Consider the following 72,089-nt stretch of genomic DNA (forward strand, 5'->3'; position numbering starts at 1 on the left):
AAGACATTCTCTCTCTCTCTCTCTCTCTCTCTCTCTCTCTCTCTCTCTCTCTCTCTCTCTCTCTCTCTCTCTCTCTCTCTCTCTCTCTCTCTCTCAATCATGTGCGGTACACTGTAAACAGTCCTAAGGGCTCTTAGTAACTTCCATCTGGATTCCTGGCTGCATTGCTCTCTGCTTTTTATTTTCAATCATTTCCCTCGTGTTCCTTTCTACTCAGATATCCATCTTTATTAACTCTGGTCTCTTTAAACTGTTTTCCACCTAGAATTTTCTTACCGATTCTGACTGAGGTGACTCACTCACGCTGCTAGCTTCGCTTGCCTCACTGCCGCCCAAAGGTTCAGTGGTGGTCACTGGTCCGCGGAGTCTGGCATATATTCTCGGTCACCCATCCAAGTACAGACCAAAGTCAGTGTCCCTTCGCTTAAGGACCAGTTACTGCCTGCTATTTATTGCAGTCTCGTTTTTTGATGAAAAGGTCTTCGTTTAAACTCGAAACAGCCTGTTTTCCTTGTTTCTTACCTGCTTCCATATACTCATGGTATGCTTCTGCATTCTGGGCATCGTCGAAATTTGATGGCCTCATTATCACTAGTGTTAGACGTAATTCCATTTAGTGATTAGCACATATAAACAGAGACACACACACATATATGTATATAATATATATATGTATATGTATATGTATATATCATATATATATATATATATATATATTATTATATATAATATTATATATATATATATATATATATATAAATAATATATATACACACACACACACACACATAATATTATATATACTATATAGATATATAGATATATATACATATATATATACATATATATATATATATATATATATATATATATATATATATATATATATATATATATATATATATATATATATATGGGCCTATGTGAGTGTGTGTAGGTAAGTATTGTAAACACATATTAACAAGTTTCATACTCGTCGGCATCTACATACGCGCGTACAGGTACAGTCACTTGTATATTCGTATGTTTGGGATGGGGAATGGAGTAAGGACAAACATGAACATCAGATGCATCACCAGATGCCATCGCAGCCGATTCACAAGTGTCCGGATACAACATCCACGCATGCGCGGTCGGCACGCCAACGTAACACTTCGAAACTGCCATTGAAAGCGCCGACTCTGTACAGTATTAAAGAGTCCACGTTGCTCGGAAGTTCTTAATATACAGCAAGCGCGTTGCCTAGGTAACGTTCAGCCGTTGGACGACACTCTTTAATTAACAGAGTTGAGAAACTGAGGTAAGTGCCTTTATGAACAAAGTGCATACCGCGCTAAACTGTCTTTTTTGTTCACTCTTGGACGTCGCTCTGTTGGCCCACATTAAATTTGGTCCATCTTAAAGGGCCTGCTTTGTTTGACAGTTACAACTTTATAGTAATTTTAAGACCGAAGTGTCTTAAAGGGCCTGCTTTGTTTGACAGTTACAACTTTATAGTAATTTTAAGACCGAGGTGACATCGATATCTAAAGTGCTTCGTTCACAGCTAAGACTCAGTGTTAATGAACGTCTGTACTTGAGCGAAACCGACTTGGCCCCTTAAAAAGAGGCAGGTTTTACAATTCAGAAGTAGAGAGGAAGAAGAAAGTTCCACATTTTTTTAGTGAATGGTGAGAAGCATTGATCTAGTTAGTTAATTTTGGTGTCCACAACTTAAAATCATTATTAATAACTCCCTCTCTGTGTGTATTCACATTGCGCAACCATTGCTTAAATTAGTGACAGGGAATGGGAGAAAGCAGGACAAAAATAAGGCGAGGAAGATCAAAAGTAAATTCTAAGTTAATAAAATAATTTCTAGTAATAATGTATATATACTGTATATATATATATATATATATATATATATATATATATATATATATATATATATATATATATATATATATATATATATATATATATATATTCTTCGTTTGACGTGCTTTTCCCATTTTTATATGGGGTAAGCACGATATCTTCTTTGAAGAACTTTGATTTGGCGTTGGGGTAGAACGTAGCCTCGATCGGCTGCCCTGCCTGACATCGCTTAGACCCCGGTAGCGCATGTGTACATGTATCGTACCAAATCCCCAGCTCCCTTTCTCCTAGCAGCGAGGAGATTTGAGCGGTTAGGTCGACAGTTCGAGACGTGTGAGGTGTCTGTTATGTTTTTAGAAGATGTTGGAGTGGCTTTGTTTGTGTGTGTATTAGTCTGTAACACCCATTTGCTTTCAGCAAACCTATCCGTTGATTACATACATAATCCCAGGGTGTCTACACGGACAGCAAAGTGTCCGCCTCTCTGACCGGTCGGCTGCGATATTATATATGTTTGTGTGTGTGTATAAATATATAACATTTACAGTATATATATATATATATACAGTATATATATATATATATATATATATATATATATATGTATGTATATATATATATATATATATATATATATATATATATATATATATATATATATATATATATATATATATATATATATATATATATATATATATATATATTGTGGACGTGTAAGCACACACACACACACAGTGTGATGTATCTGTATCTAAATATTGTTATTATAAGATAGCACTTTGCAGTACCTGTGTATTGCAACACATGAACCTGTAATATGTATACATATACATGCGTATAAGAATGCAACCACGTTCATACATTTCCTTGCCCGCACCTACAGTGCATACACCTTTTCATAACTTCAGAGCACTGCACTCAGTGTTGTTACAAGAGTAGTATGACAACAATCAGCAAATTCATTATCCCAGTTATTTATTCGCTCGTGCAAGTCATATTTTGCCTTTTCATTCCTGAAATGCTCTTATTGCCTCTACTTGTTACAAGAAATTCATTATCCTAATTACTTATTCGCTCATGCGCATTATATTTTGCCGTACCATTCCTGAATTGCTCTTCATCAATTTCGTCATATTAGAACGTCGCCCTGGCGTATTTGCTCAAGATTGATTGATTAATTGTTGGTTATCTGGCGTTACAACTACCAGGGTCACTGACGCCGAATTTGCTCAAGAAAACTCGCAAAAAAACAGATAAATGCAATTTTCAGAGCCGAATTCGAACTTGCACAGGCGGCCAAGTTGCTCGCACATCATGAGCAGAGATGTTCTAGGAAACCACACCTCACCATTGTCATGAGTCAGCACCTGTAGCGACAACTGATCAGGGGAGGACTGAATACCTTCACTTGCAACACCTGCGACTGTAACCTTGGCGTTAAAACAAGACATTCATTGCTCCATTTTGGTTAGGCGGTTTAGATTCAGCCGGCCTTATGCCAGCACTGACCTCTGCCCGAAGGCAGCCTGTAATTGTAGGTAGGTGTTATAAAGAAGAAGAGGCCTGGTGTAGCCCTCTGGACCTGGCATAAGCAACCGAGATTAGCTGGAGAAAATAGAATGAGAAACTAAAGGAAAAAGAGAAGAATTGAAATGACAAATGAGAGGAACGAGTAGCAAAGAAAGAAAGAAAAGATTGCAATGAAAAATCTCAAACAGCAAAAGAAAAAGAATAAAAAAAAAACAGGAAAGGAAATCAGGAATGAAAATGAAGTATGAAAAGAACGACAATAGAAAGGAAATGGAATTAAAAAAAAATACAAAAAATAAAAAGAGGAAAAACCAGAAAGAAACGTATATTAAGAGTCCAATTATAGCTCCAATAACAACGCCATTGTAAGTCACAACTTCCATTCAATCCAAAGCGCTGCGGAAGTTACGACATAGTTCCGTTGCCCCGTCACTCGTGCAGACGAGAAGCAAATAGACTGAGGTTGATTCATGCATATTGCCAAAGCATTTCTAGTTATTTCTGTTACTTGAGTCGGATCTTTCCTAGATAGTGACCCCCAGGGGTTTTAACCCGGCATGTATCCACCTTTGCGGTGTGTTTAGACAAGCCCGTTGGGGATGACCGTAAAAACATAAATAATAGACTATAAAAATCATGAAGATAATGACCCCCCAAGAAATATTAGTCTTAGATAACGACCCCCGAAAACCCTTGGGGTCACAATCTAGGAAAGATCTTTGAGTTTGTTTGGTACATTTGCAACGAAACAAATAGATATACAGATAGGGAGTCTGAATAGCTTGAATTATGATAAAAAAACCAGCTCTCATTTAGCAGTGAGAGAAAAACTGAGAGGGTCTGAATATGCTGAGTGATAATAGAAATTTCCGTTTTACACAAAAAGAGAGAGAGAGAGAGAGAGAGAGAGAGATCCAGGTAGGTGTGGTAATTGATCACACAGAAATTCCTTCATACAAATAATAAGAGATCAAAATGGACTGCATTAACACGGAATGATTCTGCAGAATTCCCTTCACACATTGAAGCAAAGAGAGAGAGAGAGATTAGAGAGAAAAATCTCAACTTCTCCTTTTATGAGACCCAGTGACAAACAACAAACAAATTATAAACAGTGTAAATGCACTCCAATAACAGTATAAATAAGCGTGTCAAGGTCAGCCTTTCACACACACTCGGGTCATGAGGGCTGTATGAATATTCATGAGAACGTATCCGCGCTATGTCGAGCCCGGCTGGCTACCGGCAGGAAGACTGTTATGCGAATCGTTTCGCAAAACAAACACGCCAATGCAAAAAACAAGAACAGAGACTGCCGTTTATTTCGCTTTTATGGAGAGGATATTGCTAGCATGTTTGACGCTCTGATTGTGTTAGAGAAATAATGAAATAATGCTTTATTGTGTTTGTCGAGCTTGTATGTAATGACTCTCTCTCTCTCTCTCTCTCTCTCTCTCTCTCTCTCTCTCTCTCTCTCTCTCTTGTTCCTTCATAGCACAGTCGGTAGTGTTTACAGCTCATAACTGAACAATCTGCGTCTGATCACCAGCCCAGTGACTGTACACTGAGAAAAATCTGAAATCCAGAATTCTCCATCGTTCTTTGTAATCCAAAAGTACAGTAAATGACCCTATCGCTTTTGCGATTTTGGAAAGTATACAGTAATAAAAGGTTGTTTAGTTCATTTATTCTTTAATTATTCCATCTCATTCAGAAAATCCCAGAAATGACGCATTTTTTTATTTACTTGCACAACGAAAATGAAAACGCCCAAACTGTAAATGTGAGATATTGTTATGCAATTTTAGAGAGCTGGTCATTGTCGTTAATCATAGTTAATTCAACAGTAACTTATATACACTATAATAAGAAAATCTAGGTTCATTTTATGCAATTTTAGAAAGCTGGTCATTATTGTTAACCATTACATAATATATAATAGGTAATTCAGTAGTGACTTATACAACATAATTCGAACAACTATTCATCATGTAATTGCAAAAGGATAAATATGGTGATGAATCATGAGGTGCTATATATGGAAAGAACGTTTAGGTCTCTGACAGTCTCACTGGCTCTGTCCATGACAATGAATTCGGAACAGCTGGGAAAGACTGTCTTCTGAGGGTCCAACGCGTCTGTGTAACACCTAGGCATTTCGTTATCGTTTCCTTCCTTCCACGTCAGATTTAAGAACACTGCGTTTGGTTGGGACTGAAATTAACATTGTTTAAATTTCATCATCTCATCTACTTGGTTTATTCTTGGAAGTCCCTCTCTGTGCCCTCATTTGGTCCATCATATGAGACCTGTGCCTTGTTCAAGAGAGTTTACAATTTTCTGCAATCATTTGTCCTTCTGATGAATTATGCGAACATTACGAGTAATACTTCTAAACACTTGAAGACTAATGGAAAGATGTCTGTTGAACTTACTCGGAAAAAAATTAAGTGAGCACACACAGACAGTATTTCTAATTCATACAGTATACTATACTTTTTTTATTGTATGAATTCGAAGGTAATTGACTACATTAATGATACGAAGTTAAGATTCTAGCTAAGCAGTAGATATGAAAAAAATAAATGGTTATCCATTTATATATATATATATGTATATATATATATATATATATATATATATATATATATATATATATATATATATATATATATATATATATATATATATATATATATATATATATATATATATATATATATATATATATGTGTGTGTGTGTGTGTATATAATCATAACTTTCTCTATTCTAAATCACATAATCTTAATTCACGAGGGGAAATCATAAATCAGTTCTGTGTGATATAAAATGAACGTAGAAGTTAGTTCTATTTTTGCGAAGATTATTTCTTTTCTTCACCATTGTCTTGACTAATATTACTCATTTATTATTTCCAGGTCACGATGAAGGTGACACTACTGCTTATGTCCGTTGTATTCGTAGGTAAGAATGAGTTGTATCGTCTCTGATTGCTCCGAAGTTAATTATATGCGTGAATTATTTTTAATGAAGATGAGGTCGCCATTACTTTCCTCCTGAATGATGAACACATTCTCATATATATATATATATATATATATATATATATATATATATATATATATATATATATATATATATATATATATATATATACAATTATATATATATGTATTTATATATACATATATATATATGTGTGTGTATGTAATCTAAATTATTATAAACAGGTTCCTAGTAACTTCTCCATTGCAGGCTCTAGCAACTGTGATAGAGTAAGCTGGAAATTAATGAATAAAAAGAAAAGGAAAAATTTAATTATCGTATCCTAAATAATTATGGATTATTTCTTCGCCCGTCAAACATTACCTGCTGTTCCTAATCATAAAATTATTACTACATTCGTTTTAGTAATTAACTGATTTTCATTCTTATTTACGCTTTTTAATATTTGCTCATCGCTTTTAATCATTATATATGGATTTATCATCAAGCCTGTAATTTTACATCGCTAAATTTCGTTCTTGTGGGCCAATGGTTAGGAAGTCTGGCTTACTATGCTCTCCCGGGTTCATTTCCCGCGTGAGGTGAAGCACTTTGGGTGCATTCCTTTAAATCCCATTGTGCCTCTGTTGGCCAAATTAGTAATATTTAATCAGTAGTTAATCGACTGTGGTGTGTCACAACCTGGATAAAGAAGGTCATCTGGCTTGCAAACTCATCCCTAAAAGTCTCGGATGACTTACATCTCAATAATAATAATAATATAATAATAATAATAATAATAATAATAATATTATTATTATTATTTCCTTCCACCGCCTCAGGAGTCCTGTGCAAGTGCCCGTACAAGACATCGGAAAACGGCCACCGCGAACTCCCGCGCTCGGCGAACTGCATCGTGAACCGGATGATCGCGCCCGTTTGCGGGGACGACGGATGCTGGTACACCAACAAGGACTTCATGGAATGCGCCAACAACGTGCTCAGAGACGCTGGACAGCCTGGTGAGGAAACTCTCTTTTGATTTAGGGAAGCTATCAAGCGACATTTGTGTCGACCCTTTTGGTTTAGGGAAGCTATAGCATTTGTGCCGCCATATTGCTAAGCGGTTCATGTTCATCTGCCTGATAAACCACTCAGATTAGCTCTTTCTACACGATGCATATTTTGCAGGTGAGAATAGCTCATCTGTGCTGAGATCAATTGTAATGTCTAGTGGTGAAAAATACTCCTCTAGAAGTGAAAAGTTAACTCGTAATAAAAAAAATAGCATTTCAAAACTAAAAAACGAGATTCATAATAGAAAATTAAAACTTCAGGAGTTGAAGAAGATCCATGATGATAATGAGACAGTTAATAGTCAATATGATTCTGATTTAGAAGTACAGTTAGTAGATCAAAAGTAATGATATTGATCAAAACAAAAAATTTACGAATACCAACAATATCTTAGAAGTGAAAGAAGTGAAACCATAATAATAACAAGGATAAATAATCAAATTTCAGAGGTGAAAGAAGCGGATATTTCCAAATGCGAAACAAGTGCCGACCAAGTGAACCCAACACCTGCGCCGATACCAGTAACCCTCAATGAAAACAACAATAAAAACCCCGCTAAAAACAGCACCAACAACGACAGAATCCAACTTTTCTCCGTTGATGACAAAAATTAAATAAATCAACGGCCACCCACCCCCACCCCGAAAAAAAACCCTCCCTGCCACCCCACCCACCAAAATTTATTTTTTTATTTCTGACTTCCGCACCAAAAAATGCGAAACAGTTCAGTCTATCAACTATGTGATAAAATAGAACTGGTTTATATGTTATATATTTTGTGCAGTCCTCATATATTAAGCTTTATGTGATACTGATGACCATTCTCATGAAAAATTAGACCTATCAATTTGTAACCCAGTTTTCTTAATCTTATTTCAAAAACTTTGTGTATTCCTGATTTTATTTGTATCCTAAGACAAGAGAGCATGGTTAGGTTTTATTTTCTGGACGGAAATCCGCGATGACTCAGGTTAATCCAGCCAGCAACTGGTCCTCTTCAGCGGAGACTGATGTTACAGCTTATTTCACCCTTTTTGAGATCGCAAATCCCAAACCAAAAGATCTTTATCAAAAGACGTCGAAAGTTTGTTACTAAACATAGATTATGACCAAAATGAAGGCATTTTCATAAAAAAGTTTATGAGGTTTTGCCATTGCTGAAGTTATTGATATTTTTATGTAAAATTGATATATGGCAGTATTACCGAAATCTACATTTGAAAGTTATTGTGATATTTCTTGACCATATATTTCATGTGTATAATAATTCTTTGAGAACGGCCTCTCAAAAATCATTGTTAGTTTACATAGAAAACGGTTCTGAAGCAAATATAATGTAGAAAAATAAACAGTAAACAAGGTGGATGGTAAGAGGAAATTTGTCACCCTACGAACATCGAATAAAATAAAACGGGAAGGAAATGTAATTTGCCAAATCGAATTCCATGGTTTTCCTAACATTCAAGGATTTTGTTAAATCAAGATTCTCTTTGCATTTGTCTCATTATGAGAGAGAGAATTTTCAGTGTACTGTATAAAAAGCCATCTCAATAACTTCGGTTGCAAAGATGAACACCAGGCTTTTGATAAGAGATGAAAATAATATGATTTGAAAATTATCGATGTGAGTAAGATGAATACCGGGCTTCTGATAAGAGATTAAAACAATATGATTTGAAAATTATCGATGTGATAGCCAGTAGAGCTAATACCCTAATACAACAAAATATTTAAGCTAAAAATGTCTGCATGTTTTGAATTCTTTGACGCAGCTCAGAATTGACAGCGATTTGCAATAACCCATTGACCTGGATGTTCTTGAGAAAACAGAACTAGATGCAATTCAAAACTTTTATAGACCTATGAAGCATAGGACTAACCCCTGTGATTCATAGGCCTGTAATCATTATAATTGTTACGTACAGAACCTAACTTTACTTCTTAGCTTTTTAGATTTATAGTGTTTTATGAAATTTCCTTTTAATGAAAAGTTGACGAAAATATATACAAAAAACAAATCTGAAATACTGACGATATGCACTGATTTTGGAATTTCATTGCCTACTGCTTACTGTCCGTTAAAGTGCAGGATAACCTTGAGTTCTGTTCTTGTACGTTTTTATCTATCAAAATTGGCAACCTGCACCCCGTTATTCATTTATCTGTAAAGCCATCCACCATTAATGGAGTCAAGACGAGGTTCTGCCAACCTCATCTCACCAATGATTGTTGAAACCGGAATAGTTGCATAAGGGAAAACTGGAATAGATCAAAAACAATAATCATTTATTTACTCATATATTTATTTAAATCTGCAATCTATGCCACATTTCCACTTTGGCCTGGCGCCTCAGAGCCTGACCCCAATGAGTCAGCCTCGGGTCGAGAGGGTCACCGGGCACGTCCTTCATGCCCTGATGATCACTTCCTTCGCCAACGCTAGGGTTCTCTGCGTCAGGGGTCAAGACTGAAAGCGGCCCCTTTGCTGCTGCGTTTCCTCCTCCGAATAGATCCTCTGGGCCAAGTTTAACAGAGCCTAAATGGGCCTCTTTGGCGGTGAGGTTGTGGCGGACTCTGCCGTGAATCTGGAAATAAAGGTATTTCGTTTGTGGTCAAATACTGCTAAGGCCTGGAAAAACGGAGGTACGGACAGAGTTCCAACGTTCGGTATTAGAGGAAATGTCTTTAGAGAATGAACAATTATATAGGCCAGGGAAAACTGCCGATGGAAAGAGTGCCAAAGGTTCAGGATTAATTGTCATAATGAAGAGGGAAAAACAGATCCTGGAAGAGAATTCCAAAACAACTGCAGGTAAGAAACAAACTTTCACTGAGTCGAGTAATCAGAGGATGACTGATTCACTTTACCTCAAGTATGATGGAGGAAAGGTGAACCTTGTCCTTGGGAACGTTGACCGTCAACGTGCAGTTTCTTTTCGAGATGGCTTCCCAACCCTGAGACTCATCGTACCCAGCAGGTCGCAGGAGTTCCGTCGGGGGCAACTCGTACTTCCTGCGGGAGCTTTCGATCAGGTGCTCCGCCTTCACCCATATGAATGCCTTTGCTACACAAGAATGAGAAGATAAAAGGCACAACATTGATATTTCCCTATGGGACATGACGCAGATTTTTGGCATAGGCATGGTTATTACCAGATAACCAAGGTTATTAAGTAAAATGTATCAAATGTAAATTTTGATATTTTTCCCATTAAGTCGTCACTGGGATTTATTTTACGACCATAGTTGTAAATCCAATTTACAATACCAGTTAAAGAAGACGTTTACACTTGAATCTGTAAAATAGAGCAAAGGACGGAAACTTGGATTTTCTCGTTGTGACATGAAGTAGGCTGGCACTATACTGTTTCTGCGATTCCAGTTTGTGGTAATTGAAAAGAAGATTTAGAACTGTATTGAGGTAACCGATTTTTGGAATGGCAATGGTTATTGCCGTGTTGTAGTTTCTGATAATGAATTTTAAACATATGCAGAAATTAAGTCTGTAGAATTAAATAAAATAGATAAACAAGATTTTGGCATATTGATGTCTAGGATTTCTTGGAATGCCTACCGTTTTTTTTTTCATTCCAGTTTCTCTCTCTCTCTCTCTCTCTCTCTCTCTCTCTCTCTCTCTCTCTCTCTCTTGGCAGTGAGAAATTATTTTATCCCCTTCAACCTGTGAATTGTAATTAGCTCATGTATTGCACGTTCTCTCTCTCTCTCTCTCTCTCTCTCTCTCTCTCTCTCTCTCTCTCTCTCTCTCTCTCTCTCTCTCTCTCTCTCTGTAGATAGTGAGAAAATATTTTATCCACTTCAACCTGTAAATTGGAATTTGGTAATATACGTTCTCTCTCTCTCTCTCTCTCTCTCTCTCTCTCTCTCTCTCTCTCTCTCTCTCTCTCTCTCTCTCTCTCGGCAGTGAGAAATTATTTTATCCCCTTCAACCTGTGAATTAAAATTAGCTCATGTATTGTACGTTCTCTCTCTCTCTCTCTCTCTCTCTCTCTCTCTCTCTCTCTCTCTCTCTCTCTCTCTCTCTCTCTCTCTCTTTTAAGTGAGAAATTAACAACGTCCCTTTACCTTTGGACGATTTGACAGCCCCTTCGCCAAACCTCTGCACTCTGACGTTCCTGACTTGCATGACGTCAACGCTAAAGGTGTATTGCCCGAAAATGCGTTCGCAACAGGACAGGGCAACCAGGGCCATGCCTAAATGGTCTTGCAACTGTTAAAAAACAAAAATCAGAAGAATAAAAGGGGAGAGATGACTTTGAGGATTGGTATCCTGTTAAGTGTTTATGAACTTATTTTTTCATTTTGTTTTTACTTACTGAGAACTCTCTCCCCTAAATGGTCTTGCAACTGTTAAAAAAAATCAGAATAAAAAGGTAGATGAGAGTAGAAATGACTACTAGGATTGGTTCCCTGTCAAATGTTTATAAATTTATTTTATTATTTTGTTTTAACGCACTGAGATTCTGAGAAATTCTCCATGCTATGAGGATTGGTACCCTGTCAGGTATTGTGATATATTCTTTTTATTATTTTGTTTTTACATACCGAGACCTCTCTCTCTCTCTCTCTCTCTCTCTCTCTCTCTCTCTCTCTCTCTCTCTCTCTCTCTCTCTCTCATTACCTCGACCCTTGCCGAAATTGCAATGGAGAAATTCTCCATTCTATGAGGATTGGTACCCTGTCAGGTGTTATAATATATTCTTTTTATTATTTTGTTTTTACTTACTGAGACCTCTCTCTCTCTCTCTCTCTCTCTCTCTCTCTCTCTCTCTCTCTCTCTCTCTCTCTCTCTCTGCAATGGAGAAATTCTCCATTCTCTGTCAGGTGTTATAATATATTCTTTTATTACCTTACTGAGACCCTTGCCTCTCTCTCTGCAATGGAAAAACTCTCCATTCTCCCGACATCAAATCCTGAGCTTCGAGGTGGGGCACTATGGCATGACCCAGTGCCAAATGGGGCAACGGTCGTTTGGTGTTTGTCCATAACGATGCTATGAAGGATCGACCCATCAGCTTCCGGGCCTGTGGGAATAAGTAAAATTTTGTATGGATACGCATGTATTAGATTGAAATGTGCTGTATGCATATTGCATATACATGTAGGCAAACAGATGAAAAATTTATATACATGTATGTTTATTTATATATATATATATATATATATATATATATATATATATATATATATATATATATATATATATATATATTTAAAAATTACACACACACACAGAGTGAGTGAGTGAGAGAGAGAGAGAGAGAGAGTTATTACCTTTATGCTTGTTTTCGCTTCGAATGAATCCGTGTTATGTCTCATCCCTGGCTGGAATCCCTTAATCCAGTTTTTCCGTTGTCCGGGATTTAAACGGACCTAAGAGATTAAAATATTACTGAATTTATTCTGTGCATACTTGAAGACCATAAGCATGTATGTGTGTATATTTATTGATGCAGTATACGTAAAACAAAATCACTAGTACTGCGAATTACATCGCATCAGTATTCTATAAGAACTGGACAGATCTCGAATGCATTCTCTATACATTATTTTGAGTGATTCTGATCATCCTCTCAAGGTCCAAAGTTCCGTACAAGGACGCAGTTAAAAAGAATGTCACTGCGTCTCGTTATATCAAGTCAAACACTGATTGCGCTTAAAACTTTCGCTTTAGACTGTTCATACTTGATCCTTTTATAATTAATAAAAAATGATTTTGGTAAATATAAGCAAAGAAATAGTATTCAGTTTTATACATATTTTATGTTGGCATGATTATCCTTTCCGTTGTTCATAGCGCTGGGTATGTTGTTTCAATTTGTGACCGGATTATCCCGGATTACTCTTTCCTTGCAATCCTTTGATATTTAACCATCTGGTGGTCCTTGTTCCTTTTGTTCACCTTTTTGCCTTTTTGCATGAATAAACGTGAAGTCGCTCGTTGCTGAACTTCTGCCTGTTATTCCAAAGGTATTAACGTATGCTGAAGAAATATTCCAATACAAGTATATGGAAGGCTATACAGAATTATACACAAATATGAATGAGGAATGTTAATACATACATATACATACATACGTACATACATACATACGTACGTACATACATGTATGTATGTATGTATGTATGTGTTATCTTTAGATATATCTTAAATCAGATCTTTATTCTAATTTAACATACCATTACGCTATATCTTATCACACATTTTCCAGTAATCTTTGAGACTTTCTTCATATTATTTTGGGAAACCGGATACTTACAATCAGTTACTCTCGCCGTTAATATTTTTGTCTAATTACTTTTTTACTAGTTTTCCGAGGTCTTTGCAGTACTGTAAACAAAAATGCGTTATACGTTGTGGTTCCAAACACTTGAAAAGCTAAACAAAAGCGTTCAGAGACTGCAACACCAAGGTTTATCATTTATTCCTTTAACCACAAAAGGACCCTTTTACTTAGAACCTAATTATTTCATACTGAAATGGTATGATTGTCATTTCATTAAGCGAGGAATGAGAGAAAAATCATTAGGAACAACCAAAATTTACTCAACGCTGCTTCTTGAGAAAAGGAAGTACAGTCAATGACAAATTAGCCTCGGGGTGAGATTTAGAAGGGTAAATATAGACTTGGCAGCGTTGTATTCTTTTCCTCAAGCGATCTTAGAATGTTTGAAAGACTATAGTCGTAAGACCATTCTGTGTTAAAGTTTTCGTACAAATACAAATGTATGATTTTGCATAATCACTAAAAGACAAACAAAAGAACGGAACCAAAAATATAACCGCTACACCCACCTGCAGGTCGACAGGGGTATTCTTGCCCGGGGGTAAGTCCGTCACCTGAACGATGTCAACGTCTAGCCTGATGAAACATACACAAATTATTTTGTATATGTATATATATATATATATATATATATATATATATATATATATATATATATATATATATATATATATATATATATATATATATATGTGTGTGTGTGTGTGTGTTTGTATGTATAATACTATATATTATACAAGCAAGACAACACCACAGACCAACACAACGAGAAGACAGGCCAACAGATAACAATATACTACCAAACTAACTTTAACAACGAACTTAACAACAACAGCAACATCAAGAAGATCATTAAAAAGATTGTCAAGCCACGAGCGCCCTATACCGACATAAACATACGGGTGTACTGCAAACCAAATCTACTTGCATCACTTGTAATGAAAAGTGGCACATGCGCACCCACACCTAAGGAGATGACTACCTCTGTGGTTTATGAATTCACTTGCCCCCAGGAGGAATGCAGTCCTTCACGAGAAAACTACATTGGCAGAACATCTGCGCTACAGTATTGGTTATACATTCTATTTCTACATCTTATATCCCTAATAAAAATGATTGATGTCCTCTACCTTGACCTTGGATCCCTCTTCTCTGTCGAGCAGACGGCAGCGAACGGTCGCCTTATGTCTCTGTATTTAAACTTGGTTTGCTCGTGGCTATCAAAACTGCTTCTGTTATTATTATGTCCCGATATGAATTGGACCTGTATTTTATTTTAGTGTTGTTTATCAAGGCCCACAGAAACACAGAAGCCATCTTCCAACACTACACAGACAAACACGACAAGAAACCATCATTACAAGACTTGATAAACAACACTAAGATAAAATACAAGTGCAATTCATATCGGGACATAATAACAACAGAAGCAGTTTTGATAGCCACAAGCAAACCAAGTTTAAATACGCAAACAGAAGGTGACCGTTCGCTGCCGTCTGCTCGACAGAGAAGAGGGATCCAAGGTCAAGGTTAACAAAGCAGAGCGGAGCCACGCCAGAACACCACACACGAAGAAATCAATAATGTTATTAGGGATATAAGATGTAGAAATAGAATGTAGAACCAATACTGTAGCATAGTTTTACCATGTAATAAGTAAATATTTTGTAAACAACTAACCACCTCATTGTAAATTGTAAACCAAAATTGTAACAGAGAAATATGGCAACACCCCCCCCCCCACCGCTAATCCAATCCTGCCGGTATAAATGGAGCGAAGGACGCCTGTATTTAATATAAATAGTTCTTGCTTGAAAAAGCCTTAGATTGGGCGAAGCGGGACCTAGCAATAAATGGAAAATACACCACGACTCTGTATACTTATCCAGAACTTTGAAAAATTATTGAAAACAGAAGTAAGGAAATATGAAAAGGTGTGCATCAAAAAGTCAATGCCACAAAGGCGATTGCCTACAACAAAATATATATATATATATATATATATATATATATATATATATATATATATATATATATATATATATATATATATATATATATATATATATATATATATATATATATATATATATATATATATATATATATATATATATATATATATATATACACAAACACATATATATATATATATATATATATATATATATATATATACACACATGTGTTTATATATATATATATATATATATATATATATATATATATATATATATATATATATATAAGTCGAAAATATAATTTTGAAAAATATCTATGAGAATATACAAAATAAAAAGTAAATTTCTAAATTATGGTTTCCCTTGACTATTTGTTTCCCACTGAAATCACTGTAGAAATAATTTCTTTGTTCAGTTCATGTGGATTTTGAGAAGTGTCAACGTCCTAAATAATAATAATGATAATAATAATTTTCGTTTTTATGCATTGTCTCTTATCAATTTAAAGTTTCAGAAATAGACTAGGTTATTTATAAACGGGCTCTTTCTCTAGTCATTGTTTGCTTCCCTCAAGTATTTTCGCCAGGTATTATAAAGAGGTCGGATTATCAGCGCTAATCCACGTGACCTTTTAAACTGTCGTAAACAACGATTGTTTTGAAGTATGGTGAAGGGACCTAACAGGACCCACTTTGGAGGAAACTATAGTGGGTCCTGGGACATACAAACCAAACACGCACGTACAAACAAACATACACACACAACACACACACACACATTATATATATATATATATATATATATATATATATATATATATATATATATATATATATATATATATATATATATATATTTCATGTGTGTGTGCGTACACCCACATGTTATATATATATAAATGGTAATAATTGATAAAAGTTTTCATTGATAAAACAAAGATATCAAAAGGAAAAATTAAAGACGTTATAAGAAGGAAAAACGGAGACAGGTGTTTTGCACAATTCTCTGCTGTTAATCATAGCTGACCTTTCTCTCTCTCTCTCTCTCTCTCTCTCTCTCTCTCTCTCTCTCTCTCTCTCTCTCTCTCTCTCTCTCTAGAACACACGTCTCACCTTTCTGTTGGGATATGTTATTTTTCTCTTAACAAACAGCGTTCCTCATGAGTATGTGCCTGCCTGTGCATTTGTATTCAGGATAACTGATGTCTCCGTGTTCATGCATGCGTGTAAGAAGTACGTTCTTGTGCACTGATGGACGCGTGTGTTTTTGCTCGAAGATTCGTGAGAATGCATGAATTAACTTGTGCTTGCTCACACTTATACACCCTGTATTTATCTATCTATCTGTATGCACCTTGTATCTATTTATCTATCTGTCTACCTGTCTATCTATATGCATCATCTATCTAGCCATCTATCCATCTATATATATATTGTAATTTATATATGTATAGTATATTATATTTATATATATATATATATATATATATAAAATATATATATATATATATATATATATATATATATATATATATATAACTGAATCACGAAAATATGGAACATGATGAAAATATAAATAAAGATAAAATCCACGAAGGAAAGGGAAACACCGGAGTGCTGCGAGGCATTTCGACTCTTTCGTCCTTTACTTAGCAGACTGAGTAAAGGACGAAAGAGTCGAAAGGCCTTGCAGCACTCCAGTGTTTCTATCTATCTGTATGCACCATCTGTCTATCCATTTATGTATCTATCTATCTGTATGCACCATGTATCTATCCATCTGTCTACCTAACTATCTATATGCACCATCTATCTATCCATCTATATATCTATATATGCACCATGTATCTATCTATCTGTCTATCTATCTATCTATCTATCTGCACCAGCTATCTATCTATCTATCTATCTATCTATCTATGATGACTGATAAACTGACATATAATGCGAACGTCAAAACGAATGATATAAATGATCAGAAAAATGGCAATTGATAACCGAACATAAGCGCAACCCCTCAAACTTATGAAAATAATATTTCTTTGTAAATTAAAACAAATATTCTCAAGAGTAAGATCCTGTGCCGACATCAGGCCGGCTTAATCTAACAATAACAGGTAAAGTAATTATATGAATATTAAAGCAAGGAGACAAAAAACAAATCAAACAAAAATGAATATTTCTTCAGTGGCACTTGGAAGTAATGGAGAATGTTAAGACATGGCTGTTTGATCCTCGTCACTCATCCATCAACTTTTCCGTGGAAGTTTATTTTGACACTTGTCGGTTCTAGTTCTGCAGAGCGGTTGGTCGTAGTCCTTGGGATAACAAAATTATTGATACCTCATGTCTAAGGATATGTTTTGCTTCTACAAAAGCACAAATGACTTGAAGTTTTTGATGACTGCCTGTATCTGTAGTGTCTGCTTGTCTGTATGACTCTCTCTCTCTCTCTCTCTCTCTCTCTCTCTCTCTCTCTCTCTCTCTCTCTCTCTCTCTCTCTCTCTCTCGTTTGTCTGTGTATATGTGCTTGTGCGTGTTTACAAGAAAAAAAAAAAGACTTTGTATGGGCGATAATAGCTGGACTGGACCCAGAAGGATTACGCCCAGATTATAAAGTCCTTGGGGAATAGAAGGGATTATTGTAACGTTAACAAGTTCGTAGGCTTATAAGCTCATTTGCTATTCCTTCACCTTCGGGCGTTTTGGTTGTTTTGCAGTATACAAGGTTTCGAAGTCCGTTTACCGGTTTTTCCAGATGGAAGGGAAGCAGCAAGGATTAATCCTGGGAAGCAGTTTCTCACTGAATCTTACGCACAGTCTACAAGCACTCGATAGAGAATTGTACACAATGAAATATATGGGATTAGCGGGAAACAGATCGGAATGACGAAATGAAGTCATACAACGATTCCATTAAGACCTGTACTCCATCTTAAAACGAGATCCGCGTATTATATGTTTGATAACGACTACTGTGGGATTCTGATTTCTCTCGGAATAGAAAATAAAAATTACTTGTTTATTTCTTGCCAGTGGAAGACGATAAAACATCAAAGAAATATGGTTAAATGGCCTTTTGCTATTCGTTTAAAATGGTTGATCTTATGACTAATAAAATGCTTCTCATATTATTGGCAAGACAATGAAGTACAAAATTCATGATTCTTATACATCTGAAAGTCTACAATTGAAAGTTTCGATACTTCTTATCATCCATATTATAACCGAACTTTCCGAGACAAATTTGCAAATAAAGATTTTTTTATCAGTAATATCTTAAAAATGATAGTTTGTGATATCTTGTTGAACTGCAATGGTCTTGTGCCAGCACTGTCAGTACTCCTTGAGTCACAAGAGTTGGTGTGGATTTTGGTCTTACTCTGAGGCGTGACCTTGACCAGTTAGGGTAGGACCCAATACCCGAGTTTAAAACGGAGCCTTAAATCTTCTGAGAGTCTTAACAATAACACGTGGTTGGGTTAAGGATTATAGTTCTTTCTTTTCTTCTACGACTGATTAACTGGCCTGGGTTCAACCATGGCTATGGTTCAACACGTGAGTTAAGAGATTAGAAGACTTGACCACACAGTACTTTTGGCAAAACTCCTCAAAAACCATGCCACGTTTACGAAGCGTATAAGATTTTTTAAAATCTTCCGGTAATAAAAATTAATAGGACTTTTTAGTTGAAAAATAATAATTTCATGGATAAATCTGTATAGGAGTTCTTTCAAATCCTAGTTCAGCGTAAATGGCATACCATGAATTTTGTACATTTAACACCACTGTATTAATCTTTTTAGGGTCCGCCCTGCCACTCGATTTTAGTCCTACAATAATTATTTTCGAATTTATCTTCTCAATTACAATAACTGTTAAAATACAATAACTTAAATAAAGTTTAAACATATAGAAATATGAAAGGGTATATTCATTCTCTAAGCTTACACAATCACATACGCGTGGGCGGCTTCAGCAGGTGTTAGCACATTTGCTTCTGTATATTAAACCATTTTATCTAACTGTATTACCGTTTAAAATGACGCTGCGATTTTAGTATGCACTCATATTTTAGACACGTCTACCCGTTTATTTTGCTAAGAACGAAGAAGCTCTGATAAAAAAAAAAATCGATAAGAAGATTGTTACAAACCCGCGTTAGGCCTCATGAGAAAATGTGAACAGCGAAGTCTTCAAAACATCTGTTTGTTGATAAAACTGTGAGAGTTCGTGTACTGTACTGTATACCATCGCTGGCTCCTGATTAATCAGCTGCCTTTTGCTTCTAGGTTTCATCACTTACGAGGCTATGTAACAAATACCTCTGCAGAGAGAGAGAGAGAGAGAGTATGCACACAAGCGGTATTTATAAATTACATAACATCGAGCTCGGCACTTGTATAAATTTTGGACGAAATATTGTTAATAATATATCGAATAATTTGGATATCTTATTGTGGTTCACTTCTGAAACAACTCTCCTTCCTAATTCATTATTTTCCTTTAGAAAAATAATGAATGCCAGCTAGTAAAGTAGTTCTTTTATTAAAATCAGTTTATTTAACATTGATGCAACATTCAAATTTCCATAGTTGCTTTCACAGAAATTTTGATAAATGAATAAATTCAACTTCGGCCCAAACCTGAACACAGATTATATACATATATATATATATATATATATATATATATATATATATATATATATATATATATATATATATATATATATATATATATATATATATATATACTGTATATGTGTGTTAGTGTGTTAAAGGCATATTTCTCTCTTAAGCCATTTTCATTATTTTCAATGGAATTATTGACGAAGAAACATATATATATAAATATATATAATATATATATATATATATATATATATATATATATATATATATATATACACACACATATACACACACACACACATATCACATGCATACATACATACAGAAAAAGCTACAAATGTAGTTTAATATCCAGTTCGTGTCAGTTCGGGAATATCACCGAAGAAGAATTGTAAGTGCAAATTGGATATTAAACGACATTTGTAGCTTAATATTCATATATAAAATGTCGCGGTGATATAATCAAAATTTATATATATTATATATATATATATATATATATATATATATATATATATATATATATATATATATATATATATATATATATATATATATATAAATATATAAATCATGGCGTAACTGAAAGCTATCGTTCATTTGATATCATACGTATTACAAAATACCTATGTACTCATATGTTTTTGTTCATGTACCAAATCTCAAGGTCCAACGTTATCCGTGAATTTGTCTTATTTATAAGAATACTGACCTGCCAGCCGTACGATTAAACCATTCTTATAGGCTCCTTTTGTTCACATTTGGGAAAACTGAACGTACGGGGTATATTTGAGTCAGTTGACCGAGTAGGGGTCAGTCGTTAGCTTTTCTTGACCGTGATCGTTTCAGCTACCCCTTCTTGGCCACGAAGTGTAAACAGTGCCTTTTGGCTTCGACTGAGTGGCATCGTAAGCTCCTTAGGTAAGTTAACAATGCTTTTGTTACTTAGTGATTTCCTATAGTATATTTGCATCGTTCTTCACCGACGTTTATAGTATCTAGCAGTATTTCCCGTTCAGTTTATTTGTGAACTGTTTATTTTTTTAGAATTATTCTTATCAGGTTTTTTTAGTTTGTCAGAAATTTTGGTGAAACTTCATTTTGTATTTAACGAGGTTTGCCTTGACTAGATTTACTTTTTACTGAATTAAAAAATTGTGAATTTGTTGGCTGTAGAAATTTTGTTGAATGTTTTATCTACTGGCCTGATCCAGGAGATAGTTATATATTTATTTTCTTGTAGCCACTATTGGCGTGTCAGTAAAAGACACTGAATAAGGATCGTTCGGAAATATTGCAAATCTTGAATGATATTTAATTTAACGAAGGTACTTAAGTCTTATGTCGTTTTTTCCGGGTCCGGTGGCCTAGCTAAAGACTCTATGCTTGACACCATGCAATGATAGAACCAGTTGTAATCAACGCACTTTTATACATGCTTAAATGCTGCTTAAGGAACATGAGCTCTTTCTGGCATAAGGCTTACATAATCGAACATGTGTGTATCCGCTTTCTCAACCGTTATTTTGCATGATAGGTTTTATACTGAGGAAATTCCATTATTTCATTCAAACTACAGTATGGAGTTGACAACTGTTATCATTTTCTAGCGTGGGATTGAAACTTGTGGTAAGATTTTTATCTTTACGACTTTTTTTAAGTGGGTGTTGTCGATGTGCAGCTGCGCAATTCAGTTATTCTGAGTGACACTAGTGTTGGATTTCACATTAAAATTAATCTGATCGCGTTAGCACTGGAGCTTCTGAAGTCAAGACGAAGAGATACGTACGTTCGATCTCTCTCTCTCTCTCTCTCTCTCTCTCTCTCTCTCTCTCTCTCTCTCTCTCTCTCTCTCTCTCTCTCTGTATTTAGCAAACGTAAGAGTGATGTTTTCTTCATCCGCCGAGATTATTTTTGGGGACCCCCATTCGGTCCATCAGTCGGGTTCCATTTATTCGTCAGTTAGTTTATAAACTTCTCGAATAACTTAATCTTATGTCATAACCGCTTCTGAACAGACTAATCTCTAATTTCAAAACGATGTCTCAGAGTAGTTATTAAAGTCACGTTCTTTAAGAATACGGTACCATAACGATAAAGGGTAAAAAAACTTACATAATAAACAAAAGAACGCTAGACACTTACACCTTGTCGTTCACTCGGTACCTAAGGGCCACGACCAAACTCCCGAAGGAGTACCACACTGGGTTGGTCTTCGTGTCGACTCGGCTGCCATAGGACGATATGGCCTTCAGCGTGTAAGGACTCCTTATCTTGACGGGGGTGGTGTTTCCTTCGGTCATGTATTCCCCTGCGTATTGCACGCCGCCGTCGCTAGTAAATATACTGCCGAAGGCTCCTCCTCTCCGCTGGGATTTCTCTCTGGGAGAAAATTCTGAAGGAGGAAATTTATTTCTGGAGTGGATATGGAGCTCTCAGAGATGGAAAGTATTGTTGCAATATAATTAATTGTCATTTCTGAAGTGTTAGGAGGAAGGGGAGAGGTTCAGGTAAAAGTAGAAGAGGTGTTAGAACGGGGTGGGGAGAGAGGGGGGGATGGGTCACTGCTTTTAAGATACAGGTGAATCACTCAATGTGAGTGGGGAAGTTCGACGCTCTTTTGAAGAGCCTGTGCAGATGTGTGAAGGGACTATAATGTGGATGTTTTCTGCACAACGATCTCATCTTTTCTGGAATCACCCACTGAAAACTGCTTGATTTTGAAGCAATTTATTACTAACAAGGCTGGAAGGTTAGAGAGGATGATGAAGATTAAAAAGCGTTTGTAAAATGAAGTACAATGAAAGGCAGAAATTATGAGTAGAACCATCTAAAATTTCCTAAAGTATTATGACTTTTAGGTAATTACTCAGCGGTTTAACAGGAATTGATAAGTTTCTTTAGTTGTAAGAATTTTACCTCCATGCTAGTATTAGGCATTACTTGAGGTTCTTCGCAGCGTGCCTTCGGCCCCTAGCTGCAACCCCTTTCGTTCCTTTTACTGTACCCCCTTTCATATTCTCTTTCTTCCATCTTATTCCACCCTCTCCTAACAATTGATTCATAGTGCAACTGCGAGGTTTCCCTCCTGTTACACCTTTCAAACCTTTTACTTGCCAATTTCCGTTCCAGCGCTGAATGACCTCATAGGTCTCGGTGCTTGACCTTTGGCCTAGCTTCTATATTCAATTCAATCCATGCTGATATGACATTAGTAACTGTCCAAATCACATTATCAGTCATTCTCGAAGTGAGGTTTATATTTAATGCGAGTTTAACATTTTAATTAGTAGGTGAAGAATGTGAGCACAGGTGTATGAGACGGTTTTTTTCACAGGGGATTGAAGGTATAATTTCGTATTAATTTGTTTTTAGCAATTATATAATTTCGATGTCGATGACCTTTGTTTTACAATATGGCCAATTAAATCGGAATCAAGGTCTCCTTAATGAATTTCTTTGGGAACATCCTGTTATCCTTTCCTTGGTTGTGAATTGTGTTAATGGTAACCTTCTTTTTAATATTACTGATCCCCTGTATCATTACTTTACCATCGATGTCATTTATAGCTCTCGTGATCATATAGGTATCCACGGTAAAGGAATTCTAGAATGAGATCTATTGCGCGTAGTATTCAGTAAACCTCGGTTAGGACGGACCAGAGGGATGTTCCGTAAAGATTATCTTTGTTAGACGTTCAGGAGCAAAATATCCAAAATGGCAGATCACGTATCAAAGACGCGGCGTCATTTTTATAATAAGTGCGAGTGGTACCGGGGATGCAGCAAGAAACTTGAAGTTAGAGGCGTTCTGGGGAGGCAGCAAGAAACCTGATTACGTTAGTAATATTGCACTTTCCTTTTTAATGTGTTTGGATATAGAAAGTGTCTGCATTTGCGTATGTTTACATGCGCACTCACACACATTAAAAATTGAATTCCCTTTAAATGGCTTATGTAGGCTTAGTGTTAAAGGAATGTTAAGATATTTATTTGGAATTTCTGATGATATTTTATTCTCTCTCTCTCTCTCTCTCTCTCTCTCTCTATCTCTCTCTCTCTATCTATATATATATATATATATATATATATATATATATATATATATATATAGAGAGAGAGAGAGAGAGAGAGATGTAGAGAGAGAGAGAGAGAGAGATAGATATGTATATATATGAGAGAGAGATAGATCCAATATATATATATATATATATTATATATATATATATCTCTCTCTCTCTCTCTCTCTCTCTCTCTCTCTCACCCAAAAATTTCTTTTATATCTTAAATAAAGTGAGCTATTTAAAAGGAATTCGATTTTTTTCATCATCCGAATAAACTGGTGTTCTACAGAAGGCATTTTGGGGCCAGTAATCCACATTTAATCCATCGTATATCCTGGCTATAGGCCGTAAATAAAATGAATCACTGAACTTTCTCGTAAAGGGGTTAAGATAGTGGGATTTGAATTTTGACCTGAGGATTCACAGAGAGGGATTTACAAAGCAGCGATGAAATTTCATTTAGAAAGTTGTTAATTTCTATTTGAACTCGTCCGAGATGGGCATCTCCTTGAAGTATTTTTCTTCCTAATACCGCCTACGGCAAGTTATTTTCGTTACAACTTGACAGCCTTTTCCAGGCAGGTATCTCAGTTGAATTTTATAGAACCTGGTGTTTTCTAATAACGCTCTTATAACACGGAAATATGGCTGATAACTTCGGCTAAATTACAATAAAAACATCTTGTGAATATGTTATCTAGACGCTTTGCCTTTTCTTATTTTTAAGAAGAAAAAGTATACCATCGCTTCCCCAGACCCACCCATTCCTGGGGCCTCTACAATAGGCATTGGAGGAGGCGCCTCTCCCCCTCCCCCCCCCACAATCTTCTCCCGGTTTGAACCTTGAACTGCGAATTGAGCCTACAGTGGGACCTTTTGGTTCTTCCCTGGTACCCTCTCGGGATTGGGGAACCCAGGGGCCCAACGCTTGAATGACGAGGCCTCGTGCGGAGCTTCCCGCGGAAGCCAGCTGAATTTTAAGGTTAATATAGGGAAAGCGAGACGTACTTTTACGTCTGTGAGGGTTAATTACCACTTTAGGTAGTACAATAAGATGAAAAATCAGGTCTGACCCCATGGACGGGTATGTATAAATGCACGAATATATGAAAATGAAATGAAATTCAGTAATCTGTTTACCTGTAACTTTGGAGATCGAAAAATGCGACAAAGTCGGTGAAGACTGGACAGGAGGCTTTGCAGCTTCTTCAGGAGACAAAAATTTCATAGGCCTACGGTGGCTGTGCTCCAGCTGAAAGATAAAATATACTTGAATCTCGGGGGCCATTATTCATTCTTTATTTATTTTAATTGGTTTTAGATTCTTTCAGTACCATTTTCGCGTTCGATTTCAAAGGAATAAATTTGCCTTGGTTATTCTATAATTCAGTTGAGATGTGTAGGTATTTTGTAGGTACGTTGCAGTAACCTACTGGTAATATTTCGAATTTGAGACAGGTACACTTCTGTATATACGTATGCACACGTTAACAATTTTATATCATTTTTCTCCAATTATTTAACTTTCCCCTTTTTTCAATTAACTATTCACGAACAAAAAAACGGGAACGAACCTCCTCTTTCCTCACATGAATGAGCGGCCTCTTCCTCCTGCCGGAGGAACAGGAACCTGGAAGGTCAGGCAAAGATACTGTCTCGGAGAGGCTGGTAAGAAGAGCATCGTACTGAGACGAGTTGGTGATGCTGGGGTTGCTGCCGGTACTCCCTACTGTGTGGAGGCTGCCCTCGAGGCTCGTGTTGTTGCTGTTCGGAAGGGTTCCCGAGGTGCTGCTCGAAAAAGAAGTAGCTTTGCCCGCTCGCGCCCAGTAGCTGCGTTTGCTACTTGTGATGCTGGCCACTTCTTGGTGGCTGCCAGCAGCATCTTGGGATGTGCTCTCCGCTTCTTGGGAGATGCTCACAGCATCGCAGGAATCTTCTGATTCCAGGTCAGGGCGGTGAATAGTCTCAGATTCTAAGGAAGACAGAAGAAGAATCAACTTCTCTTACAGGCTGCTAAAAGATGGAACGAAAGGTAGACAATTTTACGTCATCATATGATAAAAGTCAATGGTTTTCAGTCTGTCATCTTGCGATTGTTTAATTTGGTGCCTTTTCCACAAAGCAGTCACAATAATTTTTTCCAGGTTAAGTCACTAACCCTGATAACCGCGAAAGTATTATTACCATTGTTGTTATTATTACTCTTATTCAGCATGGTTACACATTTACGCGGGGACAAGCCAGAGAGGCTATAATTATAAGTTATAGAAGCTTCCGCACACCCCTCTTGCTTAGAGGCAGCGCATAAGTATGGCAATGTCTTAAATGGAATAAGAGGCCTGGTGTGGTCCCCTGGATTCTGTATAACCAGCTGAGACGCATAACTCAAGCTTCCACGGAACGAATACCCATCATTTCAGTAAACAGAAATATTATGAATATCTCTCTCTCTCTCTCTCTCTCTCTCTCTCTCTCTCTCTCTCTCTCTCTCTCTCTCTCTCTCTGGCAAAGCTTTGAAATTCCCATCCAGCTTCTGTTTTTCCTGACTAATAACTTGCTTTCCTTTAAGAGGCTGAATGTGTATCGATTCTGTGATTGTTAAGACCCATTACCATTTTGGTGTTGCCTTCAGACCTGCCCTACGAAAGGGCATTCGGTTGCCTGGCACGTTGGCCTTTACTCATAAGAATGCACTCACCCGGCTGTATTTTAATCACTACAGTGGAAGGAACGACCATGGGGTGACCGAGATGGCGACCTCCTTTACTGTGGACATACGAGACTTCTTCATCTTGTTCGTCTCTGTTCGAAGTTCGATCCTCATCGTCCTCTTCTGAGTCGTCTGAGTAATTCACTCTGGAAGAAAAGACAACTTCACATTTTCTTTTAAATATCTTATAAATATCTTCATGAGGAAATTTTGAGAACTTTTAGGTAAACGTTGCCACTAGATAAACACACACACACACACACACATATATATATATGTGTGTGTGTATATATATATATATATACATATATATATACACATGTATATATATATGTATATATTTATATGTCTATATTATATATTCATATGTATATATGTTTATATGTATATATATGTTTATATGTATATATATACTATATATATATATATATATATATATATATATATATATATATATATATATATATATAATGTGTTTGTATAAAGTTATGAATCGTCGCGAAAATTTAAAAATTTTTAGGAAAGACTTTTCCTCTAACTAAAGAGATCTAACAACTCCGTGTCAAAAGTTAAGTATATCCTAGTTTAACCAGGCTGGCCCGAATCGTACTTATGTACCTTCAATTTTCTGTGTCGCAGTTGTCAAAAGTGCTCAGAACGCCTCACTTACCTTGAGGAGACTGTCCTTCTTAGCCGGAGGTTGCGATGAACCGATTTCAGAGGCTGATGCAGAGACTCGACTCTTTGAGGTCCTCGACCTCTGAGCCCCAGACACTCCGTGCACCATCCAAACATGGCTCTAGGGAGGAATCAGTGAGTAACACGAAAGTGATTCAGAGATGGCTAGACCTGGGCTAGAGCACCATTGCCTTGTGAATGAATAAATGGGTGAATGATTAACTAGTCCTTGCAGGGAGGTGAATGAATGATTAATGAGGCATAGATAAAGCGAGCTTTGGCAACGATCCCATGTGTGTGTGGAGAATCTAGTTAATAGATAAGGAAGTTGTCGAGATAGATACATATATATATATATATATATATATATATATATATATATATATATATATATATATATATATATATATATATATTATATATTTATATTATTTATATATATAGTGCTACGGCAAATTGGTGTTGACAGATGAAAGGGAACCTATAAATGAATGAAGAAATGGGTAAATAGATCATAGATAAATATGAGGACTTTTAAAGTTATATCTAGAAAAAAAAACTAATACATAGGAGATACAGAGGTAACTGAAGTTGCATGAACCAGGAAGTGCATTTGTAGCTTGAGCAGAAAATATTTCTGTTACGAGGCTTAGATCATACAATAAATAGATTTAGTAACCAGAGTATTTACAAAGCCTGCTAACATGGTTTAGGACCCAGAATAGACCGTTCGTCAATGTATTTGTTTCTTTTTTAAATGAGACTAATTCTTTCATTATCTCTTCACCTTGGCATTATCACTAATTATTTTAACAAACGATGTCTTATATATATATATATATATATATATATATATATATATATATATATAGAGCAATATGATATATATATATCAGGCGCACCTCTATATCTCTATATATATCTCTCTCTCTCTATCTCTCAGCAACCCAACTCCCTGCGCTCACAAAGTACAAAGATAAGTGATCACTGGAATGTACGGTTTTATGGCTTAAGATAATGTCTGTACAAAAGATGTAATGTGACTTTTCTTCTTCTTTAGGGGCTCCCAAGTTCAGGAGTTAATGCACTCTCTCAGTTCTGGCTCCATTTTTTTTTTTTTTTTCACACAGTCGATCTTTTTTTTTACGCTACACATTTAGTAATGGATTACACAAACCCGGCTTTCATTTGTTTTAAGTCACAAGGCAACACCAGATGTGCAGTAAATATCTCATTGCCATCTAATTAATTTTATTACTAAAGATAAGCCTACCATTTCACTGAGAATGTAGACTCTCAGTTTTATGAGTGGCGCAGTTAAGATAATGTCTTTTTTAAAAAATGATAAAAAAAGCCAACTATGAAAATGTATAAAGACTTTTCTTCTTCTTTAGGGGAATCATACCTCATTTTAAGGAAATTTAGTTAAAAAATCACACTTCAGTTTTTCATTTGGCACAAAAGTGAGGTAATGTAAGATTTTTTTCACAATGAAACAGTTTTCGATCTTTTTTTGAAAACAACCTAAAATATTTAGTAATGGATTATTACAAACCTGGTTTCATTTTGTTTTAAGTCAAAAACAGACACATTACCAGATAATGCAGTAAAATATCTCCATTGCCAGTCTAATTAAGTTTTATTCCTAGAAATTCCCTTTGTTTTATATAACCTTTTGCCAGTAAGATAAGGGGACAAAAGTGTGTGAGATATATGTAGACTCTCAGAACATATGATCATTGTTTAATTTCCCTTTTTAAAAGGTACTCGCTGTCCCTAAAAGTAATATGCTTGACGGGTGAGTGATTTATAGATAAGAACTCCTCACATATTACCAACAGTTTTTAAGGGCACACACCATTATTAAGGATGAGCTCCTAAAGAAAATCACAGAAGACTTTTTGTGAAGTTGGAGCAGTAAATACTGAATAGAGCCATAGTGGTAACAGGACCCTGTTTCACTTAGGAACTGCAAATATGCCTAGCTCTTTAAAACTAACACTTCTCAACCTTTTGTTTTTGTTATCTGGCTTTGTGTAACGTTTAACAGCTACGCACCCCACTGCGTAAAAAGGTTATAGACTTCCGTTCTCGATGTGTGGTAGCCGAAAAGATATTCATGCGTCTTTCCAACTAACATTTTTGTAACGGACCAAGTCTTATACACTTGATTGTAAGAATAAACAAAATTATCTAGAATCTGCGTTCTTAGGTCAAAGGTCATATCAACGAACATGTTTTGAAATGATTTCTGTCAAGTGGGAACAAGAAGTTTTAAGTTACTGCTTTCCAAAACATACGTCCTTAATAAAATAACATACAAATATGAAAAAAAAAATAGAAAATCGTAAAAATTATGGGCAAATTATAGAATATGAACAAACCATGAAATTACATGCAAGCTTAGATTATTCACAAGATCATACCTTAGTAAGCCTTTCTGCACTGGTTCGTTATGGAGTAATGATGGCTTTTTTTTTTTTAAACTCAAACAGTGTGGCAAATAAAGTCAGTGTGAAGTACCTCTTCCTACGAGGACTACTCTCGTTGCGAGTTTAGGCCTACGGCTCCATTAATTCCAATTCCAATTTGACGCGTCTCCACTCTTTGATACATTGACAAAAGTGTGAATTAGTTCGACTTCACAACTACTTCTTATCTCAATGATCTTATCGCTTTCTAAGGCCTTCCTTTAGTCTTATCAGATTTGACTATAATATTTGGCGTTATTATTCTCCAAACGTCCTCATATGGATCAAGATTTGGTCGTATAACCGCATTCAATCTGTGGCTCGAGAATCAGCCCACAAAAAAAAAGAACCCTTGTGGGAAGACTAACTCAGTTCCTTCAAAATTTTGCGGAGAGTTACCTGATCCAAAAACGGTATACCAAGTGAGCTGAGATGAAATGCTAACACTGTATATATAATTCAAAAGCAAATCACGAACAATATAGGTCTCATTGCTGTATAAAAAAGCTCAAGAGCTGACTTCTTTCGCAGGGTGTGGTATGTGATGATTCTAATGGCATGGAACTTTTGGCAGAACGTTTCTGCCCGTTTATGGTTTTTGCTACTTCACGTTTTAGCAGTAATTGATCAGAGCTAACATTTGATTAAACTCTAAGTTAGTTGTGTTCGAATTCTCACTGGCCGTGACTGGATTGGGTTATGAAATTTATGCTTTAGGCCAAGCATTACTTGGTATGAGGTAAATTACATTTATCATTATTCTTTCTTTTTATCCCCATTCCATCTTTTACGAACGATTATCTTAGAGTGAGACCAGCCTACGTACCTCTTTGCTGACACCTATATGAAGTGAGTGTGTGTTATGAAGTGAGTGTGTGTTAGAGGGAAGTTGATCTATTCATGATGTGTTCTTTCACCGATTTGCTTTTTCGTTTACCGAACATTGATTTGGAAATAGTCACAACAGAACAGTTTGAGAGAGAGAGAGAGAGAGAAGCAAAGGTAGCAAGTAATCATCCCAGATGCTTTTATATTATTATTATTATTATTATTATTTATTATTATTATTATTATTATTATTATTATTATTATTATAGCTTCTCCTGCGGCCTTAGCAACAAATAGAGATCTGTGGGATATGCTGTTAGACCGTGTTGGCCCTCTGCCAGCACGTACGGATTCTTTCTTTTCCTGAAGTCTCTTAAAAAGTGTGACCCTTCCAAGATTATAATATCGTAGAAATACGAAACGGTATTTAAAATGCAGCTCGGAAACTTGCAAACTCAGGTTCCCCTTCTTAAAAAAAAAATGTATGTGGTTTTCCTCTCATATTTACCATGGTCGAGAACGAGTTCGAGTGACTGACGAATAAGTGTGGTGAAACTGGTTCACATACCGAGACCCGATATAACGGAGGCTTCCTACCTGATCGTGTTGTTCATGCCATTCATTCAGTTTACCAAAATATAATGAATTAGGTGTAAGGGTTTAGCACGTATTGTGTTATGTTACGTTGTTTAAAAAGAATGAATAAAAAGAAGCAAGAAATGGGACCTGTATGAATGTCTCACGTTAATTATCGGTGCTTAGCAACTAAAGTAATGAAAGAAATGTCTGCCGCATGCCGTCCGGCCACAGGCACGCAGTGAGCTGTGAGTGGCTGTGTAGTATGCGAATGTGTCGGGACAGAGAATGAAAAAACTATTGGCTCCATTACGTTGTAGGTAGCAACACTACCTGACACTGCCAAGTACAGATACTAATCGAAATATAAACAGTCTGGAGTTATTTGTGGTATGCATAATCTCGACAGTTGTATGAAAGATCGCATCGAGAAAATATCCCAATCTAAGTGTAGCTGTACGACTGTTTTAGCTTCGTGTGATGAAAGATGCATAGGGGTGCCCTGCATGATTACCATCCATATCAGAATATCAAGGTCGTACGTTATTACTATTTCAGCAGAAAGAGATAGTGTCACACGTAGCTAATTCCTATACATTGACTGCTGCATTAACTGCTGTGGCATTATTTTACGAACATTAATTTTGATAAATTGAGTGTTCATTTGTTTAAAAACGGTTGCTTTTCGTCGGCTTCGTCATCTTATTCGTCTCTTCCTTGATTTTCTCATTATGTTAAACTCATCTTTGTTCAATTATTCGATGTAGCTAATATCGACAAGCGTAAATTTTTGGCAGACCGACATATTGAAGGGATATTATATAATCTTTTACAAGAGTTTAAATTTATTTTGTTCCAATATTTTCGAAGCGGTTTTAGGGTGGCTTGATCTGGAAATAGAAATTCTCGTAAACTGAAAGATATTTGTCATGCCTTGTGCGATGACTGTTAATGACACTGATATTGTATCAAAATGACTTCATACTCCATAATTCGCTAAACCTGTCAGTAAATATTTTAGTTATAATTTCTGAACCATTTTTCCAACCTTTCGTTCAATGTCTGGAGAAAGTTTCCAAATGCAATATATTTTATCAGTAATAATTATTTGTCAAAGGTATTTTGGTATATACCATAGTAATTATAGGTAAAATATTTAATTACGGAAATTCATACTTAACTCGAAAGTGTATAGCTTTAAGTATAGTTGAAAATAGAATAGTATATTTTGGTATGGTACTATTTACATTTAGTACCAACAGTTGCCGCCAGAGGTTAGCACGTGGACGTGGAAATTCCATTCTAGTAAAGAGTAGTAACTACGGCCAAAGACGGTGAAGATAAATGCTGCGAGTATAGTGCTTTCGTCCCCGAATGTTATCGTGAGTATGCGGAATTGTTGAGTCAAACCCCCCTGTGCTGTCTTTGAAAATAAACCATTTCTGTATATGTTGTAATGAGGGTATTGCGAAGATGCTGCTCTGAGTCACCGAGACGCCATCTTGAATTTTGAGTGACAGGCGTGAAAGGTTTTGTTTATTAAATGGCTCAGTAGTAAATTTGCCTTCCAGTACCTGTCGGTCAGAGTTGGTAGAATTTAAGCCAGATAAGGGTTACAGTCGTTCGCGGTGACCATCGCAAGCATCATACTGCAGAGAAACCGGGATAGGTCTTGTCTAACTCGACCATATCGAAGGCGGCGGTATCATATGGGTTTCGTTGGACCGAAAGTAGCCAAAGCCTGAAGTTGCTACGTTAGATTTCGGCAGTCGGTGGGACAAGCCTTTTAGAAACCAACAGTGTGGAACAGGTACGGTAGTTCAGGGAGTGGAAGAGACGCATGACCACAATAGTCTACTAGGCATAGTGTTACCTTGGGCTGACGAACATTTATTCAGTGCAATTTTTCATTTAGAGTCGTCGTTAACGAGTTGTGGGCGCGTCGCTCGGTCATCCAAACTACCCCCATATTCTGTGAGGCTGCCCCACTTTTCGCTATTTTAGTAATGTGACCTATGCGGTATTATTTTATAAGTTGCCAATACACACTATGAAATTGTAACTTACATTTTTGAAAAGAGCTCTTCATTCTCATTAATTTGAACCCCATAAACACTATTCGCAAATGACAAATAAAAAAATTAGATAATTTACGACTTATAAGGTAAGAATACCCCTCCCCTCCATAGCTAATACGGCAAAATTGTAACCAGTCAACACCCGTTGGTGAAGTTATATTGGTATTTTAAGGTTCTTTTAGTGCCCTATTATTTCACAGTCATTTTTGCATGAAAAACTCAAAATGGTTTTTTGTGCAAAAATGGCTGGCTGGAGTCTTATTGGCAACTTGTAAAATTTTACCACGTATGCTAGGCCTAGTAGTGTTCGTTTCAAAATAGCGGGCAGTAGCCTATGCTGGGTAGGGAGATAGCAAAAACTTTCTTAGAATAAAAGTTAGTTAATCAGAGCTGGTAAAATTTTGTAAGTTGCCAGTAAGACTCCAGCCTGCCATTTTTGCATGGTTTTACGGTAAAATTTTATAAGTTGCCAATACAAAATACAACATAAGCTAGGGTAGGCCTGTTTGCTGGTTACAGTTTTGCCGTATTAGCTATGGGAGGCGGGGGCTGTATTGCCTTACCTTATGAGTCCTAATTTGATGACGAGCTCTTTTCAAAAATGTAAGTTACAATTTCATATGGGTAATTCTAAGCCGGCTGTTCGTGATGAGCTAAACAATGGCAACTGACGTTTTCCTGTGTTATTTTACTTGCTTTACAAGAATTTAAAGTATATAATATTTTGTCGGCCGGCTGTAACTAAGCTGTCATTGACCTTTGAAGACTACGCGGCTTCAATTGCCTAAGGCAGGTAGGTCTAAGCCAGCATTCCGCGGCAATACCCCTACCCCTCCATAGCTAATACGGCAAAATTGTAACCAGGAAACACCCCAAAAAATACCAACATAACGTACCCTAGAGATGTTTACTGGTTACAATTTTGCCGTATTAGCTATGGAGGTGGGGGGCCAGGCTTGGCGCGGAATGCTTGCTTAGACCTACCCTGCGTTAGGTAATTCAAGTCGTGTTGTCTTCAAGGTCAATTACAGTTTAGTTACAACCGGCCGACAAAATATTACTTTAAATTCTTGTAAAGCAAGTAAAATAACATAAAAAATGCCAAACAAACAGCTGGCCGTAATATTTTGTCAGCTGGCTGTAACTAAACTGTAATTGACCTTTTGAAGACTACACGACAGGTCCACAAGAGGTGGATCTAAGCCTTATGTAGTCTTCAAAGGTCAGTTACACTGTAGTTACAGCTGGCCAACAAAATATTACTTTAAATTCTTGTAAAGCAAGTAAAATAACTGGTTTTTCATGCGAAAGTGGCCAGGAAATGATAGGGCACTAAAAGAACCTAAAAACACCAACCCAATTTAACCTAGGGGTGTTTACTGGTTGCAATTTTGCCATACTAGTTATGGAGGGGGGTTAGGCTTACCTTATAAAATTGTAATATGATTAATTTTTTATTTATCATTTGCGCACAGTGTTTATGGGGTTCAATATAATGAGAATGAAGAGCTCTTTTCAAGAATGTGGGTTACAATTTCATATCGTGTATTGGCAACTTATAAGTAACATACCTGGTTAATTTCTGAGGATAGGTTTTAGGACGACAGGATCAAGCCTTTCCAGTGGTTAGTGTTAGCCTACTTTGGGGTCCAGTGCATGGTGCCCTAAGTGAGGTTAGGAAAGTAATATCTGGTGTGGTCAGGTCATAGCTTTTTGTAAAGGTTAGGTTTGTTTTTGTCTGCGGAACTTGTTTCCTTCGTTGAACACTCGCCCCATGTCTGAAAATTTGCCAACGTGGTTTTTGGGAGGTCCAGATCAGGCCATGTCAACCCAATTCAGGTTAGGGAGGTAAGGTCTGGCAAAAGCGTTAGGTTTGGCCCTTTTTCTTGTTGAATTTACCACACCAACCTATCTCCTTACTCTGCATTTGCTCTAGTAGGTGTTTACTAGGTAAACCAAAATGTTTGCCATGACTAGGTCTGGTCAGAATGCTTCGTATTTGAATCTAAAAGTTTAGGACTTTTTTACCTAGACACATAAAAAATCAGCTTATAGTAAAGCCGGATAAGTTCTCTACTGATTACCAATCCCTTTTTTCACTTCTTTTTTTTTCCCCTCTTATTACAAATGGTTTACATCCTTAAATGTAAGTGTTTATTGAAGGTATTTTAAAACCATGTTATAATTATAATGTCTTAAAGAATTGTTGTCTTTTTATTGTATTCATTCTTACATTTCAATTAGATATTTGTAATTACATTTTCATCTGAATATTTTTCTGCCTTATTGATTGGCATAACTTACATAAAAAGATCAAGTTTTTTATTTAATACATATAAAAGAAAACAGTTTGGTATAATGAATATTAAAAATTATATATTTTACAATCAATAAAATCCAGACATTCAAGCCTTTCCATCATCGGATGTAATTCAATTACAAAAGACTCCATTAGTGTCAGAATCTTCCATTAGCCTTTATAGCATTAGCCCACTTAGTGACCTTTTGAATGGTGCAATGGTCTTAAATCCGCCATTTTAAAATTATTTCTCTGAGAGACATAATTTTTTTACCTGCCCCAAATCAGTTCTATGGGGTTATATTTACGGAGGAAGCCTGACGACCCTGTGGCCATGTTCAAGCCAGCTTATCAATGAATATTCTGGTGCAGAATGAATCTTCACCATTGCAGCAACTCACTTCCGCATGTCGTCTGTCAAATCTGCCCCTTTTTTTGCCATTCTTTTATTGCATTTTTTTATCAGCTGTTAGGTTTGTTTTTGTCCATGACGATGACTGATGAAGGAGGGTTTCGGGAGTAGCTGGGATTTGAACCAATTTTTCAAAGACGCGATTCATTTGATTTTAGCTGTTCTTTATATACGTTTGTGTGTATACTATACCCTATCGGTTCCTTCATGCCGATTTAATCGTTGTGATGCCAAATGCCCTACCATTATCTGTTACCCCTTTTAATTGTGGGTGGTTTTGGCAGACTTTCTCAGATCAGGCCATGTCAACGTCTACCTTAATTTATATATACAATTTCAGGTTATGTGTGTGTGTGTGTGTGTGTGTGTGTGTGTGTGTGTGTGTGTGTGTGTGTGTGTGAGTGTGTGTGTCTGTGTTAGGCCAGGGTAAATGCATAAATTCTACAAGGGAAAGTGCAAAAATGAATAGAAACCAATTATATTTGGTATAACTTATGCTACCTTCATTTTACAACATGATTGTTGATTTGGCATTTACAAACACAAAGGATACCAAGGTCACATTTAGAAGAAATGAAGCAATCTCCGATACTCTGCATTTGAGCTCTAGGGTAAAATGACCAAAGGGATCTTAATCGATAACGATATAGTCGGGAAAACCGGCTAGTAGTTTAGTCCATTCATGACTAGGCTTATAAATCCATTTGAAATACAAGTGTATATTTTGGAAAAATGCAAATTACTGAATTTGTGATACTGCATCTGCTGTTTAAAAAAGGGTCCCCCATAAAAATCTATGTATGATATCAAAGTTAGAGGAAAGAGGAACCAATCTTTTGATTTGAATCAACTGTTTCACACGTGCATACTTGGGCACTTCCTGTTCAACATAAGCACTGTGCTTTCCCAAGTTGTTACCAAAATTCATGAAACATGGTGAGGTCCCAGAAAGCATTATAAAAGCTTGAGAAATTATATTTAATTTACAATTCATGCGCAAAGTGCAAGTATATCAAGGTGTGCAGGCCTGGTATAAATTTGTATAGCTTTATAACCTAGAAAACAGTTTTCAGTAATTAAAATGGCCTCTATAACTAAGAGATGGGTGCTTGGCATGGAATAGTAGTTTAATTGTAAGTCATAAAATGTATATCTTATTTTCTTCTACAGGTAATTAGGTAATATGAAAATGGCACGCGTGTACGTTGGTGGGTTGCACTACAACTGTCGTGAGAGGGATCTGGAGCGCTTCTTCAAAAGATATGGAAGGCTAAGAGATTGCTTGCTAAAAAATGGATATGGCTTTGTTGTAAGTTCAACTTATATTTTACAAGAGCTTTTGTTAGTTTTTCCTTGATGTTTATTTGTTTTTGGTGGAAATATCTTTAAGTTTAAAAAGAGTAATTAATATTATACTGTGATTGCCCTGATTTTAATTTCATTATATATAACAATACTTTTTTTTTTATCTTCAGTATGGAAATAATGTATTGTGGATTACAGGAATTTGAGGATGAGCGAGATGCTGATGATGCAGTCTATGAAATGAATGGACGTGAGCTGCTTGGCGAAAGGTAGGATAACATGGGGAAGACCTGTATCAAAAGTAAAGGTTTCACCTGTCATTGATTTGGTTTGTAATGGATGAATATTATCTCCTGTTAAATTTGTGCATTTCAGGTGTGTGTAAATTTCCCTCTCAGCTAGTGTAAATGCATATGTGGATGACAATATAAAATTTATCACATTAACTTCTTAGGACTGTTTACATAGTAAAGTAGTCCCTTTTCAGAAATATATTGTATGCACTAGTAACAACTAGCAAGCTCTTGCTGTTGTACCATTGTTTTAATTTCCTGGCCATAAATAGTTTTAATTATAACTAGTTCATAAACATTTTATATTAATTAGTTTTTTGTATACCTCTTGCAGGGTCACTGTAGAACATGCCAGGGGTTTACCGAGGAGAGGTGGATATTCAGGTTATGGTGGCCGCGACCGTGAACGTGATAGACGTCCAGCTTGGCTTGAGAGGTGAGAATTGTCCATCATCAGAAGTTTTTGAAAGGGAGTAACTAAAGAAAACTTGCCCATTGAAAGGTAGTAATTAGGAAAACCTTCCTTTTTGAAGAGTTTGTAGAGAGACTTGCCCCCATTGAACTTGAGTAATTAGAGAAAACTCTCCTGCTAAAAGAAACTGGTCTCCTGTTTCATTCAAGTTTTAGTTTCTCCTATATATGTAAATATTAAAAATTACTTGTGGGGCATTTACAGGCTTTACAGGCAAACTTATCATTGCAGGTTATTTAATGGTAGTTTGTTGTAAAGCTGACACATTTCAAGCATGCACAGTTGTATACTTTTCATATTTGAATGTTAATTCGTTCATTGCTTGGCACAAGCTTTGAAAACATACCCAAATAAAAGGTGAAAACCTAACATTCATGTATAGCTAAATAGAATACTTTCCATGTTTTGAGGATACATGTATTTATTTTTTTTCTTTTGTTAGGTTTGCAAATGCTGTAAAGGTCTTAGTTCACTCAGCTTGCAGAACATTTTTATATATTGTCTTGATTCTTTGCCCTTTTGTGTCTTGATATTTTGCCCTTTAGTGTCTTCCTTACAAGTAAATCCTACTTTTGTGGTTGTGTGCATTCATGTTCAATCTTTTCAGTAAATTCCCCCCCCTAAAAAGCTTTGTATGGTTCTTGGTCATGCTTGGTTTTATATCTTTTGTGAATTTATTGTGGGTTTGTCTTTGCTCTTGACTTAAAGAACCTCGATTTTGTGAGAATTTACATCAGGTTAATTTTTTTTTCTATTCTGGCTACTGTATCAAATGAGATTTCTATGACTTTTGAAGGATTCATTCACATATTGTGTTCAAGGATACACACTGTTGTGTGTACACTTTTTTTTTTTTTTTTATATATATATAACTCTCCAAACCATGATTTTGAGTGCTCGCTAACTGGGGATGGGGTGGTATAGGGGCTTCTTGCTCTGTTAGGTTTTATTATTTTAAATAGTAGGTGGTGGTGTTTAAAAACTTGAAACATTTTTCAAGAGTTTTCATTGTCCATCCAGAAAAACAAGTAAAATGCTACATCTCGGTAAATCACTTTGTAGTATGACTCATTGGCAGCCATTTAGCAGTGTTTCAAATATCCCACTTAAAATTTTATTCTCAACTTATCTAACTAGTCGGTGCTATCCCTTTCTGACGTTACAAGTTTATAATCTGAAAGCAGTTATTACCCTTTACTATTCACTGTACCTACTTAATAATAAGTCTATGCCCTCCTTTTTCAGTCCCTTTGTCTTAATCTGATATGGGCAGACCAAGCATTTACTGTATTCTTGGGAAAGAATGATCTATCATCTATTATCTTTTCATTGTACATCAGTGGACTAAGGTTTTCCTCTCTAGGATTAGTAGTCAGTGGTCTTTAGATTTCTGCTTGAATTCCCCCAACCACACCCTTTTATGATACAGTGTCTTGGCTCAAGTCAAGCTTCAAACCAGTCTTATTTTACACTCTAAACTTCTTGTCATCTTAGGCTTGTGCTGACTTGAAACCAATGTAACCATTAGCCCTTCTGCTGCGAGCCTGTTACCGCCACTAGTGATGAGATCAGTGTCTTGCTGATCTTATAACCAACTAATTTTCGCTCTTTTTATATTTGTACTTCGATAGTTTATTTTCCTTACTGTTATAATAAGACAATGTACGAATATATGTTTTATTATATTAGTGATAGAATATGCAAATGATACGTAGGTAATTATTTAAATATTGAATTATGTAGCTACTATTAGTAATTTTTATGATACCTCTCAAAGCATGGAGTAAAACTAAAATAATTTTTGTTATTCAGTTTAAGAATCTTTATTACAAAGCTAGAGTGCTTGCTCTTGACTAAAACTTTCACCTGGAAAAATCTAAAAAAAAAAAAAAAATAAAATAAAATCGACCTGCATTCTGTAGAAAACGTGATTTTTTTTTTTTTTTTTTTCTATAAGAGTTCCAAAGCACCTTTTTTTTTTTTTTTTTTTTTTTTTTTTTTTTTTTTTTTTTTTTTTTGCTAACTGAATCTTCAGTGGTATGCCATTTGCAAATTTTATCATGTTTTCTTTGTTTACGCACACCACCTCTGGTGCCCAACAAATCTGCTTCCTCCTCTGCCATTTCCTGATTCATGATCATGGGTGATAAAACCAGCTCAAAAACTGATCTAAGGTGGGTTTGCCTGTAACTATGATATAATAATCATCACCATATTAACTACTGTCACTATCAGAACTACTGATAGTTCAGGTCTCCAACTATCAGTGTCATTTCCAAATAAAAACCTGTGTACGACATCAGAGAGAAATTCCCTTCCCTTCATGCCATTTTGATAGTCAATGAAGATCTAGCCCATAGGTTCTCAAAATGGGGTCCGCGGTCCTCTGGGGACCACAAAGGCATCTCAGGAGGACCGCGAAGGGGTCACCAAATCCCGTTGTTATATCATCCCCATATGTAGGCTATAATTAGGATTACTCTCACCATATGGTTTGGCATTAAATATATGCTACCAAACATTCTTTTGCTTGTGGAATGCAGTCAGAATACAAAAAAAAGCTTTATTCTTTACCACAATATGTATCTCACTAGTTTTCTTATTAGAGAATAAAATGCTGAAAGAAAAAAAATTCACGGATGTTATACGAATGTAAAATGGACTTCGGAATATTTTATAATTCCAGGATAGGTGTAGGTATTAAGCAGTACATTAATATGTACTGCTTGAGTGAGACACAAATTGAAGAAAACAAAGTTTCATGATAAGTACACAAGCGCGCACACACCCCCACACACCAATTTGCCTATGTCTGACTGTTTAAATGAGAGAGTAAATAAAAGCTATCAAATACAATTACTTTACAACATTCTTTGCAGTCCTTTTGTAAGTAAATTGGAATAATCTATATTTTATAAAAATAATAGTACCAGGGATGTAGTTAAATTACTGTACAAAACCGAACGATAATATCGTGCATGGTACAAGGGCCAAATCATTGTAGGCCTACTTGTTTTATTTATATTTTACATTTGGTAACACTGGACATGGTACTTTATTGAGTAGCTGTCGGCTGAGTGAATGCAACATGACCCAAACAGGTACTGTTCTTGTACCAGTCTTTATGTATGCACATCAAAGCAACCAAATTTGCTTCCCTAACTCCCATCCCTCTCTTTATAAATTATATAATGTATGTGTGTGTGTGTGTGTGTGTTATGAACAATTACTAGCATAGAATAGAAAGATATAAATAAAAGAAAATGAAAATTTAGAGTGGCAGCCGTATACAATCCTAAAGTCGGTGTGTTGACACGTTGGGAAGTGAAGTGGTGCGTTCTGAACTATGCCTACTATTATCACTATTATACAGTGGTGGTAGCCTACCACTCTAGACTACCACCACTGGTATACACTTAAGAATTATTAATTACTATTTTTATATAAGTAACTTACCAAGTAATTACTTAGCTAACGATTATGCTCTCACGGCATCCTAAATTCAAAATTCACGGTAACACGCCAATTGCAAAGGGGAAATGACATGTCCCACCCACTGCAACGAGGGTGTACGAGCGACTAACTGCCAGCAGCATCATTCTATTTTATTGCCCCACAGTCCATGAACAAAGGGGAGGAGGGAGGGCTCTGATTCAGTAATTATTTGATAAGTTTATATAGAACTTAATTTCATTACAAAATAAAAATGTCATTTTTACATAAGTAATTTACCAAATAATTACTTAGCTGAAACCCACATTGCCAGGGGGGGGTGGGATGAATGGACTGGTGTATTAAAAAAGAAATTAAAGGAGTAATGACTTCAGCAGAAAAGAATGGCTTAAGAGAGCTGCAGCAGAAGAATACTGCCTGTGGTTGGTGCTCATCTTAACCTGTAGTGGCGTGGCGTGGAGCGGAGAGTTACCTTTACATAAGTAGAAGTCTTGCAACGGAGGATGTGCCTGATCGCTGACAAGACGTATGCAGGAAAAAAGGTTGTCCTTTCCCTGGGTGCAGTACCACAAATCGACAACTAGAATTCACTGTCACCCGACCCGACACGACAAACCACTACCCATCCAAAGAACTGGTGGGTACTCCCAGGCTCCCCAAAAAAAAAAAAAAAAAAAAACTTAGACACCCTACATCAAGGCAAAGAGAGAAGAGAGAGAGGATATCTCCTATGCTTCTTCCCCAACACCATGCCAGCCACTGCTAAAGGTCCAGGGGTACTGCAATTTTCAAAACTGTCTCCACTTCTTTCCAATAATGAGATACGAAGATTGCCTTGCACCTCCAAAAGGTCGACTAAAGAATAGACAAGAGGGATAAATTGTGCTTCAAGGTGAGAGAGATAGGCACTGCTCTAACTTCATGACCTTTAACTTTAAACAAGGGAAAAGAGTCTTCCTGAATCTGGGACTGCGCTCCGGAGATCAGGTCTCTATTAAAGAATGAAGGGTATTCTTTGAAAGGGGACAAGAAGGATTCTTGACAACACCAGCAGTTGCTAGCAGGTCCTCTTATCTTCTCGGTCCTATGTAGATAGTACCTTAGGGCTCTGACTGGAGAAAGAACCCTCTCCTCTTCATCGGGGCCCAGGATATTGATTAAATTCTTAATATGTAAGGGCGAGGCCAAGGCTTAGAAGATTCCTCACTCTTGGCTAAGAAGCCTAAGGTAAAAGAGCACACTGCATCTCCTTGGGAGAAGCCCACACTCTTGTCGATCACTTGCAGCTCATAACATGTTTGGCCATAGCCAGGGCCGCTAAAAAAAAGGGCCTTCCATGTAAGGTTCTTGAGGGAAGTGGAACCGAGTGGCTCGAAAGGGGGCCCTCGTAAGCCACTTAAAGACAACATCCAAGTTCCAAGACACTAAGTTAGACTTCTGTTTGGAAGTGCAAAAGAGTTAATCAGACCATTAAGATCTTGGTTAGAAGAAAGATCAGCACCTCTGTTTAAACACTGAGGTAAGCATTGCTCGGTATATTTTGATGGTGGACGAGGAAAGACTTCTAGAGGTCCCCAGGTAAAGGAGAAAGTCCACAATCTGGGTTGATGTCTCAGAAGATGAAATGTGATGTCTGTTGCACCATTGATGAAACACTGTCCACTTTGACTGGTAGACATTGCAAGTAGATTGTCGTCTGCACTCTGCAATAACTTCCGCGGCTGCTCTGGAAAAACTTTCGCTCTGGCAAGTTTCCTGACAGTCTGAAGCCTGTCAGAGCAAAAGTGGACAACCCTTGGTGGTATCTCTTGAAGTGAGTTTAAGTAGTCACAGTCTTTGGGGAAGCAGCCTCGTGAAGTCTACCAGAAGATATAGAAGGTCCAGTAACCACTCCTTTGTGGGCCAGAATGGCGCTTTGAGAGTTAGAGAAGCGTTACGGTGTGACTTGAACTTGGAGACTTCTCTCACCAAGTTGAGGGGTGGGAAGGCGTAAGATCTAGACCCAACCAGTCTATGAGCATGGCGTCCGCCGCCCATGCCGGGCGACCCAGGGCTGGGGAGCAGAAGAGAGGAAGACGATTGTTTCTTGAGGAAGCAAACAGGTCTATGGGTGGTTTGCCCCACACTCTCCAAAGGTCAACATAGAGCCTGTGATCCAGGGTCCACTCAGTAGGGAGGACCTGTTTCTGATGGCTCAACTTGTCCGCCAAGATGTTTAATTTTCCCTGAATGAAACTAGTAACTAGCGTCACTTGATTCTGGTGTGCCTACAGTAGAAGGACCTTTGCAGTATGATAGAGGGAAAAAGAACGAGTGCCTCCGTGTTTCTTGATATATGATAGAGCGGTGGTTTTGTCTGCATGAACAACCCAGGAAACCCGGAAACTTCTTTGATTCCCTAGAAGGGCTCCCCAGCCTCTATCAGAAGCGTCTGAATAGAAGTCTAGGTTGGGGCTTGGAGGGTTGAGAGATTTTCCCCGAGAAAGTCTTCCTTTGGCCAGCCACCATTGAAGGTCCTATTTTATCTGCTGCGTGATGGGAAAGACGACAAAGTCTGGTTGAGTTTTCCTGTCCCAGTTGGCTTTGCAGTAGAATTGGAGAACTCTAGTGTGCAATCTGCCCAACTTGACAAGAGTCTCGATAGACGACAGGGTCCCTAGAAGGCTCATCCACTGAGCCATCCCTGATAGCTTTGTCAGCACACGAAAGAACACTGAAAAGATCTGCAGCACAGAGTTCATTCAAACCCTTAAAATCCTATGTCTTAGCAAGTGCTCCTATTGTCCAATCCAAAAAACTGAGAGCTTCGAAAACCTTGAAGAGGTCCTTAACAAGATGGTCTACAGTAATTCTGAATAAGAGAAGACGACTTTAGCCGAAGCAAAGGCTGACCGATAGGATTAGTTGATGAGGCTGGTGAAGTCCCAGCAACTCCCAGAGAGGGAGCTTCCCCGGTAACATAAAGTTATTTCTCCTTGATCAGGTGAGAGGGAAGTTGGGCAAAAGCCCTTTGCAGGTGCTGGACGCATGGGAGCAGGCATGTGGTGCGCGGGAGCAAGAGCCGGGCATGCAGGAGCAAGAGCTGGGTGCATGGGAGCTGGAATAGGACTCTCCGGCACTGGCACTTTGAGACGAGACAGGGCCTCATGCGACAGACACTTAGACTGATGTTTCAAGTGTTTGGCATCTTTGGGAGAGATCAAAATAAGAGAATCCCATGGGTGTGCAGGTAGCTACAAGATGGAAGTGGGTTGTTGAGGGAGTCCCTGTGACGCTTGATTGGGGAAGCATGAGTCAAATTTCCCATTTGCCTTTTCAACGGCCGGGATGAGTCCAGGAAGTGTCTACAACGGCACTGGTTGGAATCTGAGTCCGAGCTAGAAGATAAGTGGTGCACATCCACTGATATGCCTTTCCAGCGGCAGTTGGTTGAGGCCTGGGATCTAGCCACAGGGTCAACTGAGGGGGCAGCAACCCGTGGGCAAACCCCGCCAGCCTCCCTTGGACCTCTGGTATGTCTTCTCCCAGGTACAGAGGAGCAGGACAGTGACCGTTGTCTAGGTGCACCGACAGGATGCGAAGCCACTTCACCACAGACACTTCACTCAACACTTTATCACAAACTTTGTCACAGTACACATTTTCCATAAGCACATGTAGGGACGCCCCTACCTCCGACACAACTCGCTACCAAATAAATCTTCTTGTCAACTTTGGACTCCAGACTGGCTGTGGCATCGGGGTCAGAACCACAGGAGTATGTTGGGGAATAGAGGGAGGACTGATAATAGGAGAGTGTGTGTGTGTGTCCAGGAGTAGGAGGAAGAGCTAGGCTAGAATCAGTCATAGGTTTAGGGGAAGAATCCCCACTTACAAGCCTTAGGTTTAGGGGAAGAATCCCCACTTGCAGAGGCCATACTTTCGGCACGAGCAGCCGCCTTCCTAATCCCATTTTTCTGTAGTCTATTCAGATGGGATTCAGATTCAAGCACCTTCCATTTACAGTCATCCCAGCCCTTGCACTCTGAATATGTATTCTCCCTACACTATGCCGCTGGTGGTTGATTGCTCCTACACCTCATTTGCAGTGGGCAGGACCTGTCACCCTCCCCCTGTGCAACTGGCACGTTACCTTAAAAATCAATGTTGCACATAAAGCAGTAGGACTTTGGAAATAAATCTTCATCAATTTAAAAAACTTTGTTGCATACCCCCAAACATCAGTACTAATAAGTATTTAAAATAAAAACTGTCATCTATATATAATTTAAAGAGATCATCTTTTATTATTCAAGAGTAGGTAATCTAAAAATTAATGCTTTAGTAAACCAGGTTACATCTCAGAGGCCTTAGATTTTTTGTAGGCCTGTAAATCATTATTGCAATATAAAGGCTGTTTGAACGTAGCCTAAAACTCCAAAATCCACCTGTTCAAACATTTGTAGGAACTGTTTACCCTATTCAGTTTACTGTACTATGATATACTGAGGAGATAGTTATTTATGATGACCTCTTGGAGTAGCAAGTTGTGTGCTGGCATGGTAAGCACCACCAACCTTGTGCTTTGTGAAGGATAAAATAAATCACAGGTTATGAATGAAACCAGTGTAAAAAAAAAAAAATCATATTTATATACCCACAAGGAAAATATTAACTCTGAAGTCACAAACTTACATATATGACATCTGAAATGAAAAAAGAACAGTTAACCACTACCTGGCAACCATATGACATTTTCTTCGATGTCTGTGATTTTATATCTTCATCTTCATAATCGTGTAACAAAAAATGCCGGAGGTCAAAGGCTGGGGTCAGTTGAGGTGAAGTGGTGTGAAGAAGGCATTTGGTGCTAGTAATGGCACCCTCTATACTTATGGTTGAAGTGTGATGAAGAAAGGGTTGGCATTGACAGTGTAGTGGCTCCTCTTCCTTCTCATTGCTCCTTCTCATTGCTCTCTTTTTCCTTCTTGTAGAATTTTCTTTTGTCAGTATAATGTCTGTTTTGTTCAAGTATTGAAAGGATTAACCAAACATATGAAAAAAAGAGATTTATGACCATTGTTACAGAATTATTGGTCCTCTTTCTTGCTTCGAAGTGACGTTAGTTAAAGTTGATTGAGTTATTTTGATATGTTGGGCTAACTGTTATGCATCGTAGGGTCTAGTTTTGGTGTGTAAGAAATTCTGCATGATTTCTAAATTTAGTTGAATGTTAATGAGATATTGCGTAGATGTGCTTTTGAATGCCAAACGATACCATAGATTTTTTTTTTTATTTTATATCAATTTTGAGACCACAGATTTTTTTTTGTTTTAGAATTTCATCAATATAACCACGAGAAAGTCCCCTTGAAAAAGATTTTGATTCAACAGATGGTTAAGGTCCTATTGATATTAAACATCCTAACAAGATCATACAGTGCAGTGAAACAGGTGCCTATCTGTAGTAACACAGCAGAAGGAAACATTCTACTAAACAGTGATGCTAAATAATTATGATAAAAGAAAAGCGCAACACATTAGAGAAGTAGAGTGAAAAGGAATTGTGTGAATGGAGACGAATGTCACATCATAATAATGGGAAAAGGATTAGAAGCCAGGGGAAGCAGAGCAGCACAACCAGCTTTGGCAAAACTACAGTCAGAAATGGCATGATACTATTTTGGCCAGGGGGTTGGAAATTGGTTATGCACAGCAGGATTTTCTTTTCAGGGTACATGAAGTTGGTGTTGGGATCAAGCCATTTACAATTATTTGGTTTATAGGGAAACATGTTTCATGTTTTACATCCAGTTATTTACTTGTATCGGTATCAAAAGTTGAAACATAGAAAGTGAGGTGGGTGCAAAATTGGAAACTTCAAAAATCATTGTACAAAGACCATTCAACACAATTCAGCGACTAAAATGTAAATTTTACAAGTAGATGGCAATCATCATTGAAAGTGATTTGATTGCTGGAATGTAAAGTAACAAGCACATTTTCTGATGCAGTGAGCCATTGTAGATATTGTCATGAAGTGATCAAGTACCTGGTTATTATACAAATATTAAAACCAAAAATTTACCTCACTTCAGCCAGGTACCTGAAACCTCATAAAATAATATGACTGAACACTAAAGGTAACAGTGATCCCTTAAAACTTACTTAACACTTGAAAAAATCAATCTTAAGTTTCTCAAGTTATGGGTGAGGCAACAACTGTTAATAAACAAATAAACAGGGGAAAAGGGCCATCACTTCATCGAACATTATAAAATGTTTCCCCGGTTCTAATTCACTTCGATAAAATCAAAAGAGAACGTTACAGATATATCACTTACCTTGTACACACACAAATATCTCTTAATCACTGGTGGTCAGAATGAAACACTGGTTTTAAAACTTTAAACAAACAAATTTATTTCCAAGTTCAAAAGTTATAATTAGAGTTCACAATCTCAAAAAGGTTTACTATTACTTGATAACAATATAAGATTTAATTAATTTTTAAACAAGTTTAATTCACAAAACTGTAATTTATCAAGAATTTAAGTTAACTGAGCAGTATTCAAACTATTAAGATTTATTCCAAATTTGAAAAAGAAATCTCAAGGAATGGAAATCAGCATAAGTATTCAATGTTAAAGTATCAATACATAATTTTGGGTAACACTGAAATTATAGACACAAGCACAATGAAAACAAGTACATATTAAAAATTAATATGCAGCAGAAAATGTACCAACAGCAATTTCACTAAGACAGTCTGTTTAAAGATTATATCTATCTCTCAAAAAGATTACATCCATTTTTTAAAAGATCATATTCACCTCTTACCAAAATCATAAATTAACTTTTGACCAAAGCCACTCCAGTTTTTACCATAGTAAACTTACTCCTCTCTGCACTCTATTACACAATTCCTTACTCCTCAGTAAATACATTTTACAATGCTTGTACAATGCAGGTATATTTTAACCATTCACAAAACTTATATGTATTTTGGGAGAGTGACCATAACTTTACACCCTTCTATATAAGGATGGGTTGAGAGAGAGAGAAATTGCCACATCCTACCAGCTCCCTATTCTAATTAACTACTTTTGGTTCACCAATGCCTGTTGTGACTCCAAACCTGGCTTACCAGTTAGTCATTTAAAGAAAGAGGTCACACTGACAGAATCTTAGAATAAACTGAGTTCCTCTCTCTACACTAGAATAAACAGAATACAGAATTACTTCTGTAGAATAAACAGCCTATTCTTGGATTTATTCTTTGGCTCAGAAAGCAATATATGTTTTGCCCCTTATCTGAATGATTGGTAATTAACTTCCTGGCTGGACACTTGTTCAAACAAAGATAGGTCTCCAAATGAGTCTCGGCTATCAACCTGTCATCCCTCTTCAAAGATATCATAAGTGCTCTCCCTCGCATACCCATTTCTTGTGTGGTTAGGTACACAGCTGTGCAAACATGACCACAGGATCTTATCTAATCTTATCTGATCTGGTCACCAAAATAACCCTCTGCAGAATCTGAAACTCCCAACATCTCCCACAAAACATAACACATACAAGTAGCATTGCAAACAATACACACATTACAACATCACCTCATTACACTTCACAACACATGAAATATCTGAAAGGAAAATCATATAAAAAATACAGAACACACATTACTTTTACACGAATGTTCACATATTATAATATGCATATTTGTCACTGCTTAAGTGACTTCAGTATATGACTGGTTTGCTCCATTAGGAGGTTCTATATACTGTACTGTAACTGTGCCTCCGTTAAGCAGATGCTCAAAATCCGAGTTGTATATTCCTGTTTCCTAACTGTAGTACTGTTTTGTTTTTATCATTATTCTTTTACATTCAAGTTTTGTATAAATCTTGTACTGTCCTGACCTTGGCCTACCCTCTGGTTGTGCTTCTACATCCATAAGTATAATGATATAATAAAGCTAAAATTATTATTGCCCCCGTAATTAGCACCATGGCCAACTGAGCTACATTTCATATATCAGGAATCAACAAATATGCACATTTAAAAATTAAAATGTTCATGGATAACCTACTATATTAGCCCGTACATGATAACACTGTTTCACCCAGCAACTTTGTGCATACCATCTCAATTGTGATTTAAGTGTCTTGTCCAGACTCTGGACATCATTGGTAATATGATCTCGATTCACTACAGTCGTGAATTACACCATTTTGTTGTGACCCCTCTTCAAAATCATTAACTTCTCTTGCTTCTGCTGTGTAGAGAATTGCAAGTCATAAGGACTCGAATTTTTGTCCACCGAGTACCGTAACAGAATTCCAGTCTGCCATATCTCCAAGATCTTCCCCTCTTCCATAACTGGATTGTCTTCCTCTCATTACAGTATTTTCACTTTACAAAGCTGACAGTTTTATATATTTGACGTAGCATTTTATTCACTGCTACACTTTTCTGAACAGGACTACCCTTTGGCTTCCTCTGTGGTGTTAAACCCTCTTTGTATACCACCACCTGGTTTTAAACTTATGTATGCAGTGCGTCCTTGACTTATGGCGGGGGATCCATCCAGCACCGCCCTACAAGTTGATTTTTCTCCGTTATCGGTGCTTTAACGATGCTTATGGTGCCGTAACTTGATGTCACATCAAGTTAAAGTGCTGTAAACACTGTTACCTTGATGCCTATTCTTGCTGTTAGCACCGTCGACAGCGCTTACTGTGCTGTAAAGCACCGTTAACAGCACTGAAAAAGCGCTGTAAGATCGAATCGCCATAAGTCGGTGGTGCTGCAAGTTGAGAATGCACTGTACTAAACTCTTCTTCCTCTGGTTTTGTTGATAAAACAGTGTTATTGCATAGAATATCTCTAAGGACTTCTGTTTCTGTGCTTCTTTGTCTTATCTCCATTATTGTAATGAAATAGTTTATGGTGTGTACTCTCTTAAATGCACTGCCATCACTCTCATATCTATTCAGATGTTAAGCTCACTTGTTCTTTGGTTCTTAGTGATACATACGTTTTAACCTTTTAATCTCCCAACTGACGGTTGTTAGTTTTGAATTTTTCTTCACCTCCTGTAGCACCTTGGAAACCTTTATTGGTTTGCTTCAATAGTGTACAGTTTATACTTTAACACTTATGTTTTCCATTTGTATATCTTATTTTATAATATAGCGATCCTTGATCATTCACACGTCCCCTATCAACACTCAAACCATGACTACCTCTTTCAGTGGTTACAGAAAATATGCACTTACCTCCACTACATGGCAAAAGTGCAAATAAAAGTCCACAGTGTATATTGTGCAAAGCTTGAACTGTCTGGATGTGAGTGCAAAAATAATTGCCAGTTTAAAGTAGAATAGTCATGTACTGTTCACTGGCTATGTGAATGTCGTGTGCAGATTGGTTTATTTTCTTATTTAATAGTTACACTTTCACATATACACAACATTTGTTTCCATACTATAGTACAGTATACAGTGCCCTTTGGATATCTTGTGTATGAGAGTTAAGGTTATTTTGTGTATAATATACACCTATTATAATAAGACAACATGCATAATTATTTCTTTGAATCTTATACAAGTTTTGAGTGTTTATGAGAGTTAAGGTTATTTTGTGTATAATATACACCTAATATAATAAGACAACATGAATAATTATTTCTTTGAATTACACAAGTTTTGAGTGTTTTCATTGTCTAGGGTCATGTTAGGATTTTCGTCCAAGGTGATCAAAGGTTCAGCTCAAGAGAAAGTAAATTAAAATATTTAAATTGAGACTGGGGTCATACCTTGTTTACTTGATGTTCACTGTAAACAACCTATTTCTTATCTGTACAGAATGCAATACATGATTAATAGTAAAATGTGTGAATGGCTAAATGTTATTCAACATCAAATGACACTTGAAACACCCAGGAGTGAATGGTCCTAGATGAGCGTTTATCCAGTTGCAGTTATGTAGTTCATTATATGACTTGTAAACCATTTTATAATAAGCCCTTCTGGTGAGCAAACCGGGAAGATTTTTAGCTGTGACGTCAGACAGTTGTGCAAGGTTGATTTGAGTACTGGTTTCTATCAAGAAACTTAATCATAATGTTAGATGTAGGTGTAGCACCTTTGGTTTATACATTTTATTTTCCATCACAAGTTTAAAGGAGGGGATGCTGTGAAATATAAATATTCTTAATGTGGCTTGTAATTTGTTTTGATCTGTTTTTGTAATGTCTATGTTCCTGATGGCTGGAGCCAGGAAAGCATCATGACACTGCTCTGGCATGTTTAGTTGTTGGGTGCCATCTTGCTGTCAAATGTGCACAGTTGCTTACCTTCCCAACTATACATTTTCTGAATGCTGTATTACTGTGGTTAATTTCAACTCTTGTATTTAGTTTTCTAAATTTGCTTTTACTTTTAAATGTTTACATTTAGTGGAGTAAGGTATGTGTAAATTTAAAATGTTAACAGTGGTTTAGAAATAACAATGTTTCCATTTTTTATTGTTTTGAGTTCATATTTTAAGACTATACATGGTGTACAGAAGTATTTCTAAGAATTTGTATGTTGGGTACTCTTATGGGGTATTTGTAGAGATAAAATTTATGCAAAGATAACCTTCACTGATCAGAATCGGTTTTTTTGAAATGCTCGTTGCATCCAATAAATCCCTCAGAGAGTTAGTGCTGTCAATGCATCTCATGTGATGCACTGTATGCATTATTAAAGGTGGTTTGCAGCGTCTGTTTGGCCCCAAGCTGCACCCACTGTATTCTACCTCCTTTACTTCCTTTCTTCTAACTGCTCCAACTCCCTCTTTTCAATGTAAGTGCTGAATGGCTCAAGTGCCCCAGTGCTTGGCTTTATAGCCAGATTTTTGTAAATTGGTCAGTTAATCTAAAAAAATTCCTCTTGCCTGTATTTTATATTGTATTTTTTCCCATTTTGTGGGTTTTCTATTCATTTCCTGGCCTGCTTTGCCTTAAAACTTAATACCATTGTCTGGAGAGCTATGCTTGTTTCAAGAATTTCATAAAGCTAATGAGTTTTTATTTTGATCCAGGTGATTGACTTTTCCCTTTTCCAGAGGAACTTGTTTAAGAGTAGTTGAAATCAGTCAGTTAATTGGGTAGTAAGGTGACTGGGCTTCATACAGTGTTGATGTTAACACTTATGTAATGAAATGAGTGTGAAAGTAATAAGTAAACCCTGTTTAACAATTTTAGGTAATTTTCTTAGACTTGCCTACATTATGGCCAGACCAATCCTTATAATTTCCTCTTCAGTGAAGCTTTGTGTTCTCATTCAAGTTAGGCTCAAGTGCTTTATGTCCTAGTAATTTGCATTAATTTACTTTTCAGTAATGTTTCATTTCATACTTGAAAGATCAAGAGCACTTCTTGTTAGTCTAGATTTTAATTTATGCACTGAGACTGTATTTTTAAAAGTTTAATCATTAAGATTAATTGATGTCATCCTTTGTAGTAATTTTTTTTTTTATTGTAAGGCTAAAGACCAAATATTTTTTGGTTCTCAGTTTTGAAAAATTTAACTTTTGGTAAAACATCGTTATTCACTTGTTAAAGAGCGAAGTGGAGTAAGCCAAGTGACCTTCACCGCAGGTACGGCCCACCAACAAGGACGCCTTATCGAGTCATCGTCGAAAACCTGTCGTCTCGCATAAGCTGGCAGGTGGGTCCCAATCACTGGTCTCTGCTCCCCCCACAACCTCCTTCCACAACCATCTATCGAGGGCTCGCGGTGGCGTCACACAAACTGTTTGGGGGACGAAGGTGGATTCGGTAGTTGTAGAGAATATGGATTAATGCTGCATAATTTTGAAAAGTGGTAATGTAGTTCTTAACAGTTAAGTTTCAGGTCTCACAGCAGGGGGCATAAGTAAAAGTTACGGTCGTTCAGAATTTACTTGGATGAGAAGCTCTCGTGCACGAGATTCCCCCTCTCCCTGCCTGGTTGCGTGTGGATCCCAAACTTAATAAAGAGTCTGGTCGAGACTTGTCATGCTGTGGTGAGGTAAATCATCGCTCAGGTATTATTGGTCTAGCTTAGCTCTGCTCTGCTGTTTTATGGACTAATTTTTTTTGGTAGCCTAACTTTGCAATTCTTTGAAATTGTGACTGGAGCTGTTTGATTGTACTGTATTGTACTGTCAGTAGTCCTGTAATATACTGTACAATGATGTAATTTTTTCATCATGAATTAGTGTACTTTTGAAAGTTATTGTTGATGTAGACTACTGTATAAAGAAAAAATTGGAATTTAGAAAAATCTTGGAATCTTCAAGACAGATGATTGAAAATAGGTAGACATATTTTAATATTGCTTAGGGTGTCGTTAATTGAATGTTGATTGCAATGGCAGTAGATTGCCTCATAATTTTCATATAAGCCAGTGATGAGGCTGAAGTTAGAATATTTGAATCATCTTACCTTTTATTTTTGTGCTATTACAGTCTGTACAGCCAATACTGGGGGAGCATAATGAGAAACCAAAAGCATTGGGCACAATTTTCCAAATTAGTTTTCTAACTAAGGACCATCGACTGGAGGTATTCTGGTGATTTAAAATATAAAACAAACGACCTGGTTGAAGGGTGGGTCTTATGCCGTTTACTGTCTGGGTTATGCAGTGTTAGGTAAGAATAATTTTTTATACTGTTTCTACGAGTTTAGAAGTACCCTGGTGTGCATCATCTTTTGCTGGTCATAATTTTTCAAGTGCTTATATCTTATCAGCACTCATAAGTTTTGAGCAAATTAGTTTTTCAAGTTTTAAATATTAATGCTATAGTTTATACTCATAAACTTATATTTGCATGTTGAGTACAGTATAATGTAAGTGCAGTGCGTTATATTTGTCTTGGTGGAAAAGAATTAAGCCAAATTATTCAGCCAAGTTGAAGTGCACATTCAAAGTTAGAGATACAGATGTTGAGTCATTTATTTAGGGTGTAAGTTAGATTACAAAATTTCAAAGTAGGGTGCAGCATGTGAGTGATAGTTAATATATTACATTAAAATTTGTCAGATTTTCAAAGGAGAGTAAAGGCTTAAGGTGTTTAATGAATATGAACATCTTTGCAAGCATTTTTTGTGATGAGAGAAGGTTGTTGCTGAGAAAGAATGTGTGGTTAACTTTACCGTAGTTTTTTGAACCTTCATTGTGAAAGTGAAATGTAGGAAGGTTTCAGTCATAATTGAGCTCAGAATAAATTACTATGGAGTGATTGTGTCATCTATGTAAAAGTTTTCAAAGCGTAACTATAACTAATCTTGTCGTTGGTTTCTTAAGATTTTATTGAAATGGTGTGGTATAACAGGGTGAGTGGTAAGCACTAGAAGTGTAGTTTCTGATCATTTTAGTTTTCAAAATTTAATATCAGATTATTCCATGTGCAGAAGCCTTTGAATATGGGGTTTTGTGGATTGAGTGCACTTCAACAGTTAAAAGCAATTGCCTTGAGTACTGCTTTTAAATACAGGAATAATTTTGCACTGATATGATGTCAGAAAATGAAAATGAGGATATGCAGGGTAAACTTTGAGCATGTATAGAATACCATTCATGAAAATCCTATATTGTTAATGTTGATACTTTTTTATTCAGAACAAAAAAAAAAATTGAAATAAAAGCACATGAATGGTTTCAGTTAGATATTACTTGGATAAAATTTGCAGATATCAAGGAAACATTAAATGCCCTTTCTTATGTCAAGGAAATTTATCTTAGGTTGTATATACATATTCATAACTAATGCATTTACATGATTGGTGAAATTTGAAAGGAAATAACTTGTGGTAGATCATCACACAGGGATTGAGCTTAAAAATTTATTACTAGAACTAGTGTGGTGTGAGTAGGGGATGAGTAGGTTTATGAGTACTGTATGTGCAGAAATGCATCATCCTGCAGCAATCTATTTTAAACTGTGCGCCTATGTTTTAAGATGGCCCCCCCCACACCCGGTGAGTGAGAAGTAGAGGTGGACGGGAGAGGCCCGGGAGGTTACCCAAGAACACCCGGACGTACCCCTGCTGTCCCACAGTGTCCCAGGGGGCCAGCCCGTCCCACCCAGCTGGACCGAGGGCCTGTGACCAATATTCTGCGTAGCATGAGTTACGCCCACGTTAGGGTATAACTACTTGCTGTTGACTTCATACATAATGATTATATCATCAGTGGTTTGAGAAAGTCCCTTTCTTTGCTTTTCCTTCATTTCCTCCTTGGTTCTTTATTTGTTTTTATAAATATTTTTTTTTTTATCTTTTTGTATGAATGCTTGCTCTAGTTCCGTGTTGTAGCTGAAGAAACATCATCATAATTATCAATTATCATCCTTCCCATCTGTCATGTTACATTTAGCTTTCCCATATAATTGCTAGGCACATTTGAATCCTGTTAGCTAGATTTCACTATTACAGTCATCTTAACTTGGGAATATGAAAGAAGGTAATGGTATAAAGGAAGCATGTTGGTGATTGGGTAGTCACAGATCTCACTCTTGGAAGAAACATGCAAAATAAAACATTTTTGTTTAATCTACATTTCATACTTTTCATTTATTGTTTGGTAAGGGAGGGTGGGCATGGCAATTCAACACTTGTGCATGACTGTCTGTTGACAGATTAAATGGAAATTATCACATGAACATAAAGAAAATGTTCACCAGACTTCTGTCAAAGATAGCTCAGCTAAACAAGAAAAATGAGATAGTTTCATTAAATAGAGACTGTGACCTGTCAAATTTGTTCACACAGTTACAAAACTATTATCATAGGGTCCTCATGTTTAGGTTTAAGCATATTAATTTCAAGTCCTTGGTAGTCAGCTAATTAGTGTAAATGGTTCATTTGACTGAAAATCATTGTATAACTACATCCATTAATCTTCACCTTTTCTCACTCTGCTGCAGGATCTTAAGGACTACATGCGCAAAGCAGGAGAAATCACATTTGCAGATGCTCACAAACATCGTCGGTATGAAGGGTATGTATATTATGTGATGTATTCCTCATGTTAATTAGCAGGAATTGTTTGATATTTATATTTCTCATGTCTTACTGCTTTAAATATACTCTACCTACTATTACAGAGTGGTGGAATTTGCAACCCGGTCTGACATGAAACGCGCCATCAGAGAGCTAGATGACACAGAACTCAACGGTCGGAGGATTCGTTTAATTGAAGATCGCCCATCACGTTCCAGGTCCAGGTCCCGCCGCCGGTCACGCTCACGTGGCAGATCATATTCTCGCTCAAGGTACTGTGGTGGTCATTGTTTTTGTTGGACTTCCCATTGAACTGATGTATACATGAAATTTCAATAGTTGTTGGATGACTTGTGAGATAATGGAACTGTACTTTTTAACAGATCCCGGTCACGTTCAAGGAGTAGATCTCGATCAAGAGGTTCCCGTAGATCTCGCTCTCGATCTCGTTCAAGGTCAAGGAGCAGGTCCAGGGATTCAAGGTCTAGAAGTAGATCAAAATCAAGGTCAAGGTCAAAGTCAAAATCAAGATCAAGATCAAGGTCAAGATCGAAGTCAAGGTGTGTATTCAGGCATGTCACTATTTTCCACTCTTAATTTCTTGTCATATTGAAGTTCTTGTAAACAGATTAACTCCCACCCCAGTAGTTGCATAGAGTATGTGAATTAAATGCTTGGGGAGTTGGAAGCGTGTTAATTTCACTGCATATGATAATTATGGTCCTTGTTGGTGAGAGATGGTTGTGCTTTGGGAAGCTGGCAGGCAAGTTTTAATTATATTAAGATTAATAGGAAGTTGTTTGGTAATACAGTAATTCTTTTCAATTTTTCCAGTGATGCCAAAAGATCAAGGTCAAGATCACATGACAGGGATAGTCGGTCGAGGTCAAGATCTCGTGAAGCATCTAAAGAACCAGAAGTTAAACTAAAAGAAGAAAATGACCGTCATAGTAGGTCTAGAAGTCGTTCAAGGTCTAGAAGTCCTTATGAGAAAGACGAAGACTCTCATATGCGTTCAAGGTCACCATCACCCCAGAGAGAAAGCCGTTCGCGTACCGGTTCTAGATCTCCTTCACGCTCACGTTCACGTTCACGAACACCACAGGAGAATGGACGTGAAGGAACTGAGGAAGACTGAATTTGGATATGAACCTTTGAAGATCATTCATAAGAACATACTTTGGGTGAATATTTTGTTACAGTCTGCACAGTAGTCAAGTGAAGGTGGCAGATTATTAGTTTGATTACAGATTCAGTTTTTCTTCTACATAATAGGGAATCTTGGAAGAACACTTTTTCTATAAAAAAAAAAAAATGTTGATTTCGCAAGTCGAGAACTGACATGGTAACGATATTTAACTGCAGTGGAACACTTGAAGGTTGTCCTTGTAAGCATTTTCTAGGTGTAACTTGGTCAGTGCAGTTATTAATGCTTTGGTAAATACATTTGCATAATGTTGCATACCCATTTGTGCATAGTGTCAAAGATTTGTTGCCACCATTCAGAACCTATTCCTTTTAAGGTATTTTTTTTTTATATTACTTTTTGTTTCGTGTTTGGATGAAAGTACAAAGTAACACCCTGCTTTAATGTTAAATTGTTGACAGAAATGAAACACTTGGTCATGGGATACAGTTGTGGGATCATGATTATATATTTGTATACTTTGTATCACACTGATGCCACAATTTCATCTTTTAAGTTTATTTTACATGCTTTAGTTGTATGTATGTGCTTTATATATCAATGGATATCATTTACTGTATAGTTTGACCAGTAAGTGTCCCAGTAATTTTCCCTAGCGAGTTTAAAAATTTTTTTTTCTTCTAAGGGAATTAGAACCAAGGGTTTCACTTTAAAATAGCAAATTAAAGAAGATTCTGTATGCCATTATGTGGAAAAAATAAAGTTTAGCTGTATTTTTTGTTTTTTGCTAACCGTGTAGTGTAAGGTACTTTTAGGAGTTTTAAAAGTATTATGGTTGCTGGGAAATGCTTAAGGAAATGTCTTCAAGACTAAATAACCCCCCAAGTACTTAGCAGTCCTTCAAGTGAGCAATATTTTGGAACAGAAATATAAATTTTAGATAAATAGGGAGAAACTAAAAAGAGATTGTAAATGCTGGTGTGGAGAAAACTATGTTAGCTGTGCATAACAATTAAGATGTTAAGGAGCTACCATCAAAACTGACAAAATCTTGTGAAATGGCTCGTGACTGGTCTAAGGTGAACATTGATCATTATGATGAAATACCACTGAGGTGATGAAATTAGTGTGCTGGTAATGGGGTGACCAATAAACTTCTTGTGGTTCATTGTGGGCGTTACTGAATGGTTTTTGCAGTGTTTCCTCAGTTACTTGCTTCCCGTAGGGGGTTACTGCCGTCAGTGCACCGGCATTACTTAAAAGTTCTTTGCAGCGTGCCTTTGGCCCCCTAGCTGCAACCCCTTTTGTTCCTTTTACTATACCTCCTTTCCTATTCTCTTTCCATCTTACTTTCCACCCTCTCCCAACAGTTGATCCATAGTGCAACTGGGAGGTTTTCCTCCTGTCGCACCTTTCAAACCTTTTACCATCAATTTCCATTTCAGTACTGAATGGCCTTTGGCCTAAATTCTGTATTCAACTAGGTTCCTTGCTGTACCCACTTTTTAGCCTTTTCATTTTTGTCCACCCATACAAACAACCATTGCTATCTCAATAATTTATGTTCCTAGAAAGGTCATCAAATTCAGGACAAGTGACTGGCCCTGGTTTGAGATACATGTAGATGAGCTTACCATGACAGACCAAGTTCAACACATGGAGATGAAATCTTTCAAATTGAAATTACACCATTGTTGTTGAGTCTAGCTGTGCTGCAAATAGAACTTACCATACAGCTGAGAGAAATTGCTATAATTCCATGAAGAAGAAACCTTAAGAATTACTTGCCTCATCTGTGGTGGACCATGTTGGCATCATCTGTCCTTCGGTCAGGTTCATCTTCCATTCCGCCACTTCTAACAGATGATGGTAGGTTGGTTACTGGCATAGGGAAAGGGCTGAACTGCTTCATTGAGCTTTTGAAGCTAAGCAATCAGCTGAGGATGTCCCTCTCCCTGATACTTATCAACCTGAACCTATTCTTACAAAATTTGCATTTTGCTCTAGAGATGTTAAGAAAAATCTGGATAATCTTGACAGCTGGGATGAAGATCCTGATGGTTTCTTCCCTTTGTTATTTTAGAAAAAGGTTCTAGTGTGTCTCCCAAGACGGGTAGGTTCTGTAGATTTTTGTTGACATTTTTGTAGATGAGTGCAAGCTTAGTAATACAGTGCCTATTACATAATAAAGAATGGCATATGCGCAGACTGCAGTAACTACAGGCCAATTTTTGTTTTCCCTGTGCTCTCCAAAGTTGCAGAAAAACTTTTTGTTAAAGTTAGTTTACATCTCTGCACCAATAGGGGAAGAGATGTAAGCTGACTTTAACAGGAGGTAAGTATCCAAATAAATTTTATGAAAATTTATATTTTTAAGCCACTATATATGTATGTGGAATCTAAAAGAATAGTAGCTGATAGTCAATATGCATATAGGAAGCGGTTGGGTATCTGAGATGGTCGTTTAGACTTGACATAACATTGACAAGAGAACCTTGATAATGGTTTTGAGGGCAGAGTACTATAATTCAGAGACAGTGCTGCTTTCGATTTAGTAAATAACAAGGCACTTATAAACTTCAGAATCTTTGGAGTGGGTGGATATGTTTTATGATTATTTAGCTTTCCTTACAGGTAGGCAGTGGGCAGATGCTGTTGATGGGATCTTGAGCGAACCAAGACCTATTGCGTCTGGAGTTCCATGGGTAGTGTTCTTGGTCCACAGTTATTTTTAGTGTATACAGGTGAGATGGTTGCTGGCTTGGAAAACAAAGATTGTTCAGTATGCTGATTGATGCAACACTTGTATTTAATATTTTACATTTTTATTTATTTATTTATTTATTTGTTAATTTATCTGTTTTTCTAATAACTGATCTCCTCTTTCTGTGTTTCCCATTACTTCGTTACATTTTCTAATGAGCACCATATTCTTTGGAAGCTTGAATTTGAAGTCAATGGCCCCTATGGGCTTGTCCCATATGAACAGGGTTCATCTTCTTAATAATAATAATAGTGCAACTGGTTTTTTTTTAAATATGCATATTCCATTCCAGTAGCCACGTTTCATCTAGTGGATTGTTATTTTTTATTTTATAACCCAATTTTCTTGATTAATTCGTTTGAGGTTAGGGGGCAGAAGACACAGAAGTGTGCGCTCAACCATCACCGACCAGTAGCAAGCATACTGGGGACGGTACTTGCATTATCAGAACTTCCGCATAGCAAGTACTGGCAGAAGGCTTAGGATAGGTACTGAGATACTCTAAACTCTATCTGCGCCTTCTTAGCGATTTAGGCGTTGTCCCCTACGTTGCCAAATGTACTTCTCTCGAGTTTTTAAAGGCTTACCCTTCCCATTTACCCCTTTAAATCGTGCTTCTGTCAAGGAGGTTTAACCTCCTTGGCGTTTGTTAAAGAGGAGGTGACAAGAACGGTCACCATTATTATGTAGCCTACTGTAGATGGAGGTTTCTAGACTCCCCTGTCTGAAGATCGATTAAATGAGATGTGGTGGAGATGGCAGCTAGGTAATTTGAGAATGGGAACGGTTGGGAAGAGCAAACACAAGTGATAAAACTATGGTCAAGGGTCTAGGAGAGAAAGAGAGAGAAGTTTTACTGGAATTCTAGCCAAGCATTAAGGTTGCATGTCACAAAGGAAGTGGCCGAAAAAAGAAGTTAATCACGGGCAAAAAAAAAAAAAAAAAAAAAAAAATGATGAATCACAAAAGGGGTAGCAAAGCCCAGCCACAAGAGACAGATATGGAGGTCAGGGGATAGCCTACAAAGTAAGGGGCAGGGTGTAGGGCTTTATACCGCAGCCTGATAAATTAAGATGAAAGCGAAAAATAGCGGTAGGAGTCTTTTCTCAATCAGGAGATTTTGCGGTCACTTGCACAAGTGTTAGAAAGCAAGCCAGTAATCGTTAGCATTGGCATTACAAAGATAAGGTCAAATAAGAAATGAAAGAATGACAGGATGTGTGTGGTTCAAATGTTTTAAAAATTTCAATAAAGGCGCATTAAAGCGTAACTGACATATGCTTTAGCGTGCAATTTGTCTAATCAGCACCGCTTTTGTATATAGGCTAAATGCAAGTTTTATATGTTGACTAAACATGGAATGATGCAGTACGTTACTCTGAAACTATGATGTGCACATTGGCATTGAATCGGTTTTACTTATATAACTGTAAATCAATATGTAGTGTAGTGCTTTTGATGTATGAATAAAATGCATTTATGAGAGTGTCGTGCTTGTTTGGCTTCTCAGTTCCACCAGATGTAATTACGCAGACGCAAAATCGTAGTACGGTTTTGTTTCATGATGTGGCTCTGTAAGTTTTAAATGGAAAAATGCTACAGGCTTCACTGTGTAGCATTGTTTCAGGTGGTTATTTTAGTAACTGAAAGCTTTACTGTGTAGTTTTTAAACTGAAATCGGTTGATTCCAGGAAAGAATGATCTATGTCCAAAATAGGCTTTCCTGAAAATACCAGTTGTGGTATAGGAATACATACAGAGCAAACTTCCTTGTAACCTGTATCCTTGGGAGAGCGACCGTGGCGATATCTAAAATGTTCACCTTCGACCTCTTATTCGTGTGTCGTAGGTTTACTAAAGTGAAAAGATACGTCCTGTGTAAATACCACTGATAACTACTTTACGCCCCCTTAAAAGCCTTTAAAACTCCTCTAACAGTCATATCCAGAGCAAATGTGTTTATGCGTGACTCATAATTTATAATTCTTGTGAAATATAACTAAAAGGTAAATAATGCTCACCAATTGTATGAGGCCGGCTGCATGAGCTAGAAGTAGTAAACCAAGAATTCGTCGCAGACAACCCCATCTTTAGTAGTAAGGTAAGGAATTCCTTTTTCTTTTCTTCTCTGCAAGTTAGCCCTATCATTGAGCTACTGCTTATCTACCAAAAATAACCCCATCATTTGACACCAATGCATTTCTGAGACAAAAGTTCTTGAACCTAACCTATTTTAGGGTACCAGATCCATACCTAAGTGCATGATATTTGCTTGAAAGCATTCCATGAACGTACCTTGATTAGAATTAAAATTATTGATGGTGTTAAGACCCTAGTATGTCACTCGTTTTGTGGTTTTCACCACCCAGAAAACCCGGTTTCTCACTGTGGCTCCCCAAATTGTAGGATGTAAGGGTCGGGCCCACCGTACCTATGAATACTCATTTGACAACGAAACGAATGTCGGAAACATCCAAAGCACACTTCAAAACTTTGGGAAATTTATATTCAGTTCTTGAATGCAGTATTGATTTAAAGTAAAATAGGCTAGTACTTTCGCTTGAACTAGAAACACTTGCTAGTGTTACAGTACAGAAACTTTCAAGAAAGACTGAAGAACAATGGCGTTTCATCAGCGTTATAAGTGCGATCGAAAGTTCATTCTCAGTCGGTAATTTTGCTTGCCTAATTGCAGTGTTATATGAGCATTTTGTACTTAAACTATGTTAACTTTATAGAAAATTTCAATTTGGATTTTATATAGGTTACTTAACATGTTTGTATAGGCTAGGATTTTGGGATGGCCTTGAGGTAATGCAGCTCAGGCTTAGCTTTTCATTATTCCCACGAGATCCCTTTTGGCACAATACCGCCTCCCTTTGGATTTATTAATTAGGTTAGTATTTAGACGTTGCAGCACCCTGCTTTAGATCTAGTAGAGGTTAATCATGGGGTTACTGTTCATAACAGATGAAAATTGAGGAATTTAAGATGAAAGGAAAGATACTGGAACAGTTGAGTTAGTGTTCAGAGACTCATTCAAATGAATAAAACCAATACCAACTGAAAAGTGGCATGAGAAGAATAGTTATAGGAAATTAAATCTGAGGTTAACCTCTTGGAATTTAATCACACAATGTGTGACTTTTAAAATTTAACATCAGACATTCCATTGTTGCATGTAGGTGACATAGAATTATTTTGGAAATCTGATAACCAACCCTTTATTTGTGTTAATAAATCCCAGTGGACCAGATATGGCCAGAGTGCAAAAATGGAAACAATGATTAAGCTAACCTAGGCTATGCTACCTTTACCAGCATGCTCTCTGAAGATCCTGCTGTGACCTTGGCTAATATATAAAAATTACACATTAACTTAAAAAAGAAACTATAGAATTCAAAGAATTAATAATTATTCATGTCTATATATAATGATTACATATTAAACTCAAAACAACTAAAACACCATGACACTAGCAAGCTAAGTGTCATTCAAGAAAGTAAGTAAACCTTAGTTTCACCAGACCACTGAGCTGATTAACAGCTGTCCTCGGGCTGGCCCGAAGGATTAGACTTATTTTACGTGGCTAAGAACCAATTGGTTACTTAGCAACGGGACCTACAGCTTATTGTGGAATCCGAACCACATTATAGCGAGAAACGAATTTCTATCACCAGAAATAAATTCCTCTAACTCTTCACTGGCCAGCCGGAGACTCGAACTTAGGCCTAGCGAGTGCTAGTCCACAGCTCTACCGACTCGCCCAACGAAGAGCAGTGTCATTCAAGAATTTTGTTGTGATCAAGTAACTACAGTAATGTTATCAAACACGAGATATTTAAAGATATTGTATATATATAATGTATGTAACAATATAATGAATGCTGTAGGCAGTCCCCGAGTTATGACGGAGATCCGTTCCTACGGTTTGATGTAAGTCAGATTTCATTGCAAGTCGGTTCTTAACATTAAACTTCTTCTTCTTCTTCTTCCCAGCTTGTTCCCATTTTTATATGGGGTCGCTGTTTCAGATGAGCCGTTTCCATCTATTTCTATCCTGTGCTTCTGCCTCATCAATTCCCTTCTCACGCAGGTCTCCCCTCACACAGTCCTTCCATCTCTTTCTTGGTCTCCCTCTTCCTCTTCTTCCCTGGACCTCCATCCCCATAGTATGTCTACCAACGTGGTCCTCATCTCTCCTCAACAGGTGTCCATACCATCTCAGCCTCCCCTCCTGCACTTTCTTTGATATTTCCACCACCTTAGTAGACCCCCTAATGTAATAATTTCGGATCCTCTCCTCTCTCGTCACCCCAGCCATCCATCTAAGCATTCTCATTTCTGCCACATCCATCTTCTCCTCTGTCTTTCTCAAGCTTGCTGTTTCCGTGCCATACATCATTGCTGTTCTTACCACCGTCTTATGAAATTTTCCTTTTAACCTCAGCGGTACTCTTTTGTCACAAAGAACTCCGGAGGCCGCTCTCCAGTTGTTCCAGCCTGCCTGTACCCGATGTTTTACTTCTTCTTCCATACGTCCTCCAGCATTAATAAAGGATCCCAAATACTTTAAATTTTCAACTCTCTTTATTGGTTCTCCCCCAAGCTGAACACTTTCCCTATCACCCCCATCATTGGTGGTACACATATATTCTGTCTTAGATCTACTTATTCTCATTCCTCTGTCCTCCAGTACTTGTCTCCATCTTTCCAGTTTCATTTCCAGATCTTCCCTGCTCTCTGCACACAGGACAATATCATCCGCATACAATATGTTCCACGGTACTGCCTCCCTTACTTCCTCTATGATAACGTCCATCACAATGTTAAAAATAAATGGGCTAAGAGCCGACCCCTGGTGTAATCCTACTCTCACCTCAAAACCCTCCGTCTCCCCAACACTGCTCCTCACTCTGGTAAATACATTCCGGTACATTTCCTTTATCAATCGCACGTACTTCTCTGGCACCATCCTCTCCCTCAGGCTCCTCCATACCTCTTGTCTGGGGACTCGGTCGTAAGCCTTTTCAAGGTCAATGAATACCATATGTAGGTCCCTTTGTTTTTCCCCGAATTTCTCCATTAGTTGTCTCAGACAAAATATACCATCTGTTGTTCCTCTTCCCTTCATAAATCCCATCTGCTCTTTACCTATTTCTACTTCTTCCCTTAGTCTGGCATCTATCATCCTTTCCAGTATCTTCAAAGTGTGGGACATTAGTTTAATGCCCCTATAATTACCACACTCTTGGACATCTCCTCTCCCTTTGAAAATTGGGATCAGTATACTCCCATGCCACTCATTTGGTATCTTTTCCTGCTCAAGGATCTTTATCATAAGATCGTAAAGTATATCCACTCCTTCATCCCCTAATGCCTTCCATGCCTCCACAGGTATCATGTCTGGTCTGGTTGCCTTCCCATTTTTCATCTTCTTCATTGCATCCAGCACCTCTTGCTTAGAAAACCTCATCACCGTGCCAATGTTTGCATGCCCATCCCCTCTTATTAGTCTATTATTTTCTTCATTTAACAGCTGTTCGAAATATTCTTTCCATCTCTTCACAATGTCTTCTTCCTTTCTAAGTACTACCCCATCTTGATCTTTTATTTGTTTGATATGTGTAATATCTTTGGTGCTCTTATTTCTAGCCTTTGATAGCTTGATCATCTTATTTAATCCTTCCTTCGTCCCCAGCTCATTATACACATCATCATATGACTTTGCTTTAGCTTGGGCTACCATCTTTTTCACCACCTTGTTTTTCTCTCTGAACCGATCTCTGTCTTCCACTGACTGTGACTCTTCCCATCTCTTTGCCTCCTTCTTATCTTTTACTACTTTCCCAATGTCTTCCTCCCACCACCAACTCTCCCTTTCCTCCCATATGATCCCCGATGTCTCTCCCAGCAGCTCCTTTCCATGTCTTCTAATTACTGCTGCATTTCGTGCCCACCATTCTTGAACATCTTCAATTCCTATATCAATGTCCTCCAAAACCCTCCTCTTAAACTCTCTCTTCTTATCCTCCTCCCTCACTAATTTGTACCATTTAATTTTCATTATCCCTTTAGCTTTGGTTTTTCTTTCCCTTTTTAGCTTCAAATCCATGCATAGCAGTCTGTGTTGGGGGGCTACATGGTCGCCTGGGATAACTTTGCAGTTCTTGACCTCCCCAGCTTTATCCTTTTATATAGGAAGTAGTCTATTTGGGAACATCTTCCCCACTCCTGTATGTTATTAGGTGTTCCCTTTTCTTCATAAAGAATGTGTTTACTATTGCCATGTCGAGTGCCACAGCAAAGTCCACTACATTCTCCCCTTCTGGGTTTCTCTCCCCAATTCCATGGCCCCCATGCACCCGACCAATCGCTTCATTTTCACATCCAACATGGCCATTCAAATCTGCTCCCACTATCACCCTCTCATGTTCTTCCACTTCTTGCATTACTCCATCCATGTCTCTCCAGAAACTTCCCTTCTCTTCTTCTGTGCAACCAACTTGTGGTGCGTATGCACTTATAATATTCAGACTCTCTCCCCCAAAGCACATCTTCAATCTGATGATACAGTCATTCTTTCTTTGTACTTCTATCACTGTCTTCTTCAATTCACCAGACAGTACTATGCCAACTCCATTTCTGCCTTGTTTATTTGCTCCACTATAGTACAGCTTATATCCATCCCCCAATTCTTTAGCTTTATTTCCTTTCCATCGCGTTTCTTGCACACACAAAACATCTACTTTCCTTTTCCTCATCAGGTTAGCCAACTCTCTACCTCTCCCAGTCATAGACCCAATATTAAGCTGACATACTCTAAATCCAATGTGAGCTCGCTTCTTTAGCTGCACCCGCTCCTGATGCAGTAGCCCTTGCCTTATCACAGAGTTAGGGCGATGTCTCTGTGCGTCGTTTACAGAGTACGCCCTAGCATTACCTCTTTCCATATTTCGGCTCATTCCATGGTTTTGGCACAGATTTTTACGGCCGGATGCCCTTCCTGACACCAACCCTCCCTATTTATCCGGGCTTGGGACCGGCACCCATGAAAATGGCTAGGTTCGGCTCTTAACATTAAACAATATATAAAAATGAAAAAAAGTGAAGAATTCCTTACCTTTAATCCTGTGGTTGGCTTGTGCACTGGAAGGGCCATTTTGCAGGATGTAGAGACAGGCTTAGAGAGATGAGGGAGCTGGAGATGCAGGAGGAGAACCTGCAGAAGGTGCTGGAGATACGGGTGCAGGGGAGTTTGGGTGATGCGAAGTTGCAGATGGCGTTGGAGATACAAGTGGTGGGGGTCTGGGTTAGAAAGTACTGGGGTCACTGTGTCTGGAATGGTAGATGGTGCTGGAGATTGCTTCTTAAATAATGTTCAAGGCTAGGCTGGACAATTTTTTTTTTTTTTGCTCCTCCAAAGTCTCCCTGTAAAAACTGAGCTAATCCATGACTCCCTCTAAGTATCTCGGTTTATCTTTCAATGTTTGGGTTCTCACCTTCGAAATATGCCATCCCTGCCTCTACCAGGAAAAAACCTTTTAACAAGCCCTTTCCTCTTAATAACTTGGGCTCTGGGAATGGTGCCTCTTCCTCCTCCTCATTTTATGCTTGTCCAGCTGAATGAGGTCCTCTTCAGATAACTCCTCTCCATGGGATTCCAGCAGCTCATTGACATCGTTACCATCCACCTCCAAATTTAGCTCCTTATTCCAACAATTTTGTTGGTGACACTTTCTAGTGTCTGCTCAAAGCCCTGAAAGTCATTCACAAACTGCGGACACAGTTTCTTCCAGGCTGCATTCATATTGGTCTGTTTTACCTCATCCCAAGCATCTGCAATGTTCTTCACAGCTTCATTAATGTTGTAGGACTTCCAAAAGTCCTTGAGAGTCAAGTCCTTGTTTCTTTCAATGGCCTTGAAGGCAGCGTTAATTGTCCTTTGGAGGTAGTAGGCCTTGGAGGCAATGACACCCTGGTCCATTGGTTGCAAAATGGATGTAGTATTTGCAGGAAAGTAAACTACCATTGCATTAGGATGCATGTCATTCATTTGTGAAGGGTGTCCAGGGGCATTATCCAATACAAGCAAAACCTTAAAGGGCAGACCCTTCAAAGCACAATATTGTTCCACTGTGGGCACAAAGTGAATACAGTATTAAACCAGTCTTCAAAGATACAAAGTGTAACCCAAGCCACCTTAGACTTCAAAATGACAGGAAGATGACTCTTGAAAATCCCCAGGAGTTCCCTTGGGTCCTCAGCCAAATGTACTAACAAGGGCTTAAGCTAAAAGTTGCCACCAGCATTACCCCCAAGAAGTAAAGTCAGTCTCGCCTTACTGACTTATGGCCTGGTGCTGACTTCTCCTGCTTTGAGATGTACGTATGACTAGGCATACGCTTCCAAAATAAGCCTGTGTCATCCACATTAAACACTTGCTCGGGTAAGTAACCCCCCTCCCTAATTATTTCAGCCAACCTGCTAGGAAAATTTTTTGCTGCTTCCTCATTAGCACTAGCAACGTCACCTTGCACCATAGGATTTTGCAAATTAGTGTAACCTTATAGTGACTAAACTAGTCTTTACTTGCTATAAACTGTTCACTTTCACTCCCTTCCCCCCTTTTCACTTTTCAATGCCTCTGTATAACCTTTTGGCCTTTTCGTGAATCACCATAAGGCTCGCTGGAATATGACACTGATTCTGGTCTTCAAACCAGGTCAGCTATTATCTTTTCATCTCAACAATGAGACCACTACGCTCCTTGTTATAATGGTCGCTTTCATAGGAGCAGCTCCTTTCACATGTTCAAGGATACATTCCTTATCTGTATAATAATAGCGACAATCGACCGACTAAGCCCAAGCTAACAACCGATGTTAATGGCAGTTTCTCCCGTTTGTGAGCACTTCACTATGTCTAATTTCACTTCCATCGTAATGGCTTTCCTTTTCTTCGACACACTGCCATCAGAAGAGTCAGTTTTATGCTCAGAAGCCATAACAAAGGGCAAAAAGATACAAAGCATGATGCGTAACATAACGAAAGCACAGGCTGACATGAGAACAACGTACCACAATGGCATGCTGCAGAGTACTGATCAGCGCGGTCTTCCTTACTTACACTGTACAATACAGTATGCCTATGCTGCACTGAACAACAATAACAAAAAGCAGAACCAACTTGCGTCTCGTAGCTACGCCGCCAGTGCCCATACCTACGCTGACATCTCATTGTAACCTTGGGTCACCATTGTTTGTCGGAACCAGATTTATTTTGAATAGCGTCTTAAGATCGGATTGACGTAGGTTGGGTGCGTCGTAACCTGGGAACTGCCTGTATATGTACAAAAGTAACAAGAAAATGAAAATACAATGACCGCATTTCCTGTAAAAATATAATGAATGGTAATGCAAAGCTTCTGCACTTCCCATTTGCTAGAATTCCTTGTCATGTACATTTTATGTGAAGTACATACTGTTCCTTTGTTTGTACTTGAATGCAAACCATCACCATTTATGTAAGAGAATCACTTAGTGTGAGCTGGAACAGTTGTTGATACTTAGTAACAAGGTAGTTAACTAGAGGTAAGCCTATGGGTGAGAGCAGGGGAATTCTCACCCACCTGCCATCATCAAGCACATTTTCTTTGGCTGCAGTCGAGTTAAGATGTCTTGCTGTGCTCTGACTGACTATCAAGTTGGAGTTTTTCATTGCATGTTGGGGTTTTGTAGGCAGGTGTTTAGCAGCTTAATGTCCTTGGTGCAAATGCAACCAGTTTTCTATTCTGCATTGGTATTAGGAGTGTGCTGGCTGGTTTTCTTCACGGTGGAGAGGTTTAGCTGCAGTGGAGGAAGGCTGAAAGAAGTTTGCTGGTTTCTTCATGGGGATTACCCCTTAAGGGATGGGCTAAATATATATCAAGCACACCCCCAGACCGAGCAAACTTTAAGGTTGGCCAATTTAAGAAAAAACATCAATGGAAAGAGGAAGATACGCAAATGCACATGGTGTAAGAAAAAGAATTATAAAAATCTTTCCCTGCCTTCCACGGGAAGTTGAAAGTGACTATTCACAATGCCGTGTAGGGCCTCTTTTACAAAACACTCTTGGAAATATGTTGATTTTACTTATTCACAACGGTGTGTAGGGCCTCTTTTACAGAACACACTTTTAAATATGTTAATTTTACCGAGTTATGCATGCTTTGTCTAATAAATTTTATTTTTTGTAGAATTATAATACAGCTCACATAATATCATAAGATAAGAACTAAAATCAGTAACAAGTTCTGAGTATATTTGTTGTAATATATTTACAAGGGTTACTGAGATGGGGAGATGCAGTAACTTTTTGTGAGGTATACATGTCTTTTTTTTTTTTTTTTTCTTTGCACTTTTCTTTTTCAAAATTACAATTATAGCTGACATATTATCATAAAAGATAAGAATTAAAACCAGTAGCGATCCCTGGATATATTTATGAGCAAATGAATAAAAAGATGTCCTGGAGCTGCAGAGAGGCAGTACAAGGCATACTGATTGATATCTCACGTGCTGAGCTATTATAGTTGCCATAAGTCATGTATGGCCCAATGAAGTGCTATGAACATTTTTCCCACTAAATTCATCCAAACCGAATGGCTTGCAATATTAATTACTCATATGAGTTATCCCGCCCATCACTCAAAACCTGTTATAGATGCTCATATGATGATTCCCGTCCAATAAGGGGTAATCGCTCCTGTATCCGGATTAATACATCAAGGCCCTGCTGGATAATGGAAATTTCCAAATATTGTCATAAAACCTTGAGGTATAGTTGTCATGAAGTTCTTTGTTTTAAGATTTTAGTAAGTTCTGCAGTGTTCATGTAGGCTATATGCTCTACTGGAATCCAAATATTGTCAGATCTATATATGACTGTCTCTTAGAAATGATTAGTTTGGCTCAGTCACAGGATTCAAAAAGTTCATTCGTTACACATGGGGACTGAAATGCAAAGCACAGAGAGTGGGTTAATTAAAATTCCACTGACCAGCATAGTTGGTCTGCTTTTGAATTCTGTGTATCTTCTGATTTTGTCCAGCTAATTGAGGAACCCACGCATATATCTGTTAATGGACCTCATTTTTGCAGATCTTCCATCTGTCATTAAATCCA

The 72,089-nt window shown here is 37.4% G+C and overlaps 3 protein-coding genes and 1 long non-coding RNA gene across 9 annotated transcripts; 2 read left to right on the plus strand and 2 right to left on the minus strand.

Annotated features, from left to right (window-relative positions):
• The first annotated feature begins 1,159 nt into the window (after nt 1-1,159).
• Nucleotides 1,160-8,819, plus strand: LOC136825480 (uncharacterized). Its single transcript, XR_010849353.1, has 4 exons — nt 1,160-1,300; nt 6,313-6,358; nt 7,222-7,401; nt 7,904-8,819. It is a non-coding gene; the product is annotated as an uncharacterized lncRNA (long non-coding RNA).
• A 943-nt stretch (nt 8,820-9,762) lies between these two features.
• On the minus strand, nt 9,763-30,472 carry LOC136825479 (uncharacterized). The gene is made up of 13 exons (XM_067082011.1): nt 30,234-30,472; nt 27,800-27,928; nt 27,118-27,275; nt 26,009-26,391; nt 25,560-25,671; nt 22,501-22,750; nt 14,271-14,337; nt 12,749-12,847; nt 12,329-12,498; nt 12,152; nt 11,540-11,684; nt 10,325-10,521; nt 9,763-10,041 (listed from the first exon to the last, which is right to left on the minus strand). Exons 2-13 carry the CDS (start codon nt 27,922-27,924, stop codon nt 9,763-9,765), a joined length of 1,986 nt encoding a protein of 661 aa, XP_066938112.1. The 5' UTR covers nt 27,925-27,928; nt 30,234-30,472.
• LOC136825477 (serine/arginine-rich splicing factor 6-like) lies at nt 21,131-58,931 on the plus strand. Of its 6 annotated transcripts, none has more exons than XM_067082001.1 (9): nt 21,131-21,276; nt 37,642-37,780; nt 37,975-38,045; nt 38,404-38,505; nt 53,588-53,693; nt 56,935-57,008; nt 57,115-57,282; nt 57,394-57,570; nt 57,845-58,931. In XM_067082001.1, exons 2-9 carry the CDS (start codon nt 37,655-37,657, stop codon nt 58,146-58,148), a joined length of 1,128 nt encoding a protein of 375 aa, XP_066938102.1. In that variant the 5' UTR covers nt 21,131-21,276; nt 37,642-37,654; the 3' UTR covers nt 58,149-58,931. The 6 variants fall into 6 exon arrangements, with proteins under 6 accessions (XP_066938102.1, XP_066938105.1, XP_066938101.1 ...); XM_067082004.1 differs by having other exon boundaries at nt 53,624-53,693; XM_067082000.1 differs by lacking the exon at nt 21,131-21,276 and adding an exon at nt 32,920-33,064.
• An 8,199-nt stretch (nt 58,932-67,130) lies between these two features.
• On the minus strand, nt 67,131-67,874 carry LOC136825194 (craniofacial development protein 2-like). Its single transcript, XM_067081220.1, has one exon. It carries the CDS (start codon nt 67,872-67,874, stop codon nt 67,131-67,133), a length of 744 nt encoding a protein of 247 aa, XP_066937321.1.
• Between the last annotated feature and the right edge of the window lie 4,215 nt (nt 67,875-72,089).

Source organism: Macrobrachium rosenbergii, chromosome 37, assembly GCF_040412425.1.
Source record: "Macrobrachium rosenbergii isolate ZJJX-2024 chromosome 37, ASM4041242v1, whole genome shotgun sequence".
In the NCBI taxonomy this organism is placed as follows: domain Eukaryota; kingdom Metazoa; phylum Arthropoda; class Malacostraca; order Decapoda; family Palaemonidae; genus Macrobrachium; species Macrobrachium rosenbergii.

Excerpts from the sequence above, each read along its gene's own strand:
- LOC136825479 (XM_067082011.1), bottom strand. The coding sequence starts at position 27,924 with ATGTTTGGATGGTGCACGGAGTGTCTGGGGCTCAGAGGTCGAGGACCT. Across the intron at positions 26,392-27,117 it reads AGTGATTAAAATACAGCCGG|AATCTGAGACTATTCACCGC; the intron begins GTGAGTGCATTC and ends TGTCTTCCTTAG. Across the intron at positions 25,672-26,008 it reads GGAAGAGGCCGCTCATTCAT|CTGGAGCACAGCCACCGTAG; the intron begins GTGAGGAAAGAG and ends TTTATCTTTCAG.
- LOC136825477 (XM_067082001.1), top strand. The coding sequence starts at position 37,655 with ATGAAAATGGCACGCGTGTACGTTGGTGGGTTGCACTACAACTGTCGT. Across the intron at positions 38,046-38,403 it reads CGTGAGCTGCTTGGCGAAAG|GGTCACTGTAGAACATGCCA; the intron begins GTAGGATAACAT and ends TACCTCTTGCAG. Across the intron at positions 38,506-53,587 it reads CGTCCAGCTTGGCTTGAGAG|AGCGAAGTGGAGTAAGCCAA; the intron begins GTGAGAATTGTC and ends CACTTGTTAAAG.
- LOC136825194 (XM_067081220.1), bottom strand. The coding sequence starts at position 67,874 with ATGGAAAGAGGTAATGCTAGGGCGTACTCTGTAAACGACGCACAGAGA.